At 40.2% G+C, this 72,089-nt stretch overlaps 1 protein-coding gene and 1 pseudogene across 1 annotated transcript; both read right to left on the minus strand.

The window, feature by feature from the left end:
• Positions 1–1,416: 1,416 nt before the first annotated feature.
• CCDC112 (coiled-coil domain containing 112) lies at positions 1,417–31,650 on the minus strand. The gene is made up of 10 exons (XM_027552623.1): positions 31,358–31,650; positions 21,598–21,719; positions 17,994–18,115; positions 12,049–12,138; positions 9,686–9,761; positions 8,900–9,290; positions 5,076–5,486; positions 3,560–3,655; positions 2,251–2,369; positions 1,417–2,020 (listed from the first exon to the last, which is right to left on the minus strand). The coding sequence occupies exons 1-10, from the start codon at positions 31,469–31,471 to the stop codon at positions 1,990–1,992; spliced, it is 1,572 nt and encodes a 523-aa protein (XP_027408424.1). The 5' UTR covers positions 31,472–31,650; the 3' UTR covers positions 1,417–1,989.
• LOC113899219 lies at positions 16,647–17,983 on the minus strand (annotated as a pseudogene).
• Positions 31,651–72,089: the final 40,439 nt, after the last annotated feature.

Raw genomic sequence — 72,089 nt, forward strand, 5'->3', positions numbered from 1 at the left:
TTATCTGACCTCTTTTCCACGAGCCTGTAACTGAAGACATTATGTTTACTCTGCATCCTTTATACAAAGGATCCATATGATAAATTCCTTATTTGTTTCAGATACAACTAGAAGGACAAGTTTCTTCAAAATACTATAAACAAAATTAAGCAAAAACTGTAAGAATCATCTCACCCAATACAATAGGCTTACCTTAAATGCAGGAAACAGAAAGCTGTATTTGTGTACAACAAAAAAGCAACATGTCAGAAAGCAATGCATAAGAAACCTTTACTTTGCTCTATCCTGTTGTTATTCAGTTCTGTTTTTAAATTCTCTTGTCCTGTTGTTTGTATTTTATTTCTAAGCCACCTCAAATCATTTTAAAAAGTTAAGGAGAACAAGTGCAACAAATAAAATGGGCATTCCTGAGTAACAGTGTTTTATATTAATTCTCTCTTTTTGCACCACGAATTGTATAAATAGAATTCAGTTTCCAAAATCTGGAAGCCATCTACTTTGAATATTAACTGTGAAATAAGAAAAGGTTTTAAACACTACTCCTAGTAAATTTGTATCTAAATCATTTGACCTAAATGATCAAATTATAATTAACATACACTGAGATAAAAGTTATAAGAACTGAAGTTTCTTATATTTGTCATGTATGTGATGCCCTTCCTGTAAGGTGGGAACTACTTAAAGTTAGGAACTAAGATTTAAAATTTTTTTTTCATAAAATTGAGTCGAATGAAGTTAAATTGTGTTTTCATTTATAAAAGTTTGGAAATTTTAAAACTGACTCTTTTGACCAAACGTATTGGTCTAGCAATTTAAAAAATTTTAAATACTACTAAGAAATATCATAGTCCTTTAAAGTCAGCTTACTTTTCCGATGCTGTTAAAAACAAAACTTTCACATCTTGAGGCAAACAAAGCACCAAAGAAAACTGCATCAGCTGAGAAGATGTGAAGGACCCAGGTTTATAAACGTGTGGGGCTCAGGAAGAAGATGTGAAGGACCCAGGTTTATAAACGTGTGGGGCTCAGGAAGAAGATGTGAAGGACACAGGTTTATAAATGTGTGGGCCCAGGAAGAAGATGTGAAGGACACAGGTTTATAAACGTGTGGGGCCCAGGAAGAAGATGTGAAAGACCCAGGTTTATAAACGTGTGGGCCCAGGAAGAAGATGTGAAAGACCCAGGTTTATAAATGTGTGGGGCCCAGGAAGAAGATGTGAAAGACCCAGGTTTATAAATGTGTGGGCCCAGGAAGAAGATGTGAAGGACACAGGTTTATAAATGTGTGGGCCCAGGAAGAAGATGTGAAGGACACAGGTTTATAAATGTGTGGGCCCAGGAAGGCTGAACGGAGACGTGGAACAGCTGAAGGAGACCAGTAAGATTGTATATCAATAATGCAAATAACAGAATATATAGGAGGTGAGAGGTGTATTTTTAAAATAAATATTTTCCTTATAAAACAAAGCATGCGTCAAACAAATACAAAATATTTGTTACACAAAAATGTAGTAACTGACAAATTACCAATTTGTTAAACTTAGAAAAAGTTCTAACTTATTTCATAACTCAAAAGAAAAAACTTAAAATTTTTGTTACTCAAGTTAATTTAGTTCCAAGTTATAAATGGTACAAAATCTTGGTTTAAAAATGTCACTCTATGATTGTCTCAATTTATTTTGCCATGCCATGACAAAAAAAAATCTTTCAAATGTTTTAAGTATTTAAATAAAATACTGTTTCTAACATAAACTTATTCAAAGAACTTTTACATCAGTAGGCCAACATGTATTAATTACCCTCTTAGTATAAACAAGAAACACTAATGACAATGCGTTGTAGAACTTAATACCTGCCAATTCACATGCAACACAATAATCAATCTGAAGAGGCTAATAAAATTTTAAGGACATGGTCATTCTCTCCTCCTGTAACTCCATATGCTAACATTCTCATCAACGGAATGACAATTTCATGATCCCATATTTTCTAAACTCCTTGTCTCCAGGTTGGAATAGCCCTAAGGAGAAGAAGAAAAGAGAGTATAAATATATAGGGTGTTTTTTTAAAGTCTTGATTAAATGTTAACTTTTAAAAAGTATATAGATTTGTTTTATCTATACACTCTTTAAAAAGTTTATAATAAACTATTATAAAATATAATATATATAAATTACATAAAATATATACAGTTCATATACAGTTTATTAGGTTATTATAGAGTGCACACCATTCTAACCCCTCCTTTACCTATGTGGGATATGTAGAAGTGGCCCAGAGCCTGCTGGTCCTATCTTTTTGGTCCGTTCTTCCCAACCTTTGGTAGGTTTGTAAAGTCTAGAGGGATCTCTACTAACATTGTTTTCAACCTGTAATCGGAAGTAAAATGAGTGCCAGTTAATTTAAATGAACTATTCAGTTTGTACTTGTAAGATCTTTAGTAACAGAAAGCAGGTTTAAGAAAAATATTTGATATTCCCTAGACAGAAATAAAACTGTTAATAACCTCTTCAGTAAACTTCTAATTGTGCTCATACAGCTAAAATAAAATTTGGATTACATCAATCTACTAATAAAATGTTAATTTATTTTTTCTAGTTACTTTATTCTACTTCGCTGTTGTATTTTTTTGTATTTCTCTCATGAGGGAAATTGGAGAAGGCCCTGGCACCCCACTCCAGTACTCTTGCCTGGAAAATCCCATGGATGGAGGAATCTGGTAGGCTGCAGTCCGTGGGGTTGCTACGGACACGACTGAGCAACTTCACTTTCACTTTTCACTTTCATGCATTGAAGAAGGAAATGGCAACCCACTCCAGTGTTCTTGCCTGGAGAATCCCAGGGACAGGTGAGCCTGGTGGGCTGCCGTCTATGGGGTCACACAGAGTCGGACACGACTGAAGCGACTTAGCAGCAGCAGCAGCAGCATGAGGAAAATGTAACACAGCAAACTATGACGGACAATAAATTTAAGATAAATAACCACCAGTAAGTAGTCCTTTGTTTCATCTGTGAGAGTCACTAGTATCTTTATCACCAATGAAATTCAACAATGCTCATAGCTGCTATAGATCTAAAGTATAGGCTCATATAGGAAGAATGGGGGCTTCTCTGGTGGCTCTGACAATAAAGTATCCGCCTGCAATGCAGAAAACCTGGGTTCAATCTCTGGGTTGGGAAGATCCCCTGGAGAAGGGAAAGGCTATCTACTCCAGTATTCTTGCCTGGAGAATTCCATGAACAAAGGGGCCTTGTGGGCCACAGCCCATGAGGTTGCAAACAGTTATACATAAATGAGCAATTAACACTTTCACTTTTTTTCACATAGGAAGAATAAAGAAAAGAATGAAGAGCAGGAAGAAAGAAGGAATTTAGGATAAAAGAAAACGAGGTGCTTATAATGTGAAATGGTAGAATTAAACAGTTGCTTTGTAATTTGTAAATAAGTATGAAATAAAGGAGATGGAGATAAAAGAGAACTGGATTTTATGTTTGGAGCCTTACAAATAAAAGAATTATGATAATAACAATAAAAATAATTAATCTCAGTGTAGAGTACCTTTTCTTTTAATTTTGCCAGTTTTCTTTGTTTTTCTGCCTTCTCATCTTCCTTTAATTGTCTATTCAGAATTTTCAATTCAAGTTTATGTAAATCCTAAAAGACATATACCAACAAAAAAGATAACATTAAGAAGTAAAATTAACTAGAATTTATTTCAAAGTTTAGTTGCTTGCATGTAAAATTAAATTACCTTAAATAGCAATATACCTTTAATATAAACTTTTTCCAAAAAAAGAAAATCTAAGAGCTTTATTTTCTCTGAATATCAACGTAACACATGCACATCCTTTCTGAATCACTTTCTTTCAACTGTTTCTTGTTTTATTTTATGGGTCAATCTAAAACTTCCTTTCTTTTAATGGGTAAAATTTTCAGTTATCAATACAGAGATGTCTGGTTTTAGATCTCTTGCATTATACTTTCTGTGCAATACAAGGTTTTCTTTTTTTCTAAGTCTTTTATTATGTGACTTGCTTGCTTTTTTGGGGAATGGATCTTTGGTTAGGGAGATTTTTATTTTTTATATGAGCCAAAAGAAATACCATTAGTAATGTGTTATTTTTTATTATTTTCTTTGTACTTCCCTTATGTTTTGCTTTATAAATGTTGCCTATATTTGCACGTATATTTTGATGCAATTCATAAGTTATCTCTCATTTGTACTCTTTTTCATTTTAAAGTACCCTTCCTTGTCTTTTTTAATATAATTGGACTGAATTCTGCCCTATCTGATGAGACTGCAACTTCTTTCTTTGATTAGGATTTTTCTCGTATACATTTGTTTAAAATCACTATAGCCCTACCTCTCAGCAATAACCTTGATTCCTTTAAGTATATACTGAGTATAATGTGCTAGACCCTGGGGTAAAGCATGAACAAAAAGGACAAAACCTCTGCCTTCATAGAGCTTACACTATGGTAGGAAGCTGGACAGTGACCAAGTAAGCAAATCGCCTACGGGGAAAACCCAGCCAGTGTGGCAGAGCAGACAAGACCTTCATGGCCTGGACTGTGGCTGCCTTTCCAGTCTCGTCTCCTGCTGGCTTCCGTATCCCCCTCGATACTGGCTTCCATCTCCCCCTAAGAATATTGAAGTGTTTACAGTTTCCCCCATAAGCTACTGTTACGCTCCTCCAAGCCGCCCATTCACGCTGTTTCTTCTGCTAGGAAGGAGCTCTTTCCTTCCCTTTCAAGACTCAAGTATCGCCTTCTGCCTCACGCAGCTGTGTGAGCTTCCCTCCGTGCACTCCACCTCCCCAAGCTGTCTGTCCGCACCTCAAGCACCACACTGTTTACCGTATCACAGCGAAGTCCCCTATCTGCACACCACTCATCCCCACTAGACTATAACCTACTAGAAAGCAGGGAGCACAGCCTACTTATTTTGGTGTACTAATGCTAGGTCCAGGCCAGATACGTAAGAAGCATTCAATTAATTTTTGCCGAATTGAGCCTGGAAGTAATACCTCCATGTGTATCACTGAAAAATTATTCAGGAAATGTATTTACTTACTCTTTCTTGAAACCTGGAAATTTCATCAGCAGCAGTTTTCCTTTTTTCTGCCTTTTCTGTCTTTTCCCGTATCTCCTTTTCAAGTCTCAAAAATTCTTCCTGTTCTTTCTTCTGTTGGGTGTACGTTTCCAGCAGCAATTTCAGTTTACACTGGCGCTGACGCTCTCTCTGCTGCTTTTTCTCTTTCTCTTCTTCCTCTTTTAACTGGGAAGCGTTTTTCATTGACATTTCTATACTTCTCTGTTTTTTCCAAGCTTCAATGGCCAATTTTTGCTTCTTTCTTTGTTCTTCTTTTTGTTTTTGATTATCTTCCTGTTTACTATGAGAAAGTACTTGTATGCTGTCTTTTTCCTTTAATTTGAAAATTTCCTCCTTTTTTTGTTGCTTTTTGGTTTTCCAATGCTGAATAGACTATGTGGTTAAAAAACAACAATAGCAAGAAAAAAAATTTTTTAATAACCAAAAGCATTTTATTTTTTATTTTAATTTGGCTGCACCGTGAAGCATGTGGCATCTTAGTTCCCCAACCAGTGACCGAACCTGGGCCTCGACAGTGAAAGCACCAAATCTTCACCACTGGATTGCCAGGGAATTCCCGCCAAAACCATTTTAAAATACAACCTCAAATCTGTATCTCTTTCTACATAGTGACTGCAGTATGCTTGTTGCTTAGATTTGAAAAGTGGTTTTTTAAACCAATGCAACTTTTTTCTACTTCTCTTTGTAAAAAATTTAATGTATCTTTTAAAACACTAAATAATGGCTATTCCATTGGCCTTTCTCTTCCTCTTTGAATCACCAGGTACACAAGGACTGCACCTCATGAAGTCTCCTCCTCCCCTTTACCTCCTTCCTTGATGTTCACGGGAAACAGTCCTTTCCTCTGATCATTTCACTTCTGCTTCCAAATTCTCTTTCTAGGCTTATAATCCCTTCTGAGTGACCCATCTCTGGTCAAATTCAGAAAAGGAGTTAAAAGTGAGGTAGGTGAGGATATGTGCTCTGAAGCCAGGTATCTGGGACCAAATCCTGGCTTTTCCAATTACTAGATGTAACCTTGGGTGAGTCGTTACATGTCTTTGTCCTTATTTTGCTCATCTGTAAGTCGTAGGTAGCATTTCTCAAATAGGGTTGTTCTGAAATTTAAATGAGTCAGTGCTTGGCACATAGTGCTTCAAAAGTATTAAAAAAAAAAAGGAAAATAGCTTCATACCTTTGTAAGTGGGTATGTAAAGATTATTTAAAATTCTAGCGGGCTTTTCTATGCCATAAAGGAAACTGAATTACTTTTCCCTGAAGTTCCTCATGGTATATCATCCATTTTCATGAAATACATCCTTCTGCTGTGTGTACTATACGCAAGACAATGTGAATAGGACCCACAGCTGATTAAACAATACCAGATGCCATATAGTCCAGTGCTACTCAAAGTACCAGTCCACAACAATATCAGGAATTCATGCTGGAAGGTAAATCAATGTACTGCTTCTTTCAACGAGGAAGTTTTCTATGAAAAAACAGTCACTTGAACTAAATAGCATGCTTACTGGGTAGCTGATTCTTGTATAATCACAATAACTCATTGAAGACCAGAAACAGTTTGCAAACTAACATCCAACCCATGGACCAAGTTTGACCAGCACTGCTCTAGGTGAGATAAGACATGTGCATAAATACTAGAACATATTTTAGAACATGCCATCGCATAGCACACAAGACATATAAACAAGTGTTAGTGAAATTCTGAGGGGTGAGTAGGCAAAAGGAAGCAGCATATGATCTGGGCAGATGCAGGTTAAGTTAGCAGTGGATGGTGGAAGAAAGAAGGAGGTTCCAGAAAGTGAGAACAAGATAAGCAAGAGGACATGGACCACAAAGTTCATGGAACATCTGAAAAGAAGTATGTTCATTTAGGCAAAACATACGATATATTAAAGGAAGTGGGAGATAAGAATGGTAAATTTTCTACTCAACCTTCTCAGCTCAACAGATTTAAAATGCATTTCTGGACTTGCCTGGCCACCCAGTGGTTAAGACTCTATGCTTTCACCGCAGGGGGCATGGGTTTGGTCCCTGCTCAGGGAACTTATAATATCCTGCATGCCGCAGGGTGCAGCCAAAAAAACCCCAAAATACAGAACTGCATTCCTGATGCTATACTCCCAAACTTCCCACTTCTCCTCGAACATGTCCTGCTTCTGTAAATGACATCTCCTCTTTCACACTCTTTCCTGTATCACCCTGACATTCAATCAGTCATCAGGGATCAGGAAACACGGTGGCTGGGAACGAGAAGAGAAAGCCAGAATCTAGGTGGTTTCCCTTTATTACAAGAAGCATAGTTAAGGAACACTGTCTGTTCCTTTACCCTAGGCAGGTGGTTCTGGAACTTGAGTTTGTTAACAGAATAACCTAGAGGCTTTATTTAAACTCAGATTTCGGGGCCCCCCCTCTGAGTTCAGACCAGGTCTGGGGTTGGACCCTGTAAATTCTAACAGGTTCCCAGGTGACGCTGACTTTGCTGCTCCTCAGACCACTTTCCTGGCCCCTGGAAAAAACCTCAAATAATTCTTGTGCGTGAAGTCACTCAGTCGTGTCCGACTCTTTGTGACCCCATGGACTATAGCCTACCAGGTTCCTCCGTCCATGGGATTTTCCAGGCAAGAATACTGGACTGGGTAGCCACTTCCTTCTCCAGGAGATCTTCCCAACCCAGGGATTGAACCCGGGTCTCCCGCATTGTAGGCAGACGCTTTACCGTCTGAGCCGCCAGGGAAGTCCAAATAATTCTTATTAGATTGTTATTTTGAGTTTTAAAAAATGACTTATGTTTCAAAATGTTTTCTTAAAGTTTTAAGTGTCGACCTTATGAACATTCAACTTATTTTGGAGAGAAACAATAGCAACAACAAACCACCAGTTATTTCCTCTAATACTTTACATGTAAAATCAAGTATTTCTTTAATGCTCCTTTTTGGGTATGTTGCCAGCTGAATCGTCATACCTTTCTTGTCAAACCAAACTGAATTAAAGTTTATTGCGCTCAAGTCTAAAAAAAAAAAAAACTTAGGACTATCTAAGCCTATGGTTCTTGACCAGGGGCCATTTCTACCCTCCAGAGGACGTCTGGTAATGTCTGGAGATATTTTGATCATCACATTTAAGGTGGTGCTACCAGCATCTACTGGGTGGAGGTCAAGGATGCTGCTAACTGCCCTACAGCGCACAGGACAGCCCTCACAGTCCAAACAGTCACCAATGCCAGCGAGGAATCCTAATCTAAACCAGAGCCACAATAATATTTTTGTGAAAATGGGACCTTTTAGGTATTTGCTACAATTAAGAGTTACTCTACTCTGGGGTTGCCAAAACTTTGAGTCTTTTAAAATAAGTAGTGCAACTAAAGTTCCAAAACTATTTAGAAACTTTTGAGTCAAAGAATTTTTTTTTCCTACTGCCCTCTTTATTTTCTGTTGCAAATAATGTGGACTTCACTAGTAAGATGACTTATCAAAAGCCTGGTTAAATCTGAATTTCCCATTTCCAGTGGACATAGGATGTTACCATTGTCAGATGTTTTCTGACTCATTGTATTATTTCTTAGAGTAGATTATGCTGGATGTTGAGTATGTCAACTATAGTTCCACTAAAATGACTTAACTTCTCAATGCCTCAGTTTCACCTGCTATGAGACGGGAGAAAACCGTAAACATATCTCATAGGCTTGCACTAAAGTTAATAATATATGTTAAAGAGTGTAGCACAGTCCTAGTCCTAGAACACAGACATATACAGTAAATAATAGCTATTACAATTCTTATTACCTCTTTTTTTCTTTCTTCCAGGGCCAGAAATTTTTGATACCATTTCTCATGCTGTTGAACTTCATCCTGCGTTCTTCCGGGAAGGTGCTCCAGAACTTCTCCCATGAACACTGGCTTCCCTTTATGCTTGCTTCTCATCTTCACAAAGTTCTGGTGGTCATAATCATCCCAGCCCCCCTGGCGCCCTCCCGTCTGCTGAAGGAACGTTTCAAACTCTACCACTTCTTCTGGAAGAGCACTTGGTGTGACTTTGTCCACAGGAACTTTGCTCAATGCTGCTCTGAAAGCCTTCTCTGTTTCTGAATTACCCAAAGCCCATGTGTCAATTTTTCTTGATATGGCATTCAACTCATTATTAGTTGTTTTCTCTTCTTTAATAAGCTCTTCATATCTAAAATTTTAAAAATAAAAGTTTGAAAAATAAGATACAAACCAATCCAAATTAGCCCTTTGTTTTCCTTCAAATTTTATTATTCCCAACTCTTGATATCTTCTCCACTTCACATTATTAACATTTATAAATCTAAGTCTTCAAAGAGTTTCCTCAGAGGAAAAAACAATCTTTCAAACTCTTATTTGAGAGTTTACAGACTCCAAATATAAATGAAAATTCACTTAAAACATTAAAAGCAGGCTAAAACCTCAAGCAAAAGAGAAGTATTATACTGCTTTTGTGTAAGACTAATATTAAATTTGTAACAATAAAATAGTTTACATACAACTACCTAAAAAGTTATTGAAAAATAAAGGTAAATAATTTTAAATTAAAATGTGTTTAAAACATACATCAACCTCTGCTCTTCCTTAAAAGTGTTAATTGCATTTTCAATTTCCTCCATCATTTCTCTGAGCTTTTCAACAACTGTAAAAAAAAAAAAAGGAAAAATTATGTCATATTTTATTATGACTAAGAATTAAAAATTAGGAAGAAAATTAGAATGTTCTCTTAATTAAAAAACATTTCTCAGCCTAAAGGATAAGAAAAAAATGTATTTTTAAAAAGTAAATTTTTATGATTGCGATTTTTTTTATCACAGATTTTTTCCTAAGCATACATACCTTAAATATTATTTTTTTTCCAAAAAAACTTCTATATCACATATGTTTTCTGTGACTTGCACTTTTTCTTTAACAATATGTTGTAATTAACTTTCCATATCAACATACATATGGTACTTCATTCTTTGTATGGCTACATGGCATTTCGTTGTCTAATGCTACCCTAAATCATTAATTCTCCAACTGATGAATCTTTAAAGACATGCAATGCTGTAGTAACTATCTTTGCATATTTCTGCATGCTCAAATAAGTATTTTTATTTTATTTTTTAATTTTCATTTTATTTATTTATTTATTTTTTATTACAAGTTGCCAACAGAACTTTATTTAATTTTCATTTTATATTAGACTATCATCGATTAACACTGTGGTGCTAGTTTCAGGTGTACAACAAAGTGATTTAGTTACGAATATACACGTATCTGTTCTTTTTCAAATTCTTTTCATATTCAGGTTGCTATATAATATCAAGCAGAGTCCCCTGTGCTATACAGTAAGTCCCTATTGCCTATTTATTTTGCAGTACGTACATGTCAATGCCCAACTCCCAATCTATCCCTCCCCCCTCAAATAAGTATTTTTAGAGGATAACTGATTGCTATAAAAAGTATGCCCACTTTACAATATGTAAAATACTGTCACATTGTCCTTCAAAGAGGCTCGAGCTATTTACAGCTCCTGGGAGTGCTCCTGCTCATGTAATTCCAGCCATTTCCAAATTTGATTATTTTTCCAAATAATCAAAAATTTATTATCATTGATTTAACTGACATTTTTATAATAATTAATAAGCCTGAACACTTTTCCGTATGTGTTTTGTGTTTCTTTGGCTATAATATGCAACTTATAATCTTTGCCCATTCTCTTCATCTGTTACTTTTGTTGCTCGAATTTGTAGACACTCTTTACACATTATGGATATTAGCTTTTAAAGTTACATATATATTGCTAATATTACTCTCATTTGTATTTCAACTTTTCTGATAGGTTTGTGGTATTTTTGAATAGTCAATTATGTCCACTTTTTTCTTTATGATTTCTGACTTTTGTCATTCTTATAAATTATATAATCATAAAAATAGTAATCCGTGTTCTTTTCTCATATTTTTAGTGGTTTTGGATATTTACTATTTTTAGTGATTATGCTATAAGCAGTGCATCAGTGCTCTACGTGCAGTCTCACTTCATTCCCACAACTCTGAGTTAGGCTGTATGATTATCTCCATTTCAGAGCTCAGTAAGTGAAAGTTCAAACAGACTGAGTCACTTGCCTAAAACCACGTACCTGACAATTCAAGGATTTGACCCAGCATGTGTCTGATTCTTAAGTCCATACATCTTGAGCACTTTACTGTACTGCTTTGATCCCTCAGGAATGAATGTTGGTATAAGGAAAGAGGTAAGGACCCTATTTCATCTTTCACAAATGACTAAAATTTGCCCTAATACTACTTAGCCATTCCCTCAGGTATTTGAAATGCCTGTGAAAGGCAATAACTTCAATTAGCAAATGATGGGAACAGTAGGCAAAGAATCAAGAATCTTTTCCTCTTTATCAGCTGAACCTGAATCTTTGTATACCATAGATTCTTCATCTGAAGCTGCTACTGCTGCTAAGTCCCTCAGTCGTGTCTGACTCTGTGCAACCCCAGGAACTCTAGTCCACCAGGCTCCTCTGTCCATGGGATACTCCAGGCAAGAATACTGGAGTGGGTTGCCATACCCTCCCCCAAGGGATCTTCTCGATTCAGCGATCAAACCTGTATGTCTTGTGTCTCCTGTATTGGCAGGCAGGTTCTTTACCACTAGTGCCACCTGGGAAGCCCTATTCATCCTATATATGACATTAATATCTGTTCTACTTCATAATTTATAAGCCTTTGATAGCATTTTAAAGACTAAAAAAAATACATAAACAGCAGATATTACATTTTTCCAATGTTTCCTTATTAATCTCTAACAAAAAGTAAAGTTTAGCTCCTCCATTAATGCCAAATAGAAAAATTTATTTTAAAAGTATATATTTTTCTAATGAACAATAGAAAAAACTAATACATAAGAAAAAAATAGAAAATGTAAATTTACTTACAATCAGGTGTAGGCTTGGCATCTTTTAACTGATGCTGAAGTTTCTTTACATTGTTGTATATTTTGGCCAATTGTTGCTGGATTTTTGCTCCTGTAAGGAAGAAGGACATCACCAGATGGTCGAAACAGAAATCAGATTGATTATATCCTTTGCAGCCAAAGATGGAAAAGCTCTATACAGTCAGCAAAAACAAGACCAGGAGCCGACTGCGGCTCAGATCACGAACTCCTTATTGCCAAATTCAGACTTAAATTGAAGAAAGTAGGGAAAACCACTAGACCATTCAGGTATGACCTAAATCAAATCCCTGATGATTATACAGTGGAAGTGAGAAATAGATTTAAGGGACTAGATCTGATAGATAAGAGTGCCTGAAGAACTATGGACGGAGGTTTGTGACAATATACAGGAGACAGGGATCAAGGCCATTCCCATGGAAAAGAAATGCCAAAATGCAAAATGGCTGTCAGAGGAGGCCTTACAAATAGCTGTGAAAAGAAGTGAAAAGCAAAGGAGAAAAGGAAAGATATAAGCACCTGAATTCAGAGTTCTAAAGAATAGCAAGGAGAGACAAGAAAGCCTTCCTCAGAGATCAGTGCAAAGAAGTAGAGGAAAAGAACAGGATGGGAAAGACTAGAGATCTCTTTAAGAAAATTAGAGATACCAAGGGAATATTTCATGCAAAGATGGGTTCGCTAAAGGACAGAAATGGTATGGACCTAACATAAGCAGAAGATATTAAGAAGAGGTGGCAAAAAAACACAGAAGAACTGTACAAAAAAGATCTTCATGACCAAGATAATCACGATGGTGTGATCACTCACCTAGAGCCACACATCCTGGAATGTGAAGTCAAATGGGCCTTAGGAAGCATCACTATGAACAAAGCTAGTGGAGGTGATGGAATTCCAGTTGAGCTATTTCAAATCCAAGATGATGCTGTGAAAGTGCTGCACTCAATATGCCAGCAAATTTGGAAAACTCAGGACTGGAAAAGGTCAGTTTTCACTTCAATCCCAAAGATAGGCAATGCCAAAGAATGCTCAAACTACTGTACAATTGCGCTCATCTCACACGCTAGTAAAGTAATGCTCAAAATTCTCCAAGCCAGGCTTCAGCAATACGTGAACTGTGAACTTCCAGATGTTCAAGCTGGGTTTAGAAAAGGCAGAGGAACCAGAGATCAAATTGCCAACATCCGCTGGATCATCAAAAAAGCAAGAGAGTTCCAGAAAGACATCTATTTCTGCTTTATTGACTATGCTAAAGCCTTTGACTGTGTGGATCACAATAAACTGTGGAAAATTCTGAAAGAGATAGGAATACCAGACCACCTGACCTGCCTCTTGAGAAACCTATATGCAGGTCAGGAAGCAACAGTTAGAACTGGACATGGAACAACAGACTGGTTCCAAATAGGAAAGGGAGTACGTCAAGGCTGTATATTGTCACCCTGCTTATTTAACTTATATGCAGAGCACATCATGAGAAACGCTGGGCTGGAGGAAGCACAAGCTGGAATCAAGATTGCCGGGAGAAATATCAATCACCTCAGATATGCAGATGACACCACCCTTATGGCAGAAAGTGAAAAGGAACTAAAAAGCCTCTTGATGAAGGTGAAAGAGGAGAGTGAAAAAGTTGGCGTAAAGCTCAACATTCAGAAAACGAAGATCATGGCATCTGGTCCCATCATGTCATGGCAAATAGATGGGGAAACAGTGGAAACAGTGTCAGACTTTATTTTTGGGGGCTCCAAAATCACTGCAGATGGTGATTGCAGCCATGAAATTAAAAGACGCTTACTCCTTGGAAGGAAAGTTATGACCGACCTAGATAGCATATTCAAAAGCAGAGACATTACTTTGCCAACAAAAGTCTGTCTAGTCAAGGCTATGGTTTTTCCAGTGGTCATGTATGGATGTGAGAGTTGGACTGTGAAGAAAGCTGAGCGCTGAAGAATTGATGCTTTTGAACAGATGTGCTGGAGAAGACTCTTTGAGAGTCCCTTGGACTGCAAGGAGATCCAACCAGTCCATCCTAAAGGAGATCAGTCCTGGGTGTTCATTGGAAGGACTGATGCTAAAGCTGAAACTCCAATACTTTGGCCACCTCATGCGAAGAGTTGATTCATTGGAAAAGACCCTGATGCTGGGAGGGATATCGGCAGGAGGAGAAGGGGACGACAGAGGATGAGATGTCTGGATGGCATCACCGACTCGATGGACGTGAGTTTGGTAGACTCCAGGAGTTGGTGATGGACAAGGGAGGCCTGGCGTGCTGCGATTCATGGGGTCGCAAAGAGTCGGACATGACTGAGCGACTAAACTGAACTGAACTACTGAAGGAAGGATGTACTTTAAAATAAGTCTATGACAAATGTGGTTACCAATTCAGGATTCTTCACACAAGACTGATCACCCTCACCTAGTAAGTTATTGAAGAACAATTAAAGAACAAAAGATGGTTTATGAGTGTTAGTATAGCCCGAACCAACTCTTGCTGTAAACAAAGCATCTAATTTTGTCTAATCTTTTAAGGCACAACAGGTTAAGTCTTATTATAACCTGTGCCAGGGAACTGTCCTTAGAAATATTTTTTTAACTCTGGAGACTGAGTTATTGGAAACTCCAAAACATGGATCAGTAGCATAATTTTAATCATGTTTTATTTTTTAACAGTTTTTTCCTTTTTGCTATAATTTGCGGACATAGAGTTGATCTCAATTATTGTTAGAATATTAAAACTGTATTGCCAACATTAATGCTGTGAATACTGACAAACTGCCCAGTGAGAATTAACTTTACCTAACCACACCAACTAAGGCGGGCTGGTGACACCCAGTGGTGTCATAGTCATGGTCTTGAGGAGATGTCTCAGGTGCCATTTACTGGGGTCTATGCTATAGGTTTCCCTGTAGCTCAGATGGTTAAGAGTCTGACTGCAATGCAGGAGACCTGGGTTCAATCCCTGGGTCAGGAAGATCCTCTGGAGAAGGGAATGGCAATCCACTCTAGTATTCTTGCCTGGAAAATCCCATAGACAGAGGAGCCTAGTGGGCTATAGTTTGTGGGGTCGCAAAGAGACGGACATGTCTGAGAGACTAACGTTGCTACTGCTATACTACAGGTTGTCAAGCGCAGCCAAAGGACCAGTCTAAAGTAAGGTGCTAGGCCCACAATAGAAGCCTGAAGAACAAAGGGTCTCAAAGCCATTTTCAGATGTTCTGTATCATCAGCAGGAAGACTGGATTCTTCTTTAATATTTCCCTTCTGAAGTAGTAACCTTACTGTAATCACTTAAATTATTAGCATAAAGTCAAATACTCATATTTATATACATATTCATATAGTAATATTTGATCATCATCTTTGGGTAGTTTACTTATCCACCTCCCCCTTATTTTTTTTTGCAACTCTTCCACAAATGAACATGAAACACCAAACGGCTCTGTTCAAAAGTCCTTAAAAACAATTATTTTTTTAAAAAGTTTATCTTTAGGCTGGAAGCCAGTGCTAATATTCAAAACAAACCCAAATATGCATATATGACTTTGGCTTTTTCCATTTTTTATTAAAATTCCAGAGTTCTATAAAAGTAGAAACTTTACCCAATGTATTTTACAGGGTCTAACTCATTTTTAGGAATTTTAAGTCAAGAAACTTCCCTAGTAATCAGGAAAGTGTTTTCTGTTGTTTTACATCTGCAATAGTTTGAACAGCTACAATGATACCACTATAGAGAAAATGATCTTTTAGTAATTCATTTGGAACTGACATTCTGCACTAGAGGCACAGCATTCAAGTACAACGTTACACAAATGCATGCTAAAATGTGACATAGTATTTGAGGTAAAGTATAGCTATTTAATGCTTCTGAACCGAAACATGTGAAAGGGAAATTTCTATATCCTTATATTAATGCAGTGCATTCCTTCTTCTCCAAGATAAGATAAACACAAGGTATGAATAAAGAGAAGCAAAACTGTAGACAAAGGGAAATTAGAAAATAAAAATAAAGTGCCTTAAAAGGGAGAAAATCAAGTGACTTAAAATGCACAGAATGGAGATACTCTACTTAATGGCATGATAGAGAGACAGAAAAATCACCCTTTTTGTCTGTAAAAGAACTGAGGGATATTAAGAAACATTAATATTAAACAAGGGATGCTCAGATTCTTCTATGAATCAAAGAGGAGAACTAGAAATCTGGCATTTATGTTAGGTCTCATCATTCCAACAGAAGAGAGAGAATGATTCTTGCCACCGTCTGACAAAAGATGACTTTTTAAAATAGTGCAATCTTATATTCTGAAAGGAAAAACTTACTAAAAATTTCTTTTAATTAACTATAAAGGTGTCTCATGAGCAGTATAGTCTCTATGTAATAAGTCTCAATATTGTATAAAGCTCAACGATAACCACTGCTGTGCTGTGCTGTGCTAAGTCCATTCAGCTGTGTCTGACTCTTTGCGACCCTATGGACCATAACCTGCCAGGCTCCTCTACCCATGGGATTCTCCAGGCAAGAATACTGGAGTGGGTTGTCATACCCTCCTCCAGGGAAATCTTTCTGACCCAGGGATCAAACCCACATCTCTTACGTCTCCTGTGTTGGCAGGTAGGTGCTTTACCACTAGCACCACCTGGGAAGCCCCTGAAAACCATTACTTTTCCTTTAACCAAAGTTTGGAAGTGTTTTTACTATAAAATAAGGACTTGCAGTTTAAAAAATCTACTCTACAAGGAAACAAGGTATTCTTGTAAAATTCTTTTTTAAGGCCAACATTTAGTACAGTTAGTAATTATTAATATTCATAACAAGCAGTAGAACATATTCACTGTACAATCTCTAACACTTTCTTATATATTAGGTTGACCAAAAGGTTCATTTGGGTTTTTCCATAACATCTTACAGAAAAACCTGAACGAAGCTTTGAGCCTACCCAATACTATTTCATCAGATGCACAGACAGCTCTCCTATGGCAGAAATGGCAGGTTTTATTAATATATCACAGACAAGTAAACTCAGGTTTAAGCAACTATGTGACTTGAGCACTTTAACGGTCATACAGGTTCTGAATCTGTTGATGCTTACTGAGTCTGGGATTCAGTTGATAGGATCCTGGTGATGAGCTAAGATCAGATACCCAGTAATCAGTTTTCCTTTATTTTTCAAATTTATTGCCCATAATCAAAGCTTTATTTAAAAACTGACACCAAAATATGAGACTGTTGTTGCAAACCTTGCAAAAAATTAAACATAATTACATTATCTTGGTAGATTAACTGGAATCACTGAACTGAAAAGGCTTTCTGCGACAGGACACAGATTCAGGAAACTGTGTGGATCATTAGTATTGCTTTCTTCTAAATGAACATCCTTCTGAGTCTGGCCTTTCCTCCTATTGGCTGGCACAACAGTTGAACAACCTACACCAAATGCCACTGTGTAAGCCTGGCTGTAAGTAATCTTGTAGCCACCTGGACATTTTACAAACATAAAGTAAGAATTTGGACTTTGAACCAGCTGTTCTTTTTATGTTTTTTCTGTTCCTCTTCCAAGGAAGGCTACAGTATACCTCCAGCTAAAGGCATGCTGATCCTTTTGCAAGCCCAGCCTGTGCAGATCTTTAAGGCACCCTTCCTTTATTAAAATAATGTAGTATCATTAACTGATTTGACAACCAGAAAACAAAACCCTCTTTTTTCCTATTAAGACGAAATTTACACAGCAAACAATGCAGTTATAACAATACAGTTATAAATATCCAGACTAAATAATGACCCCCAAAAATAAATACATATCCTTAAAAGATAAACATTACACCAACTAGAATGTATCTTGATAGAGACTGTAACAGTCACGCACAAGGACAACGCACAGGGCAAAACTATGACTTTATATCTCTCAATGAGTTTTGTTCATCATGAACTCAACTTACTTTCTGTTTTCCTGCTGTTAATCAGTTTATTTTCCAATTCTTCCAGCATACTATGTTCAATTCTGAAGTCACTTTTTTGGTTGTAGAAATGACTGTGTTTGTCTTTTTCTAGATTAATAACCCTTTAGGGAAAGAAACAAATAGTATAAATATGATTTAAGTACATTTTTAATTGTTTAAAATATGGATATACTTACAATCCGTACTTTGTATTAATTCATCAAAGGATTCAAAATAAAATTACTTGGATCAATAAGGCTATGGAATGAAAACAGTAGTTAGGAAAGTGCTGTGTGTGTGTATACTAGTCGTTCAGTCGTGTCCAACTCTGTGACCCCACGGACTGTAGCCTACCAGGCTCCCATCTGTTCATGGAATTCTCCAGGCAAGAATACTGGAGTGGGTTGCCATTCCCTTCTCCAGGGAATCTTCCCAAACCAGGGATCAAACCTGGGTCTCTAGCATTGCAGGCAGATTCATCTGAGCCACAAGGGAAGAAAAATGCACTATAGAAATGCAAGTTACTAATGCTAATAAAACTAAAACTTCAAAAGGCAAACATCTGTGAAGGCAGGGATTTAATGTTTTTATGGGATATGGTCTACATTTAAGTCAAAGCTTCTTCATCTCATCCTTGCTCCTTGGCTTTAATCCATCTACCAGTAAGGACTTCTAATGTTAGCTTGAACCCTGGGGTAAAACAAAACAATTTACCATCAAGAAACTTTTTCGGTTGGACAAAGAAATTTATTTTCTCAACATCTATTTTCTTTCTCCCACAAGGTGGAAATTAATATAAATACTTCTCCACTAATCCTGAATTTAATGAGTGGTGGAGTATCTCTGGTCACTGATTTCCTTTCCTCTATTCTGAGGGGCAACTGTATAAGGCAGAGTTTCCCAATCTTTTTCACTTGCCAACCAAGAAGAGAATTTAATATAAAAGGCACACTGAGGTAAATAGATGAGAATGCCACAGGCCCTACCTGGCTGCCCCGAGGCTGAGGGAGTCATAACTTCAATCTATGTTGGGAGGAAGGAAGGGGAAGAACAGAGACATCAATAAAGCTTTTAGTCTGCAGGTCAGTCTAACAGGCTGCGGGCAGCTGCTGGAGCCCTGCACTGAGCACCAGCCTGCCTCGACTCTGGCTGGGGTGGGGAAAGGCACCGAAATCAAACAGAAATGCCCATCATGGACACAGGCTATGCTACGACAGTAAGTCATGCTTTGTTACTCCTGGATTCGATATTGACCCATAAAGATATTCAAAATGTAATAATGGAGACAAACTGCCAAACAAAAAGAGATGCTCAACCTCTCTCGTAACATGAGAAAAGACTGAAACTATACCATGGTAACATGGTGTATCTATCAGACTGGTGGGAAAAAAACACACAAGTTTAACATATTCTGATGATAAAACTGTGGGGAAATGGGTCCTCTCATATATTGTTGGTGAAATCATAAATGGCCTATCAAGGATAATTTAGAAATTATTCATTATTCATCATAATCATGAATAATCAGAAATTATTCATTACAATCGCAAATTCATATACCTTTGATCCAGCACTTCTACTTGAAGGAATTTTTCATAAAGACACACTTATAGATGTGCAAAATGATATGAACCTCCATGGATGCTCAATTAATTAAGCGTTTATTTACTATAATTTAACGTTTTCTGTAATCTAATGTCTATCACTAAGGGGCAGATTAAATAAGTGCTGGTACGCGCACACACTGGAATGCAACGCGGTACCGTGTTCTACGTACTGATAAGGAAAGACCTCCAAGATACACTCCTTTTTAACAAAAGTTTTACATGAAAATGTTAAGACATACTAGAGAATGGAAAACTGATTCCCCTCACATCGTTCCACATGATATACCTCATATCACTCTAACTCAACAATTTTACCTGTCTTTTTCCTCTCTTTCATCTATCTTTTATCTTTCCTCTTCCTTTTTTGCTTAATTACTCTAAAGGAAATCCACTACATTATGTACTTCCACCCCAACATACTTCAGTGTGCATTTCTAGAGATTATGAGTATCTGATTTGTATAATTATAATACCATTATCATGCCTGAACAAAACCAGTAACTTCTTGGTATCTAGGATACACTCTTAAGTTAAAAATACAAAACAAGATGCACAAGAATATATATATAGTATACTACCATTTATAAAAAAAAAGGGAACTATTTGCATATGCATTTTTATGTCCTTAAAAAAGCATATAAAATACCTGTGAAGGATATACAAGAAACTAAAAATGGTTGTTTGGGGAGAAGGGAAATGGGTGATATGGGTCACAGGTGAAACAAAGACCTTCCACTGTGGATCCTTTGATATGAATTAATTTTTGAATTATGTGAATATATAACCTATTCTGAAAATAAAAATATTACAAATGGTGTTCTTCCCTTTATATTCAATGAGAATTGTTGGATTCAATTTCAATGGATTTTTCTAATACTATTTCAATGAGTTTTTCCAAAACCTTATAACAGATGAAGAAAGCCTAATCAGAGTTATAAAACCTATACACAGATAAGGTACCTATCTATACTGGCATAATCTAACTGGCTTGCTATATTTATGTACATTAATCATCTGGCAGATTATCTTATCTAGAAAGAAACATAAACCAGAAATCTTAACCTAGAGTCCAATTCTATCTAAGATAATGCATTTTATAAATTAAAAAAAAACTGTAGTTTATCAAATTCTGAGTATTAAAAATGAAAGAATTAAACTGATACAGTCAGAATTCAGTCTCACGAGGCTGCACTATGGTATAACTTGTTAAAATTCAAACAGTATACTATTTATTGGTAGAATTTCTAAACAGACAACTGCCACTAATTCTGGTCTAGAGATCATTTCTTACAAAAGCCTCCTTTTGTCTTGGTTCTTCAGCAAATTGATACTGCATAAATTCAGAGCAGTGTATTATAAAGCCTCCAACTATAGGACAGGGCTAGCTGCTCTGAGCTCCAGTTCTTTTACCTTTACTCATTATATTTATTAAATCATATGGTGCTACTAACAATGGTGAACATTCAGTAAATACCACTAGTTATTTAAAAATACATAAACACTAAAACTTAAATGCCATCTTCTCAATTTTTCTAGTCATAATGTACAGGGTAGATCTGAAAGAGGTAGACACCAAGGAAGGGAAACCAATTAAAAGGCCAATTTAAAAAAAAAAAAAAAAACCTCAAGAGTACAGTAGGACTCTTCATTAAAATTATTCACTCAAAAATATTTACCAAGTGCTTACTTTGCTAAGTCAAAATGTATCCAATCTGTTACTTGACATATGTGATCTAAAGAAATCTTTTATTCTCCTTGATATACACTGATTCAAAATAGTGAAATTAAGATTTAAAGAACTCTACTTAAAATTAACTTTATATTAAATAGTTTACTATCGTTTGTATATTTCACACTTCTCATGGGCCCCTTGTTTTACATTTGAAAGATTAGTGACTAGTCTTTGGTAGGGGATTAGAGTGGAGGAGAATTAACTTTATATCGTTTGTAATAAAATGATGAGTAATGTTCCTTGAAGATAATGTTCTTATACTTACTGATTTTTATATTTTTCAGCTGTACGTATGAATTCTGCTTTCTTAGTTCGACTAACTTTCTGTTTCCAGTTTTGAAGGTGAAAAGGACGAATTCCACCTGAAGTACCGAGACAGCCATCACTCTGAAGAGAAAACAAAGATAAATTTATCCTCAAAAATAAAAATGGTGGGAGATGAACGTGGAATTTTTCCAGAGTGTGTGCTGTCCTTAGTTGCTCAGTGGTGTCCGACTCTCTGCGACCCCATGGACTGTAGCCCACCAGGCTCCTCTGTTCACAAGGATTCTCCAGGCAAGAATGCTGCAGTGGGTGCCTTGCCTCCTCCAGGGCATCTTCCCAACCGAGGGATCAAACCCAGGGCTCCTGTATTGCAGGTGGATTCTTTACTGTCTGAGCCACAAGGGAAGCCCTTTTTTCAGAGATAAAACATCAATAATGGAGTTTCTCACGGGATAATTTTGGGGCCAATCTTATTTTTTAAAAATACAGCTCGTGGAAGAAGGAATATGTGTTTTAAAATGCTAAATTAGTGAGAAATGTAAAGTCTTCAGGGAGTTTTATAAAAATCTCTAATTCTTTCATTCATTCACTCATTTACCAACATGCATTGAACACTTACGATGTGACAGGTGCTGGCCTAGACACTAGGGAAACAAAGATGGGCCATGATAACATGTGTGCACTGTTGCTAAACCGCTTCAGTTGTGTCCAACTCTGTGACCCTAGGGACCACAGCCCGCCAGGCTCCTCTGTGCATGGGATTCTCCAGGTAAGAATACTGGAGTGGGTTGCCATGCCCCCCTCCAGGGGATCTTCTAGACCCCGAAGATTGAGGAATCGAGCCCACGTTTCTTATGTCTCCTGCATTGGTAGGCGAGTTCTTTACCATTAGTGCCACTGGAAGCCCATGATAATAGGGCCTCTGCCTTAAAATCTAGAGAGGGAAACAGACTTAAGAAGAAAAGAGTAAATAAGTGAGACATTTTAAAAAAAAATCAACACTGTAAGGCCTATTAAGGAAATAAACAGTGCTGAGATGAAGATAATGGGGCCAAGGGATTGTTTTGTTTTGTTTTCTTTTCAGTTAGAATGGCCACAGAAGTCTATTTGAGGGGATGATGTTTAAGGAAGAACGGAGCCAGCCAGGACAAAAGCTGCAGGGAAAGGTGTGCCAGGCAGAGGGACCAGCATGTCCAAATGCCCTCCAGGAGGAAAAAAGCTTGGCTGGTTCAAGCAGAGCAAAGGCAATTGTGACATAAGATGAGTGAAATGCAGAGCTTTGTAGGAGTTGAGGGTATAGAACCAGGCAAGTGGCATATCACACCAGCATTTTAAGGCACTACAGGAGTCTGAATTTTACTGAAGGGTTTAGAGTAGGAGAATGCCATGATACATTTAATTTTTAAAGAAAATCTTTCTATTTTTTAAAGAACAAATTCAGGGAGGTGGAGGAAGAGAGGAGGCAAGGCTGGAAGCAGGAGAATCAATAGACAGGTGATGCAGCAACAAAGACAAGGAATGATGGTATTCAGGTCTACCAGGGTGATGGTGGAGACTAAAAGTAAGAAGCCTAAATGCATCTTGGAGGTATAACCAAGAGGAATTGCTGACAGCCTGAGAGATTAAAAAGAAAATAAAGGAACCAAGCCTTCAAATTTCGAGGAACCAGCAAACAAGAATAAAGTAATGATTTTAGGTTAATACTTCTAAAATTGAGATTTACTTCACATACCATAGAATGTGCACATAAAGTTTACAATCCAGTGTTTTTTACTATATTCACAAAGTCGTGCAATCATCAACACTATCTGTTGTTGCTGCTGCTGCTAAGTCACATCAGTCGTGTCTGACTCTGTGTGACCCCATAGACAGCAGCCCACCAGGCTCTTCCGTCCCTGGGATTCTCCAGGCAAGAACACTAGAGTGGGTTGCTATTTCCTTCTCCAATGCATGAAAGTGAAAAGTGAAAGGGAAGTCGCTCAGTCGTGTCCGACTCTTAGCAACCCCATGGACTGCAGCCTACCAGGCTCCTCCGTCCATGGGATTTTCCAGGCAAGAGTACTGGAGTGGGGTGCCATTGCCCTCTCCACAACACTATCTAGTGCCCGAATATTTCTACTATACCCAAAAGAAAGCTCGCACTCATTAAGCAGCCAGTTCCCATACCTTTTTCCCGCCCAATTCCTGGTAATCATTAATCTCCATTCTGATTCTATGGATTTGCCTATTCTGGACAATTAGCATAAACAGGATCATACAATGTACAACCTTCTGTGTCTGGCTTCTTTCACTGAGTATAATATTTTAAAGATTCATTCATGTTGTACCATGAATCTGTACTTCATTCCTTTTCATGGTTAAGTAATATTCCACATGACTCTAACATATTTTGTTTACTCATCACCTGACAGACCATTGGGTTACTTTCACTATTTGGTCACCATGAATAATGTTACTAAGAACATTTATGTACAAGTTTTAGTATGAATTCAATTTTCTTGGGTATTTCTAGCAGTGGAATTTCTGAATCACAGTTAAGTCTTTAATTTTCCATTTGTGTTATTTTTTATTGTTACAGTGGAAGCATTCCCGTAAGTCCTTTATCAGATAAATGACCTGCAAATATTTTCCCCAATTCTGAGTTCTTTTCACTTTCCTGATAATATCCTTTGAAGCACAGAAGTTTTGAACTTTTGAAGAACTATCCAATTGTTTTCCACAGTGGCTGCATCATTATATAATTTTACATTGCCATTAGCAGTGTAAAGGAGTAGTGTAAAAATGTAAAAAATGTAAGGAAGTTCCAGTTTCTTCACATCCTCACCAACATTTGTTATTGTCTGTCTCTTTTACTATAATCATCCTACTGGATGTGAAGTAGTATCTCACAGTGGTTTTGATTAGCCCATAATGACTAATGATGCCGAGCATCCTTTCATGTACTTATTGGCTATTTCTTTGAAGTAATACCTACTTATATCTTTTCCAATTTTAAAAACTGGGGTGTCTTTTTGAGTTTTAAGAGTTTTATATTTTTAGATATGTCCTTATCAAAATATGATTTGCAAATGTTTCTCTCCCATTCAGTAGGTCATCTTTTCATTTTGCTGATATTCCCTTTACTGTGCAGAATCATTTCAGTTTGATGTAGCCTCCTTCATTTTTAGATAATTATTTTGCTGAACACAGAGTTCTTGGTCAACAGTCCTTTTCTTTCAGCATTTCTAACAGCATAACTACGTCTGTTATCCCATGGGGCTTCCCAGGAGGGGCTAGTGGTAAAGAATCCACGTGCCAATGCAGGAGACATAGACATGCATTCGCTTCCTGGGTCCAGAAGATCCCCTGGAAGAGGGCACAGCAACCCACTCCAGTATTCCTGCCTGGAGAATCCCATGGACAAAGGAGCCTGGTAGGCTACAGTCCATAGCACTGCAAAAAGTCAGGCACAACTTAAGCAATTTAGCATGCATACGTATTATCCCATACTTTTGAAGTCCAAGGTTTCTGTTGAGAAATCAGTTGTTAATCTTATTGAGAATGCCTAATATGTTTTGAATTGATTTCTCTGTTGGTGCTTTCAGAATTTTCTTTTTGTCTCTTTTTACAGTTTGATTATGACATGTCTAGGTATGGATCTTGAAGTTCACTAAGTTCCAATAATGTGTAGATCAATACTACAGCCATCATTTCTTCAAAAATTCTTTCCCACTTTTCCCTCTCTCCTTCTGGGACTCTCATTAGCTGTGACATCTGATGGTGTCTCACAGGTCTTTAACACTCTGTTCACTTTTCTTCATTCTTTTCTTCTTTAGATTCCTCATTCTGGATAATCTAAATTGACCTACCTTGTTCTGCCAGCCCAAACATAGTGCTGAGTCTCTCTAATGAATTTTTCATTTGCATTTTTGTACTTTTTAACTCCAAAATTTCTATTCCATTCTTTTGCTAGAACTTCTCTCTTTATCAGTTTGGTTCAGTTCAGTCGTTCAGTCGTGTATGGCTCTTTGCCATCCCATGGACTGCAGCACGCCAGGCTTCCCTGTCCATCACCAACTCCCAGAGTTTACTCAAAATCATGTCCATTGAGTTGGTGATGTCATCTAACCATCTCATCCTCTGTTGTCCCCTTTTCCTCCCACCTTCAATCTTTCCCAGCATCAGAGTCTTTTCAAATGAGTCAGTTCTTTGCATCAGGTAGCCAAAGTATTGGAGTTTCTGCTTCAGCATCAGTCCTTCTAATGAATATTCAGGACTGATTTCCTTTGGGATAGGCTGGTTGGATCCTTGCTGTCCAAGGGACTCTCAAGAGTCTTCTCCAACACCACAGTTCAAAAGCATCAATTCTTCGGCGCTCAGCTTTCTTTAAGTCCAACTTTCACATCCATACATGACTACTAGAAAAACAATAGCTTTGACTAGATGAACCTTTGTTGGCAAAGTAATGCCTCTGCTTTTTAATATGCTGTCTAGGTTGGTCATAGCTTTTCTTCCAAGGAGCAAGCGTCTTTTAATTTCATGGCTGCAGTCACCATTTGCAGTGATTTTGGAGCCCTCCAAAAAAAAGTCTTTCACTCTTTCCGCACCTATTTGCCATGAAGTGATGGGACCAGATGCCATAATCTTTGTTTTCTCAATGCTGAGTTTTAAGCCAACTTTTCACTCTCCTCTTTCACTTTCTTCAAGAGGCTCTTTAGTTCTTCTTCACTTTCTGCCGTAACGGTGGTGTCACCTGCGTATCTGAGGTTATTGATATTTCTCCTGGCAATCTTGATTCCAACTTGTGCTTCATCCAGCCCAGCATTTCTCATGATGTATTTTGTATATAAGTTAAATAAGCAGGGTGACTATATACAGCCTTGATGTACTCCTTTCCCGATTTGGAATCAGTCTGTTGTTCCATGTCCAGTTCTAAGTACTGCTTCTTGACCTGCATACAAATTTCTCAGGAGGCAGGTCAGGAGTCTGGTATTCTCATCTCTTTAAGAACTTTACACAATGTGTTGTGATTCACATAGTCAAAGGCTTTGGCATAGTCAATAAAGCAGAAGTAGATGTTTTTCTGGAACTCTCTTGCTTTTTCGATGATCTAGCCGATGCTGGCAATTTGATCTCTGGTTCCTCTGCCTTTTCTAAAACCAGCCTGATGCATCTGGAAATTCATGGTTCACATACTGTTGAAGCCTGGCTTGGAGAATTTTGAGGATTACTTTGCTAGCATGTGAGATGAGTACAATTGTGCAGTAGTTTGAGCATTCTTTGGCATTGCCTTTCTTTGGGATTGGATTAAAAACTCACCTTTTCCAGTCTCTTTATAGATGTTTTCTATTTGGTGAGACACCATTCTTATACTTTATTTCTTTAGAAATGGTTTTCTTTAGCTTTTTGAACATGTTTAAATCAATAATTTAAAATCTTTATCTGTTATGTCCAACATTTGGTCATCTTAAGGGACAGTTTCTTTTTACTATTCTTTTTTTTTTTTTAATTCTTCTGTGTGTGGACCATATTTTCTTATTTCTTTGCATATCTCATAATTTGTCAGCAACTCAACACTTTAAATAATACATAATGTGGCAACACTAAAAATGAGATTTTTTTCCCTCTCTCCAAGGTCTGCTGTTGTTGCTGGGTTTTTTTCAGTCATTTCTCTGAACTAATTCGGTAAAGTCTGGATTGTTTGTGTGGCACTGAAATCTCTGCTTTGTTAGCTGTCAGTGAATGATTGGTTGGTCAAAGATTTTCTTAGATGTCTTGAACCTGTAAGTCCCCATACTTTGAGGGGGTCTGTGTGCAAGCTGGAACATGGCATCAGTACTGGGGCAAGCAGTTTACAACTCCACTTTAGCCTTCACTTCCTGTTGCACAAGTTTCAAGGTCAGCCAAAGATGAGAGCTCAGGCCTTCTTAGGCTTTCTCTGATTGCATTCATTTCCTATCACTACTGTAACAAACTTACCAAAAAAATGAGTTTACCACAAATTTAAGAGACTTAAACACCACAAATCTATTCTTTTACTGTTTTGGAGGTCAAGTCTAAAATTAAGGTTTTGAAAAGACTGCATTCTTTCTGGAGATCCAGAGTATTTACTCCCTTACCTTTTTTCAGCTTTTAGTGGCCACCTTCATTCCTTGGCTCATGGCCGCTTCCTCACATCGCATCGCCCTCTTGCTTTCACTGTTACATCTCCTCTTGGTTCTAATCCTCCTGCTTCCCTCTTACAAGGACTCCTGTGAATACACTGGCCCACCCAGATAATCCCACATAAACTCCCCACCTCAAGAGCCTCAACTTAATCACATTTGCACAGTTCCTTTTATCACATGAGGTCACACGTTCACAGGTGCTGGGGGTTAGGATGTGACTATCCTTGAGGGAACCTAGTGATACCGTGAGGATGCACAATGACTTACAATCCACTGTGTCTGAGGCAGACGGAAATAAATGGCTGACATGGGGCAGAGAAGGATTGTCCAAGCAGCTGTCTGGGACAGGCTTGCTTGTAAAAGTATATTAATAACAAAGGATTCCCCCTCCCCTATTTGTGTTTATTGTGTATTATTTGTGTTCGTTGTATAACAACATTAAAGGAAATGTCAAAAGAAGACCAAAAAAAGGTGTGTGTGGGGTAATTCTTCACTCTGCCACACCTGGATATATACACAGCCCTATTCATTTGTGTGATCTTCTAGAGGAAATCCGTTTTGAGTAATTATGTAAAGTCAGAAAAGTAATGTGGTTATTACTGAAGGCCCACTCCAGTCAGCCGAATGCCATTAAATACAGGTCATCACAGAGAGGGCACTAGAGACAAAGAGAGGACACAGCCCTACTCTGGAGCAAAACCGGGACATACACTCATGTGATACAGCCAGAGATACTACAAAAGTCATAATTCAACGTGCTAAAAAGATCAAGAGGGAGATGGCATCTAAGAGGAGAATCAAGAAATTTGTAGTCTTTGGTCTTGAAAAGCAATGGCTGAGAGGAATAATGGCTGAACAAATAATATACAAACATTAAAATACATAGATAGGGTACATTACTACTTTTCCTAATGATGAATCAGAAGATTTCACACTCTGTGGAGGCTGTGAAATAAAATAAAATGCAATATAAAATAGTTCTAAAACTTCAAAGATAATTGTTTTCAAAATAATTTAAGGGAACTGGTATAGACTGAATTACCACTCCCCTAATTCACATGTGGAGGCCCTAGATTTGGAGGTGGTGCCTTTAAGGAAGTAATTAAGGTTAAATAAGCTCATAAGGATAGGGTCCTAGTCCATCAGGACTGGTGTCCTTATAAGAAGAGGAACACCAGAGAACTCTCTCTCTGCATGTGCACAGACAAAGGGCCACGTGAGGACACAGCAAGAAGGCAACTGTCTACAAGCCAAAAACCAACCCCAACGGCTCCTTCATCTTGGACAAGATCTCGGCTGGATCTTTTCAGCCTCCCAAAGTGTAAAAAAAAAAAAAAATATATATATATATATATATTTCTGTAATCTAAATCACTCAGTCTGTGGTATTTTATTATGGAAGCCCGGGCAGGCTAATCTAGGAACCTTAGTGTTTTGGCAGATACCTCTAATATCATGAGGCTGTCACAAGGAAAATGATCTCCTCTCAGAAAAATGTTAGCTGTTTCACTGTCAGGGTCATAGATTCATGAAATCCTATGACAAGTATTCAAGTCCAGAGCTGGGCTACAGAATCTGAGTCTATAATGTGCATGTGTTTGTATATATATATATATGTGTGTGTGTGTGTGTGGTGTATATATATATATATGTGGTATGTTGTGGGGTACAAAGAAGGATAACACATAAACTCCTCAAAAGTCACAATATGCTAGAGATTCTAATTCTTTTTTAAAACCCAAACACCCTTGAGAAATTCTACCTCGCTACTGCCACAATAGCCAACCAAGAGGCTCTGCCTTCTCTAAATTGGTGAGAGCGTATAAAATCGGGTGTCTCAACTTCAGCCCTACTGATATTTTGGACCAGGGAACTTTTTGTTGTGGGGGCTGCCCCTCAGCCTGTACCGGCTAGATGTCAGTAGCACACACAACCTTCTCCACAGTCCACCTGCAGTTGTGACAACCCAAACTGTCTCCAGACATTGCTAAATGTGAGGGGCTGATGGAACAGTTGAAACAGCTCCTTAGGTGATTCTGATCCAACACTGAGGAAGGCAAACCTCTGAGAACCACTCTAGAGGGCAGGAGTGTGCGTCAGTAACAATCCTAAGCAACTTGTGAGATATGCAAACCAGGATGAAGTGGAATTTCTGGAAATACGTAAAGACACTGTATCTCCTTAGAGGAAGAAAATGATGGGATCTGTCCTTAGCTCTTAACAGCCTTCCTTCAGGTTTGGATTAATCCACAAACATTTAGGGAGTGTCTACTACGTTTCTGGACTAAAGCAGCACAGTTTTTGGTGCTGGGGATGTAACAGTGAATAAAATTTCCAAAAGTTTCTTCCCTCATAGAGGGCAGGGTTTACATTCCTAGATGGAGTGGAGAAAGACAACACACAAAAAATGAATATAAAATATGTAGTATATTATAGGATAAGTGCTATAGAAAAAACCTAAAAAGAGAACAGTGTGCTAGGTAAGGGGATTCAGTTGGGGGAGGTCAAAGAAAGGATCACTGAGCTGATTGCATTTGAACAAAGATATCTGAAGGTGGAGATGGTGCTGGCCATGAGACCAGGAAGGAAGAGCATTCCAAGCAGAGGGAACAACAATTGCAAAGCTCCTGAGGTAGAAGTGTGCTCGCCTGTCTGAAGGACCACAGGAAGCCAGTATGGCTGCAGTAGACCCAGGGCAGGGGACTGGAGATGAGGTGACAGGGAGATCTTGGGGGCAGCTCAGAGGCCCTGTAGAGTCTAAGGTGTGGAACATGGTGAAAACGTTTGCTTTCACTCTGAGGGATCTGGGCAGACAAGTGTCATTCCTGAATGGTCTGGTTGTTGTGAATATGTCAGGAAGGCAAGAGTGGGTGAATAGAAACCAACTAGGAAAGTGTTTCTGCTAAGGGAGAAATGATGGTGTGGACATGGGTAGTGGTGCTTGAAGTGGGATTCTTGACTTATTCTGAAGATAGGGCAGACAGGAATTGCCTGTGCTTTGGGTGTGGGCTGTGGGAGAATGCGGAGGAGTCGAGATCTTTGACAAGAGCTGCTGGCTCCAACGATTCTCCTCCGGGAATCCCCTAGTCTTTACTGCAGAGAAAGGGGTCCCAAGGAGATCTTTGGAAACACATCTGCCTCAGAGATCATCCCAGTTTGATTCCTCCTTGTGTTCCCAGCGCTGACACAATAATAGAGCAGCCATCAGTCACTGGGCACTGACTCTCTCTCTAACCAAGCACTGTACCAGGGGCTTCCCAGACAAGGTGCACGGCTCAGGAAGGTGCGTATGATCAGATCCAACGCTTAGAGAAGAAACGGAGTCACGAGAGGTTAAGTGTGTTCCTGTCACAGAGGCAGAGCCAGGGTTTCCACCCAGACTTTCTTGCACTCCCAAACCACCAGGGAGGGGGCTCCGTAACAGCAGTTAAAAATGCACGAGCGAACAAAGCACAAGGCTAGCAAGCGCCAGGCCCCGAGCGAAGGGAGGCTAACGGCCGCGGCTCTCGCCTCCCGGCCGCGCTGCAGAGGACACCTGTTCAGCCGGGGACCCGTCCCGCGCCTCCGGCGCCCGCAGCCCCCTCAGACCCACCTCTGCCTCCTCCATTTATTTACCTGTTGCGGCACCGCGGCTCCCACGCCGGTTCCCGGGGCCGCGCCCGCCCCCGCCACAGCCCCGGCTACGGCGGTGGCCGCCGCCGCCACCACGACCGTCGTCAGGGCGGCCATCTTTTCACGCCGCGCCGCGCGCTCCAGCGGCGGCCACCCGGGTCTGGGGTGGAGGGCTTCGGTTGTGCGGAGATCCGGGCTCTGCCGGGGCGGCGGGGCTCCTCCACCGGGATGCCAAGCGCGACGGAGATACGGGGCGGAGCCGGGCCGCGGGGCGAGGCGAGGCGGGGTCGGAACCAGGGCGGGGTCGGAACCAGGGCGGGGCCGGGGCGCGGGGCGGGGCCGGAGCGCGGGACGGAGGCTGGGGCGGGGCGAGGCTGGGGTGGGGCGGGGCCGGAGCGCGGGGCAGGGGAGGGACCGGAGCAAGGGCCGGGGCGGCTCAGAGCGCGGTGCGGGGCGGGGGCTGGGGCGGGGCGGGGCGGGGCGGGGTCGGAACCGGGGCGGGGCGCGGAGGCCGGTGGCCGGGGGCGGGGGGTGGGAACCCGGTCGCGGGGTGGGCTGTGCCGTGCTGTGTGGCGCGGCAGTATTGATATATCGCCGTCCATGTATCTACTCTTGGCAAAAATGTTTCTCCCTGCCCCCGGTTCCCTAACTGCCAGGAAAACTCACTGTCTTTCACTGTCATACTTAAATTTATTCATGTCTTATATATATTATATCGGAGAAGGCAATGGCACCCCACTCCAGTACTCTTGCCTGAAAAATCCATGGACGGAGGAGCCTGGTAGGCTGCAGTCCATGGGGTCGCGAAGAGTCGGACACGACGGAGAGACTTCACTTTCACTTTTTACTTTCATGCATTGGAGAAGGAAAGGGCAACCCACTTCAGTATTCTTGCCTGGAGAATCCCAGGGACAGGGCTGCCGTCTATGGGGTCGCACAGGGTCGGACACGACTGAAGCGACTTAGCAGCAGCAGCATATATACTATATAGATAGGTATCTATATATTCATAGATATAGGTACTTTGGGCTTCCCTGGTGGCTCAGACGGTAAAGCGTCTGCCTGCAACGTGGGAGAGCTGGGTTGGAGACCTGGGTTCGATCCCTGGGTTAGGAAGATTCCCCTGGAGAAGGAAATGGCAACCCACTCCGGTACTCTTGTCTGGAAAATTCCATGGACAGAGGAGCCTGGTCGGCTACAGTCCACGGGATCGCAGAGTCGGATACGACTGAGCAACTTCACAAAAAAACAAAGATAGATTACTTTAAATAATAGAACTTTTTTCTAGGTTTCTACTAAGTTCTGGTGAAACTGAGTATAAAATGAAAAAACATGATTGATGAGCCTGAACAATAAACGATATTTCACATTTTCAAACCAAAAAAACAGAGCATGCCCCACACCATCAGATATCAGAAGCAGGAATGGCCCACTCCAAGGACTTGGCCAAAGAGAAGAGAAATTCCAAAGATACAGTGTTGGGAAGGTGGGGAAAAAGGCAGAGATGACTTCTCCAGTCAAGGCATGGGCAACCAGTCACAATTCAGCTAGTTTGTGAATACCTTGCATTTTCTTCCTTGAAAGGAATGGATTCATCCATTCATCAAATCATTCATTCAATCAATATCCAGCTGCCAGCCCTGGAAAATTAACTGTTGAATCAGGTGAACACACAAGGTTCCTTCCAAACTTCTAGCAGTGACTTCAAACAAGTAAACAGCATATTTACTGAACACTTACTTTGAGCCAGCACTGTTCTAAATAATCTAGAGAAGTAGTACTATTATCATTTTCATTTCACGGATATAGTTAAGTAACACAAGATCATACAGGTGGGAACTAGAATACAAGCTTGGGTGGCCTGACTCCAGAGAGCATCCGGGTAGAAATGTTAAATAGGCAGATGGATAAATGCTTCTGGAGCCCTGGACAAAGACTGGAGCTAAAGATATGAATTTGGTTTTCATCTCCATAAGATATTTTAAGAAAATATCTTAAAAGACCTAACGAGACCACTCAGGAAGAGTACAAACTGGAGTCTGGAAAGTGAGGCCTAGAACTCTCCAACATAGATGACACGGACGGTGGGAGAGGTCCACAATCCTATGGCAGGAAGTGTTTCAAGAAGGAGAGGATGATCAACTGTGCTCTGCTGCCCAGAGGCTGAGTGACATGAAAACAGAACTGATGGTTAGATTTGACAATGCAGAGGCCACTGGATACTCTTAAGGGAATGTGGTAACAATATGCAAAATACCTGCTTTAAGACTTTTCCTGTTTTGTTAGGATGAAAAATTTCCCAAAACAAAATGATTAAGAATCTCATAACCTTCATTATCTCCTCCACCATCTCAGCCAGGCTTTGATCCTGGTTCCTCAGTTCCTCCCTACTCAGAGTGGGTTAATCTGTTCCATGCCTCTCTCCTAGGATCTCTGGAGAGAAGTATTATTCCTTGGCTTGTGGAAACATTACTCCAGTCATCACCTGTATGGTTGCATGGCCTTCTCTCCCCTGTGTCTGTGTCTCTGTGTCCAAATTTCCCTCTTCTTATAAGGGCACCAGTCATTGGATTAGGGTTCTTTATAAGCCCATATGACCTGATGTTAACTTTATTACATCTGCAAAGACCTGGTTTCTAAATAAGGTCACATTCAGAGATACTGGGATCAGGGCTTCAGCATATCTCTTTAGAGGACACAATTCAATTCATAGCACATATATAATACTCTATACCTTACACTTTTTAACTTAATATATTCTGTGACTCTATAAAGAAAGCTGAGCGCCAAAGAATTGATGCATTTGAGCTGTGGTATTGGAGAAGACTCTTGAGAGTCTCTTGGACTAGAAAAGACCCTGATGCTGGGAAAGACTGAAGGCGGGAGGAGAAGGGGACGACAGAGGATGAGATGGCTGGATGGCATCACCGACTCGATGGACATGAGTTTGAGTAAGCTCCAGGACTTGGTGATGGACAGGGAGGCCTGGCGTGCTGCAGTCCATGGGGTCACAAAGAGTCGGACATGAGTGAGCGACTGAACTGACTGAACTGATTCTGTAACTCCTTGAAGTAAGTTCACAGAAATATTCCTTATTTTTAAAAAATGAATTCATAATACGCTTATTCTAAAAAAGATTGAAGGCAAAAGGAGAAGGGGGTGGCAGAGGAAGAGATGGCTAGATAGCATCACCAACTCAATGGACATGAATTTGAGCATGGGGACACAAAGAGTCAGACATGACTTAGTGAATAAACAACAACCACAATGCCCGTATTTCATTCAGCTAGTCATCTATCTGGCTTCCCTGGTGGCTCAGAGAGTAAAGAATCTGCCTTCAATGCAGGAGACCTGGCTTTGATCCCTGGGTTGGGAAGATCCCCTGGAGAAGCAAATGGCAACTCACTTCAGTATTCTTGCCTGGAGAATCCCATGGACAGAGGAGCCTGACGGGGTACAGTCCATGGGGTTGCAAAGAGTTGGACACAACTGAGGAACTGGCATCTGGTCCCATCACTTCATGGGAAACAAATGGGGAAACAGTGGAAACAGTGTCAGACTTTATTTTTGGGGGCTCCAGAATCACTGCAGATGGTGATTGCAGCCATGAAATTAAAAGACGCTTACTCCTTTGAAGGAAAGTTATGACCAACCTAGATAGCATATTGAAAAGCAAAGACATTACTTTGCCAACAAAGGTCCGTCTAGTCAAGGCTATGGTTTTTCCAGTGGTTATGTATGAATGTGAGAGTTGGACTATGAAGAAAGCTAAGCACCTGATGCTTTTGAACTGTGGTGTTGGAGAAGACTCTTGAGAGTCCCTTGGACTGTAAGGAGATCCAACCAGTCCATTCTGAAGGAGATCAGCCCTGGGATTTCTTTGGAAGGAATGATGCTAAAACTGAAACTCCAGTACTTTGGCCACCTCATGCAAAGAGTTGACTCATTGGAAAAGACTCTGATGCTGGGGGGGATTGGGGGCAGGAGGAGAAGGGGATGATAGAGGATGAGATGGCTGGATGGCATCACCGACTCGATGGATGTGAGTCTGAGTGAACTCCGGGAGTTGGTGATGGACAGGGAGGCCTGGCGTGCTGCGATTCATGGGGTCACAAAGAGTCGGACACAACTGAGCGACTGAACTGAACTGAACTGAGGGACTACACTTTCATTTTCAGTCATCTATTGACAAACTGAGGATAGGTTACTTCCAATCTTTTGCAGTTACAGTGTTGGGGAAGAAATTTTTTTCCTCTGCCTTTCTAGGTTCTTCTTGTAGTCTAATAATTAAATTGACATGAGATAGATTAACAGAAAATGGTCAAATTTTAACTCCACACATATGGGAGTTCACGGAAATATGAGACTCATAGAAATGACTAAAGCAGGCAGCTTTTATATTGTTTAGACAAAGAAACAATAGATTTCTTTGTGAAGAACTGACAAAGACACTTAGGCTTGGGTACTAATGAGTGAAGAAACCAAGCAGAGTCGTCTCTGTCTTGAATTTTCTATCCCTGGACATAAAGATGTCCCATGCCCTGGTGCTCAGAGGCTGCCTTTTAGATGGGAGATTTATTTCCTGATTTCAGGGGAAAGAGGGCAGGGTCAGAATGTCCTTCTTGCACTGGCTGGTTCTCGACTTGAATTCAAAACAATCAATATGTCAAAGTAGCATACTTTGGATTGGTCTGCCCTGAACTCCATCACAAGTAATGATCATTACTTGAGCCACCAGGGAAGCCTGGTAATGATCATTAGTATTTCATATTTGGGGAAGTGTACCTTCAGTGGAATTGCTGAGTCAAATGATAAATGCAAAGAAAATGTAGTTAGATATTGCTAAATTCCCTTCCATAGAAAGTTGTACCATTTTGCACTCCCACTAGCATTGCCTAAGGGTGCCTGTTTCCTTATTATTTGCCATCACAGTTCTTCAAATTTTTATATTTTAGACAATCTCAATAGGTGAGAAATAGTATATGTAAGTAATTTTAATATGCCTTTCTCTTGGTATGAATGAAGCTTTTTTTTGTAAGTTGAAGGACATTGGCTTTTTCTTTAAATTCTGTTCATATCTTTCCTTAATGGTATTTGGTCTTTCTCTTTCCAGTTTTTAAGAGCTCTTTATCACTTAAGTGATTGTGATTTTTTTGATATAAATTGCAAATATTTTCTTCTGGATTTTAATTTGATTAGTTGACTTTTGCTTCTTTCCCCCTTTGCTTTGAAAAAGTTTATTTTTATGGAGTCAAGTCTGTCAGTGTTTTAGTATTTTCTTTGGTGCTTCTGGATTGATAATCATAGTTGGAAAGGTTTTTCTCACTTCCAGCTTATAAAGAAATGAATCTGTTTTCTTTTGCAGTTTTATTTTTTACATTTATATATCTGGATTATTTGGATTTCATTCTGGTATCCAGGATGAAATATGGATTCAATTTTACTTTTCCCAAACGGCTATCTAGTTATGCCAAAAACATTTATTAAAAACAGTATATTTTCACCAGTGACTTGAGGTATCACTTTTCCCATACAATTGTTCTATGTTAAATTTTTTATTCTAATCTGTCATTCTGTATATCTAGTTATGTATCAATGAAGATGCTTTTTTAAATTTATAGGGCAATGATAAAATGTTTTAGTATCATACAGGGCTAGTTCCTCTCATTGTTCTTCTTTATGGGATTTTTCTGCCTTTTCCTAATCCCCAAAGAACTTTAGAATCAAGAGTCTACTTTAAGAGAAGAATCGCAATATTCTTAATGGAATTACATTAAATTTTTTCTTAACTTGGGAAGAATTTACATAAGTATGATGTAGAGTTGCCCTACCCGTGAACAAAGGTATGCCTTTCATTTGTTCAAGTCTACTTTTGCACCTTTGAAGAATGAATATTTTAAGCTTATTCCTAGGTTTTAATAATTTTCTATTGCAACTACAGGTGTGATTTACCCTCCCTTGATATCCTCTAGTGTTATTCTTTGGATATATAAACACTATTGATTTTTCTTTGTTAGTTTTTTATATTGCTACTTTAATCAATTCTGTTACTTTTGGTTGTACAGTTAAGAATGATTTCTTAATTTTATATTTTTACATTAAGGGTTTCCCTTTATACAATTACATTATCTGCAAATAGAGATAATGTTATCTGTTTCTTTCTAGTTCTCACACTTACTCCAGACAGGAAGACAGAAGAAGGCTGTCAATTTGGGTTCCCCTTCCCAGGTGGGGCTAGTGGTAAAGAACCTGCCTGCCAAAGCAGGAGACATAAGAGACCTGGGTTCGATCCCTGGGTCAGGAAGATCCCCTGGAGGAGGGCATGGCTACCTACTCCAGTATTGTTGCCTGGAGAATCCCATGGAGAGAGGAGCCAGGTGGGCTATAGTCCATGGGATTGCACAGAGTTGGACACAAATGAAGCAACCAGCATGAAGTCAGATCACGAAACAAGGACTTAGAAGAGGCAAATTTTTTGTCTTAATAATTATGCAGAGATCACTATTGCATGATGAAACAGTTATGATCCATCCCAAAGTCACAGAATAATATGCTTAAAATGTGTGGAACTGCTCCAGACAGTTAAGCAAAATCACATATACTCTTATGCCTGGGCACCGGATTTATTCTTTTATATAAGGCTTAATTAATAACAAAATATTTGTATTATCTTCTTAAACACTAACAAATGGATAACTGTATGGTGAGCTATAGAATTCATCAGTATAAACTGACAGAGCTAGAATAAGGTTGTCTCATATTGACTTCAGAAATTAGAATACAAACTAACCAATATTACCTATGTAGTGTTAGTCGCTCAGTTGTGTCTGACTCTGTGACCCAATGGACTGTAGCCCACCAGGCTCCTCTGTCCATCGGATTTCTCAGGCAAGAATACTGGTGTGGGTTGCCATTTCCTTCTCCAGGGGATCTTCCCAACCCAGGGATTGAACCCGGGTCTTCTGCACTGCGGGCAGATTCTTTACCACTGAGGCACCAGGCAAGCCCTATTACCTATGTAAGAGATGATAACTTCTCCACAATTTTCATTTCATCTCAAATAAAAACACCTGAACTCCTTCCACTAACTTTTAAATGACTATCCCCATGCAAAATGTTCAATTGTTTAAACAGCTATATTTCTAGAAACTGAAAAGAGAAAGTGATTTAAAGAGTTCCCAGTCTTTCAGCTCTTTTTTTATAGGTCCTTGGTAATGTTAGAATTCCTTAACCATATACTCTTCAACAGGCTGTCAGTTCCCTAGGGATGGGCCGAAATATTTACTGTTGAACAATAACAACAGCAGCAGCCAAAGCAACAACAGTGGATTTTTACATCAAATGAAGCTGTTAAGACAATTCGAAAGTAGATCTAGATAAAAGGGGAAAATGTGAACAGTTATTTTAAAAACAACAATCTTCACTTTTGATGACCTATTGGTGCCAAACACTCTTATCAACACACATAACTACTCTTTGCTATAAATAAATGAAGTTTGAGAATCTTGGTCAATAAACTTTCTAAGATAATATAGCTAGAATATGGCAGAGCCAAGCATCAAGCCTGGATCTGACTTGGATCTAACTTAATAGTTAAAACTTATTTTCCTAAAGCAAAAACAAAAACAAACAAAAAAGCCTCTAAGTCTCTTTTCTTCTTTTGAAAAATATTTTTTTTCCTGGGAGACAAGTGAAAATAAAGAAGACAATCACTTGTGTTTGAATGGATGTTGATTATTCTTTTTCGGGTGGTCCTAGCTTTACATCTTTTAAATCAGCCTTAGGAAATGAAAAATCTTTAGTATGGTTGACAGTTTTATGACTACACCCCTTAATCCCAATAGAGCACTTTTCCCTGAAAATTCAAACCCATCTGATGAACATGAACCTACCATTAAAAATTAATTTCAGAAGTCATTCTTCTGCAGGGTCATTCTTCTACAGTTGGATAGAAAATTAAACTCATGTATCATACATACATATTCCCTTGGATTTATACAAAAAAATGTCAGGAACTCCTAGCTCATAGGAACACAATAAATTTTCAATGACGTATTTACTCTTACTTGAGAATTTTAAATCATTTCTTTATATAAATGCGGAAGTTAAAGAATTGTACATCATGAAAATGATACAGAAAATATTACTGAATGGTTGGGACTTCTGTAATGTTTGAGGTTTATTTACAATTACATATATTAATTTGAGCAGCTATATACTGGCTACCTCTGGGCTTCTTTTTATGTGAGAAAAAGAACTATTTTTTAAACCAGTGTTTTTTGAATTTTTGTTACATATAAACTGAGATAATCTTAACATTTTAATACTAGCTGGTGCTTATGTCGCTTCAGTTATGTCTGACTCTTTGCAACTCCATGGACCATAGCCCACCAGGCTTCTCTGGCTATGGAATTTTCCTGGCAAGAATACTGGAGTGAGTTGCCATGCCCTCCTCCAGGGGATCTTCTTGACCCAGGGACTGAACCCGTGTCTTCTGTGTCCCCTGCACTGCAGGTGAATTCTTTACTGCTGAGCCGCAGGGGAAGCCCCAGATGGTGCTTATGCATGCATGCGTGGTCAGTGGTGTTGGACTCTTTGTGACCCCATGGACTGTTAGGCTCCTCTGTCCATGGGAGTCCTCAGGCAAGAATACTGGAGTGGGTTGGCATTTCCTTCTATAGTGCTTGTAACATATAACAGGAAATGTCTAGTGATAGGCATAATTTGGAGCACAAAGACCCTATATGACTTGCTCACATTGGAAGGAAAATCAATAAGTGTTAGGGCCATTATCAGTGAAAGACTATAGATACCAAACCAGGTTTCCAAAGACAGGAAAGTACAAGGAAGTGGACAGCCCACCCTGACTTGGGCAGCACTGAAAGATTGCTCAGAGGGTGATACAGATCTGTCTGCAGGAAGTACTTGGTGGAAACCTTAGTGGAATCAAATGAGAAAGAAAGAAAGAAAAAAAGGAAAGGTTTTGGTGTGCTTGACTTGGCTATTGGTCAGTGTAAATGAATAAGATTTGCTTCCTCTGTCTGTCAATATTTCTGCAAAGGCTAATCCTTAGCTTGGGAGGCAGGGGTGCTCACTTACTTGGCAGAGCTTGGGATTGTAGCTATCAGACATCTATTGCAGAATTGTTTTCCTTCTTTAAGGCTGTCAGGCCACAGGGAGACTATATGAAGAAGGGCACAGACAGGAGCTTTCAATATGGAGTAGATTAGATGATAGATTGATAAGATAATTCCAATTGACATATCCTGAAATGTATTCATTGAAAACATAGATTATACTTTTTTTTTTTTTTAACACTCATGAAGTGGGTCATTTTTGTCACAAAAACGACCATATATTTTGGCCACCAAAACTTCAATCTCTGATCACACACCCGCATACACAAAACTGAAAAGACATAAAGACTCTATTACATAAATATTTAAGACTCCCAAGTCAAAAAAAATATGAAACTAAAACTGCAATCTAATTAAAATACATTGGTAACACTACAAACCAACATCCATGGAATACAGCTAAATCCATCCTCAGAAGAAAATAAGCAATTTCAGTAGTTATATTAGTAAATAAGGAAGGATAAAAATAAATGAACTAGCCACTCAACTCAAGAAGATGGGGAAAAAATCAATAATCAAAACAGTAAAAAAGGAGAAATGAATTAAGAAATATAAAAGAAAAAATAAAATAAAAAACAGGGAATGACAATTCTAATGAATAAATTTAACCAGTTAAGACAGATAAATCACTGGCTAACTTGATCAAGAATTAAAATCAAGACAGCCCCACTAAACATACATAAGAAAACTGAAAAAAAAAAAAAAAAGAATCACAGGAGGCAACTTTGCTCACAATTGTCTGCAGATAAATTTGAAAATCCAGATGAAATGGATCATTTCTCTAAGAAAATACAATTTACTAAAGTTAGAAAATTAAAAACCTAAATTAAATATTAAAAACCTAAGAAAAAGGAAAAAATATTAAAATGGTAGGCTCCCAAAGAGCACCAGGCCCAGAGGACTTCATAGGCTAATATTATGAAACTTAACAGAACAAACAGCCTCTGATGCATTTTAAATTGTTCCAGAGCAGAGATAAAGAGTGGAAAACTTCCAAATTCTAATAGCAGCATATGTTTGTTACCAAAAACTGACAGCAATAGCACAAAAAAGAAAATGAATATTGATGCAGAAAATGTTTACCAAGTTTCAGCAAACAGAATCCAGTAACATATTGGAAGAATTAAAAGAAAACTACTTTGCCCCCACCCAGTATCATAAGAGCGTTTCAGTATCATTTCCCACGTTACACCGTGGGTGGGTACCACCCGCTGGCTCACTCAGCATCTACTTCAGCTTCTCTTTGATGTGCCATCTATACTGCATAGACAGAAAAGCTCAGAATCCTCACTTCCCAGGCTCCCTTGTAGTTAGGGTTCACAATGTAAAAATCTATTTTGCTAATCAGATGCATTTGTGTGAAATTCCATTTCAAAACTCAACTGAGTAGGGGAAGACACAGTGGTGAGGCACGTTTTTCCAGGACACGTCATGGCAGATGCAGTAAAACTCTGCAGCTGCCAATTCTAGCATCAGTCTCCTTACTCAGAGGTATGAGAGAGAAACTATGCTCCTGCAGGTAAGAATTCTGGTAGCAGCTTCTTGTTCCCAGACCACATGAAGACAGCGTGCTCTTGGAGCTAAGAGTGCAGGCGTGACTTCCCACTGTGGCAGGGGGAGCGGGTCTCCTGACAGGCCACGTCTACACTGTGGATTTGGGCGATATTCCCAGAGGAGCTTGCATTTCTAGCTCTCCACTGATTCATAAGCAGTTTATTCCCTGTACTAAATCCCTTTCACTTTTCTGCAAGTGAACTCTGGCTGATAAAATAGGTTAAAAGGGAGAAAAAAGTATACAATTTTCTTCAAATATGCTGGAAACGCATTTGATGAATTTCAACATCCATAATTAATTTTTTAAATCTTCACAACATAGGAAAGATCCATATTTCTTAAAAGCCAGTATTTATGTTTAGTGAGGAAACACTAGAAGTATTCCCATTAAAATCAACAACAAGACAATTATGTCCACAGTCACCACTATTATTTAGCATAACTCTAGAGGCTTAACCAATGCAATTAGACAAGAGAAATACATAAGAGGTAAAAACACTGGAAGAGTGGTACATTATTATTATTCATAGATAACTGTATACCTGCAAAACCCAATAAACTCAGTTAAAAATCTGTTGTAAACAATATGAGAACTTATGAGATGGATGGATACCAGATTAGTGTGTAAAAATGAATTGCCTTAATTTATACAAACAACCAGTCAGAAGACATCATGGATATGCCAATTTAAAAAAAGCAAAAAAAAGAAAAGAAAAGACATAAACACCAAAATTGCAATAGCAAAAAAGGAAAAAATGAATACATACTTATATGTATGTACACCTATATGTACACCTTATATGTATACATATATGTGCACCTACACCTAACTTATATGTATACATATATACTTATATGTATGTATGTATGCATACATGTATATGTATGCTTATTTAACTTATATGCAGAGTACATCATGAGAAACGCTGGACTGGAAGAAACACAAGCTGGAATCAAGATTGCCGGGAGAAATATCAATCACCTCAGATATGCAGATGACACCACCCTTATGGCAGACAGTGAAGAGGAACTAAAAAGCCTCTTGATGAAAGTGAAAGTGGAGAGTGAAAAAGTTGGCTTAAAGCTCAACATTCAGAAAATGAAGATCATGGCATCCGGTCCCATCACTTCATGGGAAATAGATGGGGAAACAGTGGAAACAGTGTCAGACTTTATTTTTCTGGGCTCCAAAGTCACTGCAGATGGTGACTGCAGCCATGAAATTAAAAGACGCTTACTCCTTGGAAGGAAAGTTATGACCAACCTGGTGGGCTGCTGTCTGTGGGTCACACAGAGTCGGACACGACTGGAGCGACTTGACAGCAGCAGCAGCAGATAGCATATTCAAAAGCAGAGATATTACTTTGCCAACAAAGGTCCGTCTGGTCAAGGCTATGGCTTTTCCTGTGGTCATGTATGGATGTGAGAATTGGACTGTGAGGAAGCCTGAGCGCCGAAGAATTGATGCTTTTGAACTGTGGTGTTGGAGAAGACTCTTGAGAGTCCCTTGGACTGCAAGAAGATCCAACCAGTCCATTCTAAAGGAGATCAGTCCTGGGTGTTCATTGGAAGGAATGATGCTAAAGCTGAAACTCCAGTACTTTGGCCACCTCATGCGAAGAGTTGACTCATTGGAAAAGACTCTGATGCTGGGAGGGATTGGGGGCAGGAGGAGAAGGGGACGACAGAGGATGAGATGGCTGGATGGCATCACTGACTCGATGGATGTGAGTCTGAGTGAACTCCGGGAGTTGGTGATGGACAGGGAGGCCTGGCGTGCTGCGATTCATGGGGTTGCAAATAGTCGGACACGACTGAGGGACTGAACTGAATTGATACATATAAATATGTGCAAAAAAGTTAAACTGAAACACAGGGCCTAACGAAGATGGCATTGAAATTAGTAACTCTTTTAGAGAGAACTTATACGAAAGGATAACTTTCTTACCCATGTATGTCTGAAAGTGCTTTTACTTTGCTCGTACCTGAAGGAGAGAGCCTGGCTCAGTAGAGTACTCTAGAGAAAGAAAGAAATTCTCCCTCAGAAACACTGAAGATATCGTTCTCTTTTCTATTCTACCCAGTATTGCCACTAAGAAGTCCAGGAACAATCTGATTCTTTTCCACCTATAACTAATCTCTTGGAAGCTCTTTAAAAAAGCAAAAACAAAAGCAAATCATCTGTCAGAAATCTGAGCAGAACTCAACACCTACCAAATCCAGGAGAGCATGTTCTCTCCTGGATTTGTTCTCTAGCGTGTTCTCTCCATTACATCTGACCCCAGAATGCCTATTTAATGTAGAAAATCGAACACCAAAAGTGTAAGCAAAATTAATCTTCAACCAGTTCAGTTCATATTCTTTAATGATTTCCCAGCAGTGAAATTTGAAAACCTCATCTTTGCTTCTCATTCTCAAACAGAAAACTGCATTTTAGTTTTTATCCACCAGATGGCACCTGAGAAACAATAAACAAAGTAGAGAGACTGAATGATTCTTAACAAAAGGAAAATTTTTTCATCTTTTATGCATGAAAATTAGAATGTTCTTCTTAGGATATATCAGCATTTAAGGCAATGGCAACCCACTCCAGTGTTCTTGCCTGGAGAATCCCAGGGACGGGGGAGCCTGGTGGGCTGCCGTCTATGGGGTCGCACAGAGTCGGACACGACTGAAGTGACTCAGCAGCAGCCCCAGGGTATGAAGGCACATACCAGTTAAAACCCAGGCAGGAAAATAAAAACATTTACTCTCATATTCAGTTTCTCAAATACAGTCAACTGACATTCAGTCTCTCAAATAGATTTCACTTTCCCAAATTTTATACTAAATCTAAGAAGCCTTTTTAGTGAAAATTGTTAGAATAGTTTTTAATACTACTAATTTCTATATGATATAAACAGTTAAAAAACTCATTTCAGAATATAAACCAAAAGATTAGAGACTTGTAACTTTGACGTTCACAAGTTAATGTTTACCAATAATCTCGTTCATCTTTGATAATCTATTATTCCCTATTGGTGTGACCAGACTCCCTAAATGACCTACAAACCCTGCATTTTGCGGCCCTGTCCATCTTTCTGTTTCCCCCTTCTTCTAAACAGAAAATTAGAACATATTTGGACACATATACTAAATGAGGACTAACTTTAGACAGAGTTACCAAATACGAGAGCAAATAAATGTCTTTTTTTTTTAACAACTATTTTTGTCCACTGGCCAAGTGGTATGTGGATAACAAAACCACTGGTCATTTATGAAGCAAATCTTAGGTGAAATTACACTTATATTTTTTTCAGTAGGAATTTTTTTATCACCCTCATTCACTCACTCAGGAATCAAGCACAGATACAACACTAAATCCTTTCATAGGGTTTTCTTCTTTCCTGGGGAAATTACTGGGGTTTCTCAAGTAGGACACTGCAGTGCAATTACCACCTCTTACCTGGGTGCAAGGGTGGAACAGCTCTTCCAGTCAGGAAAGAGCTTGGATGGGGGACTTTCCCAAGTACTGCCACAGCACACCACAGGGATCATGAATGGAATCATTCCATGAGTCATCCCATAAGTATTAATCACATATTCAGCAGCTGTTTTATTGAATAATCATTAAGTGCCAGTTACACGAGAAGGCAATGGCACCCCACTCTAGTACTCTTGCCTGGAAAATCCCATGGATGGAGGAGCCTGGTGGGCTGCAGTCCATGGGGTCGCTAAGAGTCGGACACGACTGAGCGACTTCCCTTTCACTTTTCATTTTCATGCATTGGAGAAGGAAATGGTAACCCACTCCAGTGTTCTTGCCTGGAGAATCCCAGGGACAGGGGAGCCTGGTGGCTGCAGTCCATGGGGTCGCACAGAGTCGGACATGACTGAAGCGACTTAGCAGCAGCAGCTGCACACTGATTTAAGCTGGGACTACAATGCCAAATGAGACATGTCCTTGCCCCTAAAATGCTTACAATCCTTTAGGGAAGACAGATGTTCAAGGAAAACCAACAAGCGAAGTCCAGCGTGGCCCACATAAATACAATGTACAGTATTTTATGGGAATACCCAACCCAGTGTAAATTAGATTTGGGATCAGAGGTCCTCAAGACAGTTGTCTTAAAGAGGAGACACCCAAGCTTAGTTTTCAAGGACAAAGAAAGGGCAAACAACTTTTTAGAAGAGAAAATAATCTGAGAGAGGGCACAGAGAAATGAGATCCAATGGCTTATTTATGGAACTGGAAGACAGTTAACTAGAAGCTAGTTAATCCCTCCACTGCCACTCTCACAACCCACCCCACCCAGTGAATAATTCCCTTTTTTTTTTTTTTTTGCACGAGAAAAAAAAAGAGATAATAGAAAAGTTTCAAAATGAGTGACAGTTACAGGAAACACAGGTTTACAAATCAGCACAAGCTGCTATTACCAGTTTTCTAGAGAAAATAATTGACTCTAGTGAGAATATACTGCATCTGCAAGAGATGCTCTTGTAGTCTGGGTTGCAAGAAGCCTACAGGAAAAGCTGAGGAGCTGCCACTTTCTAAGGAGATGCCATGTCAGGAAAGCGACAGTGAGGGGAAGTGTAGTGAGGGAGGCTGAAGTGCTCCTGTGGTTGGTAACATGTAGAGTTAAGCTCCATCTCATAGGGTGTGTGCAGTAAGACCAGGTAAGCTACTGCATCGCAAGGCAGCCAATCAGGGGAAGGGAAAGGGAAGGAATTTATCTGTTAGCTCTTTCCCACTCCTCATTTTCCCACTGGTCATGAGTCTGCCCCGTGGAGCATTAACTACCCTGGCAAGGCAGACTCAGTCTCCCCAGGCATGGAGGGGAAGCTGAGGTCAGACTGCTTCACTGAAGTGGGCATTTGTCATGTTATTTGGCTACTCATTACCTTTGGGCTCATTTCGTATTTGGAGAATGTACTAATTTAAGAGTCTGCTCTCCAGAGAAATCATTAACTCTTTTGGCACCTTAGATTTGAGGATGTAGGGTCCAGATTCTGCCAGTCAGACCCACCTGACTGAGAACTCCATGGGGAGGTGAGCACAGTACCTTACAGACTCCATCATGACAGGCAGACGGAGAAGCAGCACCTTCTAGAGGCCATGGCCAGACGTCCTAGCAGGAGCCTTTAGTTTCTAGCACTGGGGGTAGGAGATGGGCTGTCTGGACCCTGGGAGACAGGGACAGCGGGGTATCCTCTAGAGCCATCCTCCTATGTAACCTGCATGTGGCTCCTGGTCTCAGAGCATCCATGGTTGATTCTCTTGTCCTCACTAAGATTCTGAGAGCTACTTAAAACCTTTAATAATTTTTTTTTTTTTTTTTTGCTTAAACTAACTAAAGTATGTGTTTTTTTTTAACTCAGGAACCTTGAAAGCCTAAAAACAAATTTGGAGTTGTCTTTAAATCATGACACACTTCTAATCTTAGATCTGCTCATTTATGTGAAACATGTCTCATTAATTTCAATTCCATATCCTATAATCGAAGAGTCTTAGGCATAGAAGGATCCTTTCAGAGGCATTTTATCACTTACCGTTGGCTTTGAGCAGATCTTCATATCATACCACACTCATTTGAGGGAACCAAGTTTCTCCTGAAACAAACAAACTAAAGGTAATTTTTACTAGTTCAAATGTTTTTGTGTCAGCCATCCAATGAGCAGGGCTGAGAGGCCACTCTTGGGAAGTTTTATTTATCTGAGAGACAGGTGAAGGGCCTACAGGCTGTAACCTAATTTAGTCAAATACTTCTGGTAGGAAAAAAACCAGTGACCTATAAATCAGTAATTTTACTGTAATATCTAGAGAAACCAGGTCACTATTTCCAGCCCTAAGTTTGTCCCCTGGTCTCTTAGCATTTAACTATGTCATGAATTTCCTTTTGATAAGGTTTATTAACAAACTTAAAAGAAGAATCAAAAATTTAAGGCAAAACCCACAGTGAAGATCCATAGTGAAAAACAAAAGCACTGGGACAAAATATCTTTGACCAGCATCGTTAAAACAAGCCTGTCAAATGCCAGGAGTGTATCCAGGGGACTTGAGCAGTTCACTTTAGGGAAATAGTCAACTGGCCCATAACGCTGTCTTGATTCAAATTCAAGTTCACCAGATATCTCTCAACTGAGAGAGGTCCCAGTGAAGTAGTTGAGGGTTTATGGACTCTTGCTTACATGCATGCATGCCAAGTCGCTTCAGTCATGGCCAACTCTGTGGGACCCTATGGACTGTAGCCCACCAGGCTCCTCTATCCATGGGATTTTCCAGGCAAGAACACTGGAGTGGGTTGCCGTGCCCTCCTCCAGGATGGACTCTTGAGTCAGACCTAAGTTCAAACCTAGATTCTCCCATTGACCCACTAGCTGTGCAAACCTTGAGCAAATTACTTAACTGTTTCCGGTCATTTTCTTTGCATGGGTTGTTTGTGAGGTCTAAATAAGATGATGGTTTAAATAAGGTTATAGAGCCGTCTGCACCCTGGCAGAGCCCAGCAAGAGCCCAGAGCCCCAGGCCCTGTTTTCCTACACACATGTGCTTCCCTTTAAACCACTCTCAGGGGAGCACTCTGTGGAGAAAGCCAAATGTGTGGTTCCAGGAAAGACTGGCCTTTCTAAGCCACCAGATGAAAAGCTTTTTTTATTTTATAAACTCCATTTAGAAAATGCATTTTGTTACATGATTAAAGCAAATGCCCAATATTTAATTTGCTTCAGTAAAATCAGGGGCCAATCCTCTTTCAGTTCATTAAAAATAAAATCCTACTGGAAGACACACTTCTCATCTGTCCCACTTTGAAATTCTCACTCAAACCTGTGTCTATGAGAAATTCAGAATCCTTGCTAGAATCTTTCTTAAGTCTGTTCAGCCCAACATTCAATAATTTACATGAAGAATATTAAAGCTTAGTCAAGACCATAACATTTTCAGATCATTTGCTTGACATTTAAAACTTCCAGATTTAAATATGGAATTGAATTTTTTTTTATAATTGTCCAGTATGTAAGTTCTGTTTTTTTGTTTTTTGTTTTTTGTTTTTTTGATATTTGTCTGTCTCTCTTCACTAGTATATAAGTTCTATTCTAAAATCTCACCTGGTACATAATAGGAACTTAATAAGTTATTCACTGTTGAGTGAATGAATGAATGGTGAATGAACCAGTAAGCTTTTGCCACACAAATGAATAAATAGTATCTGGGCTAGAAAATAAGATCTGTACTAGGCTAAACTTCTTTCATCTACATACACAGAATATTACATGTAGTTTTTCATTAAATTATTTGAAACTCTTTCCTGTTTTTGATTTCTAAAGTTTATCTAGAACTTTTCACATGTATGAACTGTGTACATTTTACCTTGTATGCAGATTTAAGTGCATTTTCAATGACAATATCCATGTACTGTTGACAAATGAATTAGACATGTTTGGTCCTAAGAGACATTCCTGAAGAACAGATGCCTGCTTTCATGGTAGTCTTGGTTTGCCAGTATAGATAATTTAAGGGGCTGTCTAGATCTCACATTCTGTGTGGGATATTTGTCTAATTTTGGTACTAATGCAAAAGAACTTATGGTTGAGGTCTTTCCAAGAGTTAATGACATCATTTCTTCCATTTGACAAATCCAGTTTTAGTTTTTGTGAAAATATAAGAAAACTACTCTCGCATACGTAGCTTCCTAGGTGGCATAGTGGTAAAGAATCTGCCTGTCAACGTAGGAGATGTAAGAGACGAGGGTTTGATACCTGGGTCAGGTCGATCCTCTGGAGTAGGAAATGGCAACGCACTCCGGTATTCTTGTCAGGAAAATTCCATGGACACAGGGGCCTACAGTCCACGGGGTCACAAAGAGTCAGACATGACTGAGCGAATGAGCAGGCACTCTCACATACAACATGATTTTCCTTAATGGGCTTTTATATGTTAATAACTTTTTCTGTTTTTTTTTTTTTTTTTTAAAATGGAAATGGAACCATTAACCAAAAGTTCAAAAGTGTTTATAAGTGATTTTTGTTCTCTTCTGAAAGAGGGACTTGATTGACCTTTTGACCACACTGCTAGAGGAAAAACTACCTGAAAGGAAAAAATTACCTGCAGACATTTTGGTGAACTCAGCACTCTGAGAAATTTCATTTGTCTGCTGGCCTTAAGGGCATTTTGATGAAGATTAACAAGGAGGAATGGAATTGCTAGTTAAAACACACGTCCATAGACCTTTCAAGTAGGAAAGCCCAGCCTAAGGGGCAGGAGACAGGATGTGCCTATCCGAACATCATCTTTTGGAAGCACATCCTGGAGACCTCTGCCTGACACAGTCTCTGCCACCTTTTACTAACAACACTCCAACTACACCTTGCTCTTTGACCCAAATTAATTTTCCCTAGAAAGTTCTTATTTTTTATTTATTTATTTTTTACTGTTCTTTACCTCAAGACTTTTGGTAAATTGTGAAGTAAAAACCTTGCCGACTCATTCATTCTTCATCAAACAACTACTTATTAAGGACCAATCATGTACCAGGGAAATTCTAGGTTCTCACAGAGTTCATGTACTCATGGAGGAAGATGGTTATCAAATAAGCAAATAAGATAATTTCAGTTAGTAGTGAGGGCTCTGCACAGAATGGAACAGGAAGATGTACTGGAGAACGTGAGTGGGAGATCTTGAGAGCAAACGGGTTGGGGGTGTGCCATCTGAGCTGAGATGCGCACACGAGCAGGACGCGGCAGCCCCGTGGAGATGCAGGGACACGGTGTGCCAGGCAGGCAGAAGGGCGAGGGGAGCAGGCACACAGCTCGGGCGGGAGAGCCTGACACATGCCAGCAAAGAAAGCAGGCGTACGTGATAGATCCCCGTGAGCAGGCGGGAGGCGGGTGGCAAATTGAGGTCAGAGAAGTAGCAGAGCGGGATCGCAGAATTCTGATTTTAGGTTAAAATGAGAAGTTGGTGAAAGATTTTAGTCAAAGGAGGGACATAATCTGGTCTGTGTCTTCACAGATGGAGCGGCATGCTGTGTGACAAATGGATTTACGTTAGCCTTGTGATTTGGACTGATATCAACTCATCTAGGAGTTCTCCTGGGGTCAGTGAAAGGGCTATTATTTTCATTTTCTGTTTTTGGCAAATCCGGATTAGTTTCTCTTTCTCCTTACCTTTAGACGTGACCTCCAGAAATAGCAGGGCCTTCTAGGTGATAACCTTTCCCATCCCCAGAGGACATGACCATCACGATCTAGTAGAGGAGAGAAGCAGTCCGCTGCCTCATGCTTTCCGAGCAAACACATCTGTTTGTCTGACCTGGGAAAGCCATGCTGCAGCTCTGCCGAGACCCAGGGATTTTTGACAGGTCAGCTATATTCAATTAATCAGAGTGACTGCAGTTTCCTCTGAAAGTAGGAAGCAGTTCTATCAGGTTACTGCCCTCATGACAGAGGCCTGTAACAGAGGCCTAAGACACGGCCAACTGTACGGGTTTCCGTAGCGTGAGGCTTCAGAATGACGACTGAAGGATAAACTACTTGAAGTCTGAACTGCACTAGGCCCTCAATGAATGGGGTGAGACTGTGCCCCAAGACTTCTGTGTCAACTTTAACAACAGTGACAACAGTCACCACTTCCCGAACACTGAGTTTTCACCAAGCATTCATCCAACTCAGGTGTTGGCAAACTGTTGTAAAGGACCAGACAGAAAATGTTTTCAGTCTGTGGGCCAGATGGTCTTGTTGCAAGCAGAGCTCAGTTCTGCTGTTGCAGTGAGAAGGCAGCCAGAGGTAACGGGGAAGGAACGGGTACGGCTGTGTTCCAGAGACACCGAATTTTCCCCAACAGGGGTGGGGATGGGTGAGGGCCACAGGACGCAGCTTGAGGGCCCCTGATCTAAATGACTTACTTGTATTATCTTACTTGATCTTCAAAGCACTCCGATCACACCCTTTAGTTTACAGAGGGACTGTGGCACAGAGAGGTCATATGGATGGGGTGGCACAGCCCATACCCTAGAGTGGAAGTGCACACCCACACAGCGTGACCCACACAGCACAGAGTCACCTCAAGTGCGGCACGGCCAGGACTTGCCCTGGGCTGAGCCATCTCCAGACTCCATCAACAAGGTTTACAGGTTCTCTGGATTCTTTATAAGATGCCTACCTCACAGGACTGTCAGAGAACAAAGTGTTGGGGAATGGAATGAGGCAAACAGCACGATGCTTCCATCAGCACAGTGCTTTAGAGGACCTGCAAAGTCACTGCACACTGTGTCCTTTATGTGATATTTGAGGGGTACTTGCGGTCTCCGGGCTACTGGGGCCACTTGTGCCTGGGTATGTGTGAACATCTGGGCAGTTCACGGAAGAACTATAATATTAGCAGCCACATGGAACAACGGACTGGTTCAAAATTGGGAAAGGAGTACGCCAAGGCTGTATCTTGTCACCATGCTTATTTAGCTTATAGGCAGAGTACATCCTGCAAAATGCTGGGCTGGCTGGCTGAAGCACAAGCTAGAATCAAGACTGCCAGGAGAATTACCAATAATCTCAGATATGCAGATGACACCACCCTTATGGCAGAAAGCAGGGAGGAACTAAAGAGCCTCTTGATGAAGGTGAAAGAGGAGAGTGAAAAGGCTGGCTTAAAACTCAACATTCAAAAAACTAAGATCATGGCATCTGGTCCCAGCCGATAGATGGGGAAACAATGGAAATAGTGACAGGCTTTATTTTCTTGGGCTCAAAAATCACTACAGACGGTGACTGCAGCCACGAAATTAAAAGATGTTTGCTCCTTGGAAGGAAAACTATGACCAACCTAGGCAGCATATTAAAAAGCAGAGACATTACTTTGCCCACAAAGGTCCACCTAGTCAAAGCCATGATTTTTCCAGTAGTCATGTATGGATGTGAGAGTTGGACCATAAAGAAGGCTGAATGCCAAAGAATTGATGCTTTTGAGCTGTGGTATTGGAGAAGACTCTTGAGAGTCCCTTGGACTGCAAGGAGATCCAACCAGTCCATCCTAAAGGAGATCAGTCCTGAACATTCATTAGAAGGACTGATGCTGAAGCTCCAATACTTTGGCCACCTGATGTGAAGAGCTGATTCATTAGACAAAACCCTGATGCTGGGAAAGATTGAAGGCAGGAGGAGAAGGGGATGATAGAGGATGAGTTATTTGGCATCACTGACTCAATGGACATGAATTTGAGCAAGTTCTGAGAGATGGTGAAGGACAGGGATGCCTGTCATGCTGCAGTCCATGAGGTCATGAAGAGTTGGACTTGACTGAGCGATTGAATAACAACAACAAAGAGTTCTCCGGGCTTCCCAGGTGGCTCAGTGGTAAAGAACCTGCCTGCCAATGCAGGAGACACAAGTTTGATCCCTGGGTCAGGAAGATCCCCCGGAGGAGGAAATGGCAACCCCTTCCAGTGTTCTTGCTTGAAAAACTCCATGAACAGAGGAGTCTGGTGGGCTACAGTCCATGGGTTCACAAAGAGTCAAACGCAACTGAGCATGCACACAAGATTTTTATACTTCTGTTTTTTCCCCCTACATATCCCATGTGATTATTGTGAGGATCAAATAAATGGGAAAGAAACACAGAGAATAGTGGAGAATAAAGAATTTCTGGGATAACAGAAATTCGGTAGCCTAAACTATACATAGAGTGAGACATTTTATGCTTTATTTCTCTAAATATATGGATAAGTATGCTGGGGAACTCTCCTGGATTTTTAAGAGATTAATAAACATACCTGGGTTAAATACATGGGGAGGTTCCAAACACCCATTATCCAGTTTATTCTAACTGTATCATCTGCATAGCTAGTTCAATATCAACACCTGGAGTTTGACGCTGGTAGAACACACAGAGCGTATTCAGTTGCACCAGCATCACATGCCCTGATGCGTGTGTGTATGTTTGTGTTCAGCTCTATGAAATTTTATCACACGTGTAGCTTAATGTAACCACCACCACAATCAAGACACAGAACTGTATCATCAACACCAGGCTGCCTCCTGCTCCTCTTTTACAGCTATGCCTGCCCTGCTTAAACCGTGGCAACCACTAATCTGTTCTCCACAGTGCTAATTTTGCTACTTCAAGAATACTACACAAATGGAGTCATACAGTATGCAATACCATACATTTTGAGATTGGCTTTTTAACTCAGCATAATTCCTGTTGTGTATATTGATAGTTCATCTTTTTATTGCTGAGAATGGATGGACCACAGTTTGTTTGACCTCTTAGGCACTGAAGGACAGTTGGGTTGCTTCCAGTTTGAGGTTATAATGAATACAGCTGCAGTGAATATTTGTGACTTTCATTTCTCTGGGATAAATCCCCCAAAGGGCAATTGCTGGGTCATATGATAAGCACAAGTTTAGTAGTAAAGAAACTACCCAACTGTATTCTGGAATAACTCTACCACTTTATTCCTATTTGTTTATAAAGCATACGTTAACTAAGAAAACTCCTTTGTAATCTAATATTAACTATAATATTTACTCTGTAATTCTTAAAATTACAGGGAAGCCTGACATGCTGCAGTCCATGGGGTCACAAAGTGTCTGATACGACTTAGTGACTGAACAACAACAAATTTTAAAAAACTTAATAAAGTCATTATTTTGCCACCTCATAAATTACAAACCTAATCTTATATCGGTGAAGGCAATGGCAATCCACTCCAGTACTCTTGCCTGGGAAATCCCATAGACAGAGGAGCTTGGTAGGCTGCAGTCCATGAGGTCGCTAAAAGTCAGACATGACTGAGCGACTTCACTTTCACTTTTCACTCTTCACTTTCATGCATTGGAGAAGGAAATGGCAACCCACTCCAGTGTTCTTGCCTGGAGAATCCCAGGGACGGGGGAGCCTGGTGGGCTGCCGTCTATGGGGTTGCACAGAGTCGGACACGACTGAGGCGACTTAGCAGCAACCTTATATCAGATCTGTTTTTAACTTAAAATCCACCCAATGATGGAAGAGAATGTAATCCTCTTCTCTTCATGTCCCTACTATTGAACACATTTTATGCAGTTGATCTTTCTTGATGTTTATCTCTCTAATCTTATAAAAACAAGACAGTCTCTGTAAGATTCAGGAACATATTTTTCTCTTCTTTTTGTAAGATGAGACTATAAAGCAAAATGAAAACAAAAGATTCTTCCAACATGCTATAGTTTAAGAGCAGAAAATATAAGCTCTTACTGAGTTGACTCAAAAGTACATTCAAAAAAAACACAGAGGAAGTTGATTTTTATCCCTTCTTTTCCTTTACATTTTCATGTAGGTAGACCAAAAGATCAAATAGGAGAAACTTTTCTTTCTGAAAAAAAATCAAAAAGTGCTTAGAAGGAAAGGTAGTGTTCTATATATAAAGAACAAACAGCAATGAGGTCAGCTGAGGTGACACAATTTCATTGATTTCAGAAGAAAAGAGTTCATGATCTCAGGTGCAATATTTATGACTCAACCAACAAGTTTTGTTGAGAATCCATGATATGCCAGACACCATGCTAGGTGCAGTAGGGAAATAGGAGTTTAAAAACATAAGATATTTTCCAACCACTTTCTGTCCAGCTGGGAGACACATTGTCCCACAAAAAGAGATGGGAGAATGAAACAGAACCGCATACACTTAATGATAATAGCTGCACTTACACTGGTTGTGGGCCAAACAGTGGGCAGACTGCTTTGCATGTTCCTCGTTACTCAATCCTCACAACAACCCCATGAGGTCACTGCCATCATTCCCATTTTACGGATGAGGAAACTGAGGCTTGGAGAGTAAGTTAAAATGTCACATGTCTCTTACAACAGTCTGCTTTTTCATGTTTACTAAAAACCAAACGGTTTTTGGTTATGTACTCATGTACATTATCTTTCCTGCCCCAAGGAGGAGTGAAGAAGTGCTCTCTCTACAAATGTGTGGCCTGAGCTGGGCAGCAGCTGTAAGGCACAGGTATGGCACAGAGACTCACTCATATCAGTTCAGTTTAGTCAGCCATGTCTGACTATTTGCAACCCCATGGACTGCAGCATGCCAGGATTCCCTGTCCATCAACAACTCCTGGAGCCTGCTCAAACTCATGTCCATCAAGTCGGGGATGCCATCCAACCATCTCATCCTCTGATGTCCCTTTCTCTTCCTGCCTTCAATCTTTCCCAGGATCAGGGTCTTTTCAAATGAGTCAGTTCTTCACATCAGGTGGCCAAAGTAATGGAGTTTCAGCTGCAGCATCAGTCCTTCCAATGAATAATCAGGACTGAGTTCCTTTAGGATGGACTGGTTGGATCTCCTTGCAGTCCAAGAGACTCTCAAGAACCTTCTGCAACATCACAGTTCAAAAGCATCAATTCTTTGGTGCTCAGCTTTCTTTATAGTCCAATTCTCACATCTATACATGACTACTGGAAAAACCACAGCTTTGACTAGATGGACCTTTGTGGGCAAAGTAATGTCTCTGCTTTTTAATATGCTGTCTAGGTTGGTTATAGCTTTTCTTCCAAGGAGCAAGTGTATTTTAATTTCATGGCTGCAGTCACCATCTGCAGTGATTTTGGAGCCCAAAAAAATAAAGTCTCTCACTGTTTTCCCATCTATTTGTCATGAAGTTATGGGACCAGATGCCATGATCTTCGTTTTCTGAATGTTGAGTTTTAAGCCAACTTTTTCACTCTCCTCTTTCACTTTCATCAAGAGGTTCTTTAGTTCTTCACTTTCTGCCATAAGGGTGGTGTCATCTGCATATCTGAGGTTATTGATATTTCTCCCAGCAATCTTGATCCCAGCTTGTGCTTCATCCAGCCCGGCATTTCGCAAGACATACTCTGCATATAAGTAAATAAGCAGGATGACAAGATACAGCCTTGACGTACTCCTTTCCCTATTTGGAACTAGTCTGTTGTTCCATGTCTGGTTGTAACTGTTACTTCCTGACCTGCATACAGATTTCTCAGGAGACAGGAAAGGTGGCCTGGTATTCCCATCTCTTGAAGAATTTTCCAGTTTGTTGTGATCCACACAGGCAAAGGCTTTGGCATAGTCAATAAAGCAGAAGTAGATGTTTTTCTGGAACTCTCTTGCTTTTTTGATGATCCAGTAGATGTTGGCAATTTGATCTCTGGTTTCTCTGCCCTTTCTAAATTCACCTTGAACATCTGGAAGTTCACGGTTCATGTATTGCTGAAGCCTGGCTTGGAGAATTTTGAGCATTACTTTACTAGTGTGTGAGAAGAATGCAATTGTGTGGCAGTATGAACATTCTTTGGCATTGCCTCTCTTTGGGATTGGAATGAAAACTGATCTTTTCCAGTCCCATGGCCACTGCTGAGTTTTCCAAATTTGCTGGTATATTGAGTACAGCACTTTCACAGCATCATCTTTTAGGATTTGAAATAGCTCAATGGGAATTCCATCACCTCTACTAGCTTTGTTCGTAATGATGCTTCCTAAGGCCCACTTGACTTCACACTCCAGGATGTCTGGCTCTAGGTGAGTGATCACACCATCGTGATTATCTGGGTCATGAAGATCTTTTTTGTACAGTTCTTCTGTGTATTCTTGCCATCTCTTCTTAATATCTTCTGCTTCTGTTAGGTCCATACCATTTCTGTCCTTTATCGAGCCCATCTTTGCATGAAATGTCCCCTTGGTATCTCTCCTTTTCTTGAAGAGATCTCTAGTCTTTCCCATCATATTGTTTTCCTTTATTTCTTTGCATTGATCACTGAGGAAGGCTTTCTTATCTCTCCTATCTCTCTTATCTCTGCTATTCTTTGGAACTCTGCATTCAAACAGGTATATCTTTCCTTTTCTCCTTTGCCTTTCGCTTCTCTTTTCAGCTATTTGTAAGGCTTCCTCAGACAACCATTTTAACTTTTTGCATTTCTTTATCTTGGGGATGGTCTTGATCACTGCCTCCTGTACAATGTCACAAACCTCTGTCCATAGTTCTTCAGGCACTCTATCGGATCTAATTCCTTCAATCTGTTTGTCACTTCCACTGTATAATCATAAGGGATTTGATTTAGGTCATGCCTGAATGGTCTAGTGGTTTTCCCTTCTTTCTTCAATTTAATTCTGAATTTTGCAATAAGGAGTTCATGATCTGAGCCACAGTCAATTCCTGTTCTTGTTTTTGCTGACTTATAGAGCTTCTCCATCTTTGACTGCAATATGATTTCGGTATTGACTATCTGGGGGTGTCCATGTGTAGAGTCTTCTATTGTGTTGTCGGAAGTTGGTGTTTGCTATGACCAGTGTGTTCTCTTGGCAAAGCTCTGTTAGCCTTTGCCCTGCTTCATTTTGCACTCTAAAACCAAATTTGCCTGTTACTCCAGGTATCTCTTGACTTCCTACTTTTGTATTCCATTCCCCTATAATGAAAAGGACATCTTTTGGGGGTGCTAGTTCTAAAAGGTCTTATAGGTCTTCATAGAACCATTCAACCTCAGCCTCTTCAGCATTACTGCTTGGGGTATAGACTTGGATTACTATGATATTGAATTGTTTGCCTTGGAAACGAACAGAGATCATTCTGTCATTTTTGAGATTGTACCTATGTACTGCATTTTGGACTCTTTTGTTGACTCTGATGGCTACCCCATTTCTTCTAAGGGATTCTTGCCCACAGTAGTAGATATAATGGTCATCTGAGTTAAATTTGCCCATTCATACATGTATATTCTGACATGTATATTCATCAATATACAACTGTATACTGAACTCACCTGAGCTCCAGGAAGATGGAGTTAGAGCCCAGATCTTTCCCTTTCCAGACAACTTTTTTTCCTTTTTTTAATTTTTCCTTTGGCCACAGAACACCCTTTTGAAACATTTTACACTGAAGAAAAGGAAAAAATAAGAATTGCTTTGGTTGAAGTACGGGTTTAGGGAGGGACTGGAGTCCCACCTGCCCTCACCAACTTCCTCCCCTGGAGGCCTCTGAGGGGCTCACACTGAAGCAGTGACCATATGAAGCCCTGCTGACTCTAGACTCTGAACAGAAGAGGCACAGGAACTGGTTGGCCACAAGGAGGTGCGAGTCCTGAGGAGAAGAGAAGCAGATGAAGGTGCTGGTGCCCACAGAGGCCTGTGTCACCAGCCCCTCACCTGCTTGCTGACAGCAAGGTGTCACAGTTACAACATCGATGATCAGAGGCAGGTACTTTTAAAGGGGTAAAAGTTTAAGCTACTCACAGTTATCTGCATCTAAACCCTAGCAAAGAACCAAAGGTTTATAATAGCCAGGAGACAGAAGAAAATGCAGAGGAAGAAGAAAAAGGCTGTTCAAACTAGCAAGCCAGGGGTTAAAAAGAAAATCTGTGGACTTCACAGCATTGCAGAGATCTAGCCCTGAGTGTGGAGTTTGTGGCCGGAAACCTTCCTGCCACCTAAAGCGGGTGAAATCCTGTACAAGAGCAGAGACAGCTCAAGGCACAACGCAGCTGGAGAAAGCAGTGCCTGGATGCTGGAATGGGACTTTTACAGAGAACAGAATACGATCGTCCAGACTTCAGAAACCTGATACAAAACGTGAGGTCATTGAGCTGCTCTTCAAAATGAGCAAATCTTTTAAAGTAGATTTTATTGCTTCCAAAATTATTTTGTGTTCTTTGGAGGCTTGCTTTCTTACTTTGGTACCATGTGGTTTTCTTTTGACTTCTTAGATGAAAAGAAAATGATAAATATATTCAACATTTACAACAAGTCCCAAATTATACATTTTCAAGAGACGGAACTTTCACTCTTGTGTTTCTGGTGTAAGTCTTTGATATTCTGCCAGGATATGGTTTCGAGCCATTAATCCATTAGGATGATACAAAAATCTAATGTCCTCTGCCCCCATGACCCACAGTGAGAGACATTCAACAACGACAAAAAGCTGGCAGGACAGATGATGTTTCATAGAGCCCACTGGCAGATTTCAAGGTCAGAGATGTCCAAAAGAGGAAAATTTCCCAGAGAGTTTCTATGTAAAGGTTCTTAGTGTCTTTTTCTTGTGACGATTCTGAATCACTCATCTTCCCTTTGTGCAGAGCTAAAAGATGAGAACGAGATGTCAGAGCCCACATACCTACCTCTCCAAATCCTTTCAATTAACAAGATCCATATTTTTAAAGTAAATAAAGGAATGCTAGAAAACAAGGACTGCCATAACAGATATTTTGAAAATTCCCTGAAAGACAGCAAGAAGAAGTAGGCTGAGAGAGGACACTGCTGGAGAGCTGCTGTGGGCGAGGGTCTGTTCTGGCAAGCATCCCCCAGGTCAGAGACGCTGCATTCCAGATACAGAGGCATGAGGCTCCCTCACTGTTGGGAGGACATACCGGTACACGCTTTACTGATGACAATGCAGTGGGATGGGTCAACATTTTAAACATGCCACGATTTTCAAACCAGAATTTTCATTTCTAGAGAGTTTTCTTAGAAAAATACATATATATGTGCCCAAAGAATACAAAGATATTCATTACGGTAGTGATGGCATTATGATATATGCATGTAATAGATACACAGCAGTGGAGGAAAAACTGTGCCGTGTCATGTAAATATCATGTACTAGTATGTACTATCATATAAAGGGTTCCATGATATTGTGCTAAGTTTTTTTTTAATTTATAAGTTTTTAAAAAGTAAAACAACACATAAGCCTAATTCCACTTATGTTAAAATTTTCAATGACTATTTTTCTATCCATAGATCTATAAATTTATATGTATATATTTATATAAATGGATATAACATTTTCTGGAAGGGTATACATCAAACTGCTAGCTGTGACTGTCTTCTTCTATATACTTTTATAGACTTTAGACTCTTAAATTAGAATATATTCATATATTATATAAAATTTTTTAGGAAACCAGGTATTTCAAACATCCAAGGCACATGTTTAATGAATTGCTAATTAGTAGTTCATTGGTCAAGATACAACTCTGCTTATTCTGAGTCTCACAGCTTTTAAAAATTGGTGATAGATGTTACAGTGGGGGTGAGGGGCTGTGGTGGCACCCACAAGGCCTCTGTGGGTACCTCCCCAGCTGGGAGGAGCTGGAAGTCCCTTGTTACTGCCCCACGGACACTGCCTGGGGAGGGAGGGCATCTCCTTGCCATTGGATGGTGGCGACTGCCCTGATGCTACCTGGTGGGAAGCGGGGGGTGCCTGTCACTGACCCTGCAGGGTGGAAAGCCAGGTCCCGCACACTCCCACCTGACATCACAAAGGTGTGGGGCTGTTACTGTCTGGCAAGCACAGTGGCTTTGACCTGGTCTTTTCTGACACCCTCTTCTGACAGTCTGCGGGAAGTAGAAGTCTAGGCTCCCCACTCGTTCTTATCTAAATGCTTTCTGTCTTACTAGACTGCCCTTTCCCGGGTCCTTTGGTTACAAACAGCAGGCTTTTGCTGGGCTTTATTTGTGTCTGTATCCATTGGCTTTTCTGAGGGGCTAGCTTCTTTAGGTCAAAGTCAGGAATAAAGAAGGCAGAAGGGAAAACCCAGAGAATTAAATACCAAGTTGTTCCGTGGAGTCCTCTGGCCGATGCTGGCCTGCCTTCTCTCTCTACCTTTCAGAGTATTTTTATCTTTGTTTTATATAAAATGTCTAAGGTTATTAGTTGCACTTGGTGGGAGCAGTAGAGAAAAGTGTGTCTACTCTACTCCATCCTTTTAGAAGTGCAAGTCTACATTTTCCTTTGAAAATGTTCTCTTAGTCTACAAAAAAAATGCTTATTCTGACAAGTAAAACAATAAAAAACATATAAAGAAAACCTTAATAATATAAACTGCCTCCATTACCCCCATTACTATCCCCCTTTCCAAGATAACCAAGATTCCTGACCCAGGGTGTATTCTTTCATCTTTTTCCCATGTTAGTGCAAACATACATAAACAGAAGTATGCACTTCTGTTTCTGTAAAAATGGTTTTCTACTTGTCAAAGACAAGCAAGCTTCACATTGCACTGAAGTTTAGAAATTACTGCACTATTATTAAAACAATGAAGGGAACATTAGCAAAGAGAACTGCTGTTCAAAACTGCAGAAAATACTCTGTGCTTTGTGTGGGAGAAAAACAAAGAAGAAAAGAAAAAGAGAAAGGAAGACAACATCTAGAGATTTTTCTGAGTTTGTGTGTGTATATATATATATATATACACACATACACACACACATACATGCATATCTGAAGTGATTAAAACCGGTGTAATTTACATACTCTTTTGCACTTGGAACCTGATCCTGGGCCACATGAAAGGGGCTGCCCCGTGAGTGGACTACAGGAAAGATGCCCGTGAGTGTCGCTGTGTGAGTGCCCAGGGCCACGCTGGACCAGGCCCTAACAGGAAGTGGGTCTTCCTTCTCTCAGGCGTGCACCTCCCATTGCCACACCTGGGGCCTTGAGGGTCCTGTTTGCTCACAGAGAAAACCCTTCCATCAGCACCACATCCTTACAGCTCAGGACTCCGCCCACCCAGAGGGGCAGTGGGGGGAGCTCTGGCACCTCCGTGTCAGGGAGTGAAGCTGAGAAGGCTCAAGAGAGCAGAGCCATGAGACTGGTAGTCCAGTGGCTAAGACTCCAACGCAGGGGGCCCAGGTTCTATCGGTAGCTGGGAAACTGGATCCTACAGGCAGCAACCAAGAGTTCGCACACCCAAATCAAGAGTTTGCAGGCCACAGGATCTTGAATGCGACCAAGACCTGGTGCAACCAAATAAAGAAATAATTAATAATGATAAAACACAGAGTCAGGACAAAAGTCAGTGGCCTCCCTCCCACCAGCACATGCAATGGACGTCTTGACACCGAAAGGAGACATGAAACTTCTCCCTTTCCTTAGAGACCATCTGCTCAGCAAAATGTCAACTGATCTTTAGAGTCCTGCGGCTTCAGGAAGTGAAGTGAAAGTTACTCAGTTGTGTCCGGCTCTTTGCAACCCCATGGAAAGTACAATCCATGGAATTCTCCAGGCCAGAATACTAGATTGAGTAATCTTTCCCTTCTCCGGGGGTCTTCCCAACCCAGTGATCGGACCCAGGTCTCCTACATTGCAGGTGGATTCTTTACCAGCTGAGCTAGCAGCTTCAGGAAAGGAGGCCTATTTTCCAGAGCCCAGGTCTGAGGGGCTCATGTAACATTGCCGGCAGTTTCCTCCGAAGATTCTCAGCTGTGGACAGGCTGCTCCTCTCCACTCTGAGTGACAGCAGCAGCACCGGCTCTTCCCCCTTTTTTCCGCAAGTCACACAGTCCACTTAACGTCTGGCCAGGAGAACAGGGCTCGAGTGCACACTGTTGGTTAATCTTCCTGTTTACACAGTGGCTAAAGGCATGCCTTCTACAGCCCGTGTTCCAGTCCTGGCTCCAAGCCTTGTGAACTGTGACCTTGAGCAAGTCACTGACCCTTCCTCCTCCTTGATTCACTTCTTTGTAAAATGGATATAATAAATGCATGGCCTTATGTGGGGATTAAGTAAATCAGAACAAGGCCAAAGGCACATGATAAGCACCCCTAAAGTATCAGCTGGTTATTTTTGTCTGGTTTTCCCAAACTCAGTGCTTTTCTCAAATGCACACAGAAACTGTGGTGCTTCGTGAAGATGCAGTAATTCACAGCCTTCTGAGTTTCATCCCTCTCCTTTGATAGTTTTTGAACAGAGGGAATAAGAAGTTAGACAAGTCAGTGACCACAGTGGAAAGTGTTGGGGAAATGATCTTCTCTGAACAATGAATCTGAGAGTAGGAGGGAAGAGATGGATGGATGGCTAGACAGCTCGATCTAAGTAAGGGCCAGGAAAACAAGGTATGCACAGCAAATCACAATTGTCTTATTGATTAAAAATTATCGGCAAACGGTGTTCTGTTTCATTTAAAGATACTATAGGAAAGTTTCTGAATCAGTATCTTTCATAGCATCCATCATATCCTCTGTGACAGAATTCGGGAGGGTGGTGGAAGAAGACTTTCTCTCTTAGGAATTTATGGAGGTGTGATATTGTCTATGTGAAAGGTGGAGAAGAAAGGTTCTTCTCCCCTCACTGGGCTGTGGATCAGTGTACTCCTCTTGGTGAAGAAGTCAATCATTCCATTTCACTGTGTCCATGTTCACTTCACGCCTCCAGGTCATTTAGTACAGTTGACTTCAGTCACTCAGTCGTGCCCGACTCTTTGTAACCCCATGGACTGCAGCATGCCAGGCTTCCCTGTCCATCAACAACTCCCAGAGCTTGTTCAAATTCATGTCCATTGAGTTGGTGATGCCATCCAACCATCTCATCCTCTGTTGTCCCCTTCTCCTGCTTTAAGTATTTCCCGACATCACGTTCTTCTCCAGTGAGTCAGTTCTTCACGTCAGGTGGCTAAAGTATGGGAGTTTCAGCTTCAGCATCATTCCTTCTAATGAATATTCAGGGTTGATTTCCTTTAGGATGGACTGGTTTGTTCTTGCTGTCCAAGGGACTCTCAAGAGTCTTCTCCAAAACCCAGTTCAAAAACATCAATTCTTCTGTGCTCAGCTTTCTTTTTGGTCCAACTCTCACATCCATGAAGTGATGGGACCAGGGAAATAGATGGGGAAACAGTGGAAACAGTGTCAGACTTTATTTTGGGGGGCTCCAAAATCACTGCAGATGGTGATTGCAGCCATGAAATTAAAAGACGCTTACTCCTTGGAAGGAAAGTTATGACCAACCTAGACAGCGTTTGAAAAGCAGAGACATTACTTTGCCAACAAAGGTCTGTCTAGTCAAGGCTATAGTTTTTCCAGTGGTCATGTATGGATGTGAGAGTTGGACTGTGAAGAAAGCTGAGCGTCAAAGAATTGATGCTTTCAACTGTGATGTTGGAGAAGACTCTTGAGAGTCCCTTGGACTGCAAGGAGATCCAACCAGTCCATCCTAAAGGAGATCAGTCCTGGGTGTTCTTTGGAAGGAATGATGCTAAAGCTGAAACTCCAGTACTTTGACCACCTCATGCGAAGAGCTGATTCATTGGAAAAGACTCTGATGATGGGAGGGATTGGGGGCAGGAGGAGAAGGGGATGACAGAGGATGAGATAGCTAGATGGCATCACTGACTCGATGGACATGAATTTGAGTGAACTCCGGGAGTTGGTGATGGACAGGGAGGCCTGGCATGCTGCAATTCATGGGGTCGCAAAGAGTTGGACACGACTGTGCAACTGAACTGAACTGAACTCACATCCATACAAGACTGCTGGAAAAACCATAGCTTTGACTAGACGCACCTTTGTTGGTAAAGTAATGTCTCTGTCTTTGTCCTTTAATACGTTAAGTTTGTCATAACTTTTTCCCAAGGAGCAAGTGTTTTTAAATTTCATGGCTGCAGTCACCATCTGCAGTGATTTTGAAGCCCAAGAAAATAAAGTCTCTCACTGTTTCCATTGTCTCCCCATCTATTTGCCATAGGGTGATGGGACTGGATGCCATGATCTTAGTTTTTTGAATATTGAGTTTTAAGCCAACGTTTTCACTCTCTTCTTTCACCTCCATCAAGAGTCTCTTTAGTTCCTTTTCGCTTTCTGCCATCAGAGTGGCGTCATCTGCATATCTGAGGTTATTGACATTTCTCCTGGCAATCTTGACTCCAGCTTGTGGTTCGTCCAGCCCAGCATTTCACATGATGTATTCTGCATATAAGTTAAATAAGTAGGGTGACAATATACAGCCTGACATACTCCTTTCCCAATTTGGAGTCAGCCCATTCTTCCACGTCCAGTTCTAACTGTTGCTTCTTGACCTGCATACAGATTTCTCAGGAGGCAGGTAAGGTGGTCCAGTATTCCGGTCTCTTTAAGAATTTTCCAGTTTGTTGTGATCCACACAGCCAAAGGCTTTAGCATAGTCAATGAAGCAGAAGTAGATGTTTCTCTGGAATTCTCTTGCTTTTTCTATGATCCAATGGATGTTGGCAATTTGATCTCTGGTTCCTCTGCCTTTTCTAAACCCAGCTTGAACATCTGCAAGTTCTCAGTTCATGTACTATTGAAGTCTAGCTTGAAGAATTTTGAGTATTACTTTGCTAGCATGTAAGAGGTCACTCGACTCTTCTCAAAAAATGACTCAATGAAGAGTAACACTGTTTTCAGTTTTGTATCTCTGGGTGTTGCATTTTTATTTGATGATATTTCCTCCTCCTTTAAATATAGCCAGGTTAATTGGGTGTACTGTTTGAAGCCAGGCTCAAAATAGGAGCAATTAAATTCATTAGACCTTTGAGGGATAAATTAAAGAAGTACACTTCTTTTTTTCCCCCAAGAAATGGTACAACAGCTTGAAACCTGATTCACAGCTATATGCCAATGTTCTCAACATTATAAGATGATCTAGACACTCATCTTACAAAACTATTTATACCTTGCCATTCTGAAGCAAAGGAACTTTTGCTGCTGAAGCAGGGATTTGTATGGATTTGAATGATGAACAGGAAAGCACCTGTAGAAACACAGAGTCTCTGTAACAGAAATACTTCATTCTTTAGAAACAGCCAGCTGGGAACAGACCATAATAACCAAGTTGCCCCCAGTCCTACGTTGGGGGAAGAACTGACAGCCACTCTCTATCATGTATTGTCCACCTGCAACGTGATAACACGGAAAAGGACACAGTGTTTATCATCACTTTTATCCTCAGATGACTTTTCTCAAGTACAGGAGATATTAATTAACAGAATTATAACCTGAGGGTCCATTTTTGTCACTGAAAACATATAAACATCGCTTCTGAATTTATCTGTAATAATAACCTGAATCCTCACTGACCAACCACATTAATGGATAGTGTTCCTTTTATTTAATAAACACTGTTTGCTTTATTCTTTGATAACCTTTTCTTTCATGTATTTCTGTGCCTTAAAGTCAGAAATTCCTCCATTTCTCTTCTCTCAAACCAAGACACAGTCTCTCAATCACTGGAAAATTCATTTTTTATTTGTAGTGTCAAGTCCAGGCCCTGATACCCACATAAGGATTCTGGGGTGGAAACAGAAGAGCTGCCTGCCTCACCCTGGCTGATCTTCTCCACCATGCTCTACATCTCATGCTGAAAAGCAGATTTTTATGATGGAATATGGTAAAAGAGAAACAGAAATAAGTAATATCAGATGGATTAATAAGCCCCAACCAGCTTGGTACATTTGAGGCACTATTGCTCAAAGGGTGGTCCATGCATCACCAACACCAGAAGAATCCGCAGGGAGTTTACTAAAAATGCTTATTACTGGGCACCACCTGATTTATTCATTCAAAAATGTTGTGGGTAGAGCCTGGGAATTTTGCACTTTTGACATGCTCCTTGAGTGATTCTGATGCTCACTAAAATTAAGGACTTTCAGAGACACGTGTACCCCAATGTTCATCGCAGCACTGTTTATAACAGCCAGGACATGGAAGCAACCTAGATGTCCATCAGCAGACGAGTGGACAAGAAAGCTGTGGTACATATACACAATGGAGTATTACTCAGCCATTAAAAAGAATACATTTGAATCAATTCTAATGAGGTGGATGAAACTGGAGCCTATTATACAGAGTGAAGTAAGCCAGAAAGAAAAACACCAATACAGTATACTAACGCATACATATGGAATTTAGAAAGATGGTAACAATAACCCTGTATACTAGAGCAAAAGAGACACAAATGTATAGAATAGTCTTTTGGACTCTGTGGGAGAGGGAGAGGGTGGGATGATTTGGGAGAATAGCATTGAAACATGTATAATATCATATGTGAAACAAATCACCAGTCCAGGTGTGATGCATGACACAGGATGCTCGTGGCTGGTGCACTGGGATGACCCAGAGAGATGGTATGGGGAGGGGGGTGGGAGGGGGTTTCAGGATGGGGAACACGTGTACACCCGTGGTGAATTCATGTTGATGTATGGCAAAACCAATACAGTATTGTAACTAGCCTCCAATTAAAATAAATAAATTTGTATTAAAAAAAAAATAAAATGAGTAAGACAAAAAAAATAATTAAGGACTTTCAGATTTGCTGCAAGAGCTGCTTCTTCTAGACCCCAGATGATTGGGAAGTATTATTCTGTTTCATTTAAAAACATTATATATACACACACATATACATACACAATGGAATATTACTCAGATATAGAAAAAGAATGAAAACTTGCTCTTTGCAACAATATGGTGAAATAAGTGAAATAAATAACTTAGTGAAATAAGTCAGATAAAGACAAATACTGTGTGATATCACTTATATGTGGAATTAAAAAAATAAAACAAACTAGGGAATATAAGAAAAGAGAAAAAGTCTCACAAATCAAAGAAGAGACTAGTAGAGAGGGGGAGTAGAGAGGGGGAGGGGGAGGAGGGGAAAGATAGGGGTAGGTGATTAAGAGCTACAAACTACCATGCATAAAGTAAACAAGCTACAAGGATATATTTGTGCAGCACAAGAAATATAGCCAATATTTTATAATAACTATAGCCTTTGAAAATTATGAGTCACTATGCTGTACACCTGAAACTTACAGAACATTGTATATCAACTACGTGTAAGTGTGAAACTGTTACTTGCTCAGTCATGTCCAACTCTTTGTAGCCCATCAGCCTCCTCTGTCCATGGGATTCTCCAGGCAAGAATACTGGAGCGGGTTGCCATGACCTTCTCCAGGGGATCTTTCCAACCCAGGAATCGAACCCGAGTCTCCTGCATTGCAGGCAGATTCTTTACCATCTGAGCCACCAGGGATAACTCAATATGAAAAAGAAGTGAACTCAGTATAAAACGAAGTGGAACCAGAATACATTTTGAACATTCTGTAAACTTAACTACCATACCCTGCAGCCCACTCCTGGATCTGGGAGCTCTATGGCTGCACAGAGTCCAGGAAATGGACAGATGATCATTAACCAGAGAAACCTCATGGTGGCCCGGAGGTGCACTGAGTCTCAGAGATGCCTCATCACTCTGATGGCGAGTCTACACTCACCACTGGTGATTTACAGAATGGCTTTTGTCTCACATATGCGAGGAACATGGATAGAGGACAAGATATGATTTTTCTCCCATATATCATTAAGACCATCATCACTAATGTCTTTTCAACAACTATATGAGCTACCATTTACTGACAATGTATACTAGACTCTATATAAGCACTTTTCAGAATTTACTCTTCATAATGGCCCTATGAGGTAAGTGCTATTATTATATCTACTTCCCAGTTAAGGAGCAAAAACGTGAAACTTGTGCACAACTCTCAAAGCTAGTCAGCCGCAGAGGCTGGAATATCTGACTCCAAAGTCGGCTGGTGCCCCCCACACTGGAACTGATGAAGTGAAGTCCAACTTATGTCACGATACCTGAGGGGAGGTCAGAGCTGCTATGCATGCAGAGAAAAGTTTCTCTTTGTGTATGGTTAAATAATGGAATCAGGTAGCTCTTCCTGTTGTACATTCTTAGCCTTTCTCTCCTTTCCCAGACAACCCCAAACCCCTTTTTCTTTTTTTAAAATATAAATTTACTTAATTGGAGGCTAATTGCTTTACAATATTGTATTGGTTTTGCCATACATCAACATGAATCTGCCACGGGTGTACACGTGTTCCCCATCCTGAACCACCCTCCCACCTCCCTCCCCGTACCGTCCCTCTGGGTCATCCCAGTGCACCAGCCCCGAGCACCCTGTATCATGCATCAAACCTGGACTGGCGATTCATTTCATATATGATACCAAACCCCTTTTTCTATATTCTTCCAAGACATTAAATGTCCATTTAATTTAAGACGAGACATTATCTTGTTGTAGATGAGACTTGTGCTGGGTTTTACATGGATACGTCAGAATTTATACTAACTGGTGTTATTTTTAAGGCACTCCAGTTAGAGCTGCCCGAGTTATCAGTGAACACTTAACTGAGAGTGGACGTGGATAATGATACAGAATAAGTTTCATTTCATCTATTAAGACTTCTCGGGGGCACAGGTCTTGAGACACTAGCCTACTGTGTTTCCCCTTTGCCTGAAAAAGTAATAAAGCCACTCTTTCTTTCTTCTCCAAAAAAAAAGAAAAAGGGCCCAGGAGCATTTGGTCCTCCACCAATGTATTATACATATTGCAAATCTCACATTGAAAAAAATTAGTCAAATGCTTTAAGCAAGAAAAATTAAACTTGCCTGCTAAGGAAAAATATTTAAACTTTTTTAACCCATATACCACCAAACAACTATTGGGAGATAATTTTCCACAGGGTCTCTTGAATTTCTGCAAGTTTTGTGTATAGAGGCACAGGCTGCTTCTATTCTGAGACACCTTTTTAAGGATGTTTATACAAAGAACAGCTTTGGAATATAGAGATCTTCTGCTTTTTTCTATCAATTACTATGAGATATTAAATTTCTATGCTGATACATTAATTCACTTCTCTTTTTAGCTATGTCCATTTTTGTTTTGTGTAATTTGAAGTTGTATTATTAGCTGAATTCAAATTTAGAATTTGCTCTGTTTCTTTGGTGAAATGGCCCTTTATATAACATTTTGACATAGTCTTTTGTATTAATCTGAGTCCAATCAGTGGCTTAAACAGTAGAAGCTTAATAATGTTAATAGACAATAAAGAATTACTACACCCTGATAAGAGTGACTGTAAAGTATAAGGAAATTCTAGATGGCATCCTTATTTGAGAATTTGAGAGATTTGGAGAGATTATTTGAGAATTTGAGAGAATTCTCACAAAAGGATAAACACAGGAGTTCAGACCTTGTGGGAGGTATAACTCGGACCACTGGATGGTAGAGAGGTTCACTGGTTTTCCCAGCCTGGAGCCGGTCTGTAGTCACTGGGTAAGCAGGAAGCAACGCTATGGAGTACAGGTGAGGGCAGAGGAGCAGCAACTGGGGATGAGAGCGTGCAGAGGGCGCAGGGCCTGGATGGAGCCCGAGGCGAGCTCTGGGTGGCCTGCAGAGGAAGTGAGCATGCCAGTGTTGGTAGGAGGCCTTGGAAGAACTGGTTTCCACACTGAGAAGATCACAGGGAGGTTACCACCTACATTTCTGTAGATCCGAAAAGGTAACATAATTTTACCTTTTGGTAGTTATTTTCTTTTCCTGGAGAAGGAAATGGCAACCGACTCCAGTATCCTTGCCTGGAGAGTCCCATGGACAGAGAAGCCTAGCAGGCCATGGTCCACAGGCTTACAGAGAGTCGGACACGACTGACATGACTTTAAAGATGCCATTACATTGCCTTCTGACCGCCACCGTCTCTTTCTGCCACATCTTCCAATGTGACCTAATTTATCAGTCTTATTGTTATTCTTTTGAAGGAAGTGCCTTATTTTTCTAACTTCCTTTTCCTCTTCTCCTTCCTCTCCCCCTTCCCTTTCTTCCCTTTCCCCTCCTCCTTCTTCTTTAAGATATTCTCTCTGTCACCTCTAGCAGTGTTACAATGATGTGCCTCATCGCGGTTTGCTTTGTATTTATCCCTTTAGGGTGGTGGTTCAGATGGTAATCAGCCTGCAATGCAGCAGACCTGGGTTCGATCTGTGGGTCAGGAAGATCCCCTGGAGAAGGGCATGGAAACCCACTCCAGTACTCTTGCTGGAGAATCCCATGGACAGAGAAGCCTGGTGGGCCACAATCCATGGGGTTGCAAAGAGTTGGACACGACTGAGTGACTAACACTAACCCTTTAGGGGCTTGGAGAGCTGATTGAGTTCGTGGCAAGGTGTTTTTTAGCCTATTTCTTCTTTTTTTCCCTAGAAGTCCCACCGTACTCATGTTAGATCTTTTTAGCATATTGCATCTGTATCTTCACCATGTCTCATATGTTTAATCTGGCTTTTTAAAAAGGTATTAATTAATATAGAGTTTGTGCCTGATAATTTCAATAAGTGGGTCATCTAAAGGTATCATTCTACTTTCTAGCTCTTTTCTTTTGGTCCTCCTTCTTGGTATGCCTGGAATTTTTTTTAAAGGCAATGCTGGGTTTGAAAAATTGTGGAGGCTTTGAAGAATCCCATCTATCTCCAGAGAAGGATTTACACTATTCTCTCTGGCAGGTAC

The sequence above is a fragment of the Bos indicus x Bos taurus genome, chromosome 10, assembly GCF_003369695.1.
Source record: "Bos indicus x Bos taurus breed Angus x Brahman F1 hybrid chromosome 10, Bos_hybrid_MaternalHap_v2.0, whole genome shotgun sequence".
Taxonomy (NCBI): Eukaryota; Metazoa; Chordata; class Mammalia; order Artiodactyla; family Bovidae; genus Bos; species Bos indicus x Bos taurus.

Coding starts and splice junctions, on each gene's coding strand:
- CCDC112 (XM_027552623.1), bottom strand. CDS start 31,471: ATGGCCGCCCTGACGACGGTCGTGGTGGCGGCGGCGGCCACCGCCGTA. Junction 2,370..3,559: donor TGGCAAAATTAAAAGAAAAG/GTACTCTACACT, acceptor TTCCGATTACAG/GTTGAAAACAATGTTAGTAG. Junction 2,021..2,250: donor CTTCTACATATCCCACATAG/GTAAAGGAGGGG, acceptor TCTTCTCCTTAG/GGCTATTCCAACCTGGAGAC.